Here is a 72,089-nt window from a genome sequence, read left to right as displayed (position 1 = left end):
GCCTTGGCAGCTCATGACAAGAGACTCGGGTGATTACTGACATCATAAATAAGAGTGTCAATTGTTAACAACAGGAGTCACTGTGCACCTGCTCCCCGTGTAGGTCCTCTGTCCTTAATATGTTGTACTAGGCAAATTTAATGGTAAAACTACTACTCAAACAGTGCTCTATACTTTGTGTGTCTTTGTGGGTGTAGTCTAATGAAATATTTACTTAGTATATATTAAGCTGATCTTCTGTATATAAAGGTAATTGAAAATGAATTGTGATGAAGAATGGGATGGGACAGGGAATGGGAGATGGGATGGTTGCGGGTGGGAGGGAGGTTATGGGGGGAAAAACTGCTATAATCCAAAAGTTGTACTTTGGAAATTTATATTTATTAAATAAAATTTAAAAAGAAATTCAATTCAACAAGTACAGTTTCATTATCACCATCAAGTTCAGTATCATCACCATCACCATTTTTTAACATATTGGAGAAAATAAAAACAAAACTACTGGAAAAGAAGACTCCTTAACTATTTCTGATTTGTAAACATGACATACTTATGGGAATATATCTCTGCTAAAAATATTATTAATATTATTAATGTCTATTATTAATATTATTAATGTCTATTGATAATAATGTTACCACTTTGTGCGAGATTTTGAGCAAGAAAGCAAAGAAAATGTGTATAAGATTTGGCATGAGATTTTTTTTTTTTGTTAGCCAATACTTTGATTGCACTGTGTGTGATGGTTGTTACTAGTATATTCCAAACCCATTTATCTGACTCAGGCTTCTGATGGTGGTACTCATATTGTCAAACTCATTTTGAAGAGGAGCAACCTGAGGCATTGAGTGTGTAGGTAACTTACTCAAAGTTTCAAGCTTTAGTGGCTGAACCAAGTTTCGGATCTGGGCAGTTGTACTGAGGAGGTTGGCCCGTTGAATTCTGGGTGAGGCTACCTCTGAACTCTGGTATAGGTCCTATTTCCTAGGTCTTAGGTGAATTTAGCTAGGTTCACTTATCACTGATGATGCTTTACATCATCAGCCATAAATAAGAAAATATAAGAGCAGGAACCAGAGTGCTGCTTTTTTTTTTAGAGATTAATTTATTTATTTGAGAGGTAGAGTTACAGAGAGGAAAGGGAAAGGTCTTCCATCTGCTGGTTCCCTCTCCAGATGGCCCCAACAGCTGGAGCTGAGCCAATCAGGAACCAGGAGCTTCTTCCAGGTCTTCCATGTGGATGCAGGAGCCCAAGCACCTGTGCCATCTTCCACTGCCTTCCAGGCCATAAGCAGAGAGCTGGATCAGAAGTGGAGCAGCCAGGACATGAACTAGCACCCGTATGGGATGCTGGCTCTGTAGGTAGAGGCTTATCCTACTATGCCACAACACCAGCTCTGGATGTTTGTTTTGATGATTATACAAAAACAATTGACCATACATGTTTGAAGTCCAATAAATAGTTAACATTTCTTTTTACTTTGATAAATTTCTAGAAATAAAATCTGTAAGTCAGTTCATTTTATTCCAGTTATGAATGACAAAGAACATCAGTGCTATTTCTATAAGTACGCACTGTACTACTTTAAAAAAAAGTTTATTTATTCGTTTGAAAGACAGAATTACCAAGAAAGAGGAAGAAACAGAGATAAAGATCTTCTGTCTGCTGTTTCACTTTCCAAATGATTCCAATAGCCAAGGTCTGGACCGGGCTGAAGCCAGGAACCTAGAACTCCATACTGGTCCTCAATATGGATGGCAGCAGGGGCCCAAGTATTTGGCCCACTTCCACTGCTTTTCCAGGTGCATTATACACTAAGTGAATGTTACAAATTATCTAAGGTCTAATTTTTTTTAATTTAAAGATCTATTTCAATAGAAATACACCAAAAATCCAAAAGCAATCACTGATGCAACCGATACTGGGTTCCATGGGAACATAAAATGGAATGAGATGTGGTACTTGCGTACATGATGTTCACAGTCAAAGGGAAATGGCTATTTCCTTAACTCAAAATCATATCACTCTGAATAATGCATAGGCAAGATTTAGGCAGTGGTCTAAAGCACACATAGAGGTTAATATTTTATTAATTGAAATACTCTTGGTTTCACACAAAAGAACCTGTGAGCTTTGAATATAGTTAAGAAAAATCATGTAGGTTAACCAAAGGATGAAGACCAATCTCCTGTCTCCAATCTTCAGAAGTAAATTTCTCCTTCCTTTTCAGAGAAATGAATCATATATTTAAAAACTGTTAGAAATTGAAGCTGCCACTTTCTCCATTTCCCAGTGTCTTCCTTGCTCTGTCCCTCCACGGTTTTCCCATCTGATCTCCCAAAGCTGCTTTTCTCTGCCTACACGCTGGCCCAGACGTTCCAATATGATGCTGCTTGGGTACAACTCTTACATTTTTATCTGCTTAGTCTCAGCCATCGGTCCTATGCTATTGGAGTTCCGATTCTACAGAGCATCCTGGTGGAAAAAAAGGAGGAAGCAGAGAATACAGTCGTCATCCTGTTTTAGTTAGGTATCCATTCAAAAGGTCATATGCAGGCATTTGAGCTATCATAGTGAATACAAGGACTTGCCTTCGAGAACTGTGTATTTTCCTGGGTCAGGAACAACAGAAAATAAGTTAGCATACACAGCAAATATAGCAGTTAAGAAATTTGTTGGAGGGGCCGGCGCCGTGGCTCACTTGGTTAATCCTCCGCCTGCGGCTCCGGCATCCCATATGGGCGCCAGGTTCTAGTCCCGGTTGTTCCTCTTCCAGTCCAGCTCTCTGCTGTGGCTCGGGAAGGCAGTGGAGGATGGCCCAAGTGCTTGGGCATCTGCACTCATATGGGAGACCAGGAAAAGCACCTGGCTCCTGGCTTTGGATCTGTGCAGCGCACCAGCCGTAGCGGCCATTTAGGGGGTGAACCAACGGAAGGAAGACCTGTCTCTCTGTCTCTCTCTCTCACTGTCTAACTCTGCCTGTCTAATAAAAAAAAAAGAAATTTGTTGGAAGTACAATAGTAGAATCAAAAGAGAAGCAGAATATGGGAGACTAGGGCAGGGAGAAAGGAATGGGCCAATATTAAATAGGATGATTAAGATTGCATTTCAGAAAAGTCTTACAGTGAGAGATTTGGCCAAAGACCTATCTGGGGGAATATGTCTACAATTTTGGAGGCATGCATTGCACAGCAGTTCATTTTGTCGTAGATATAAGATACTTGTCCTAAAGAATAGATTTAAGTTTGTCTACTGGTGGTCAGAATAATAGGGCCTTTGAGTTGGAGGAAACAAAGGGAATAAAATAATGAATGCAGGCTCATTTGGGAAATGTCTTGGAATAGAAGGTGTTTAGCTTGTGTTGGCTATGAGGATTGAATTAGTTGAGATGAAGCTGGAAAGTAGATTGGGGTTAGCTCTGGGGAGGATTAAATCCCATGCCAAGAATATAGATTCTTCCAAAGTGAAGACAGTCAGCCTATATATCTATCACCTCATGGTTCTATCTAGAACAGTTAATTTAGTTGAAAATATATTTGGGATAGTGAGATTTTCTTCTCATTCCTTATGTAAATACAGATCAGCATGTTTTAAATATATTTTATGTATTTATATTGCCACCAATTAAAAAGAGCATACACTGAAGTCACTTTGAATTTTACCTCCATCAATCAATAACTATGAGGTCATAGACAAATTACACAAACTCGTCCAGACTTCATTACATTAGATTGAAAATTTAGATGCTAATGTTTACCTTCATGAACTGCTAAGATAAATCAATGAAGTGAGGTGTACAAAGTGGTCAAAATAGACACCCTAGAAATGCCCATCACTTGCTTTTTTCTTATATACTCTAGATATATTTTATATCAATTTATTTCCTTTCAGTTTGTTTTCTTGACTCAGCATGGCAGATTCTATCAATAATAATAAAGTATAGAAAAGCAAATGTTAGTCAAAACTATTTTGTATGTGAGAAAGCTCATGCCTCCAGAGACAAATTCATCAGTGTGTTAACATAACAAACATTGGTTGCACTCTCCCTTTGTGATACAGCTTTGAATGTGAAGATAAATAAAACAAGGAACTTTGCATTCTGGTTCATTAGTCAATGAAAAATAAATTGATAGACAAATCAATAAATCAAAATAACTTCTGTTACCATACTGTACCATACTGCATTTTTCCAACATAACATAAATGTTAGGCAGTTGTTTTAATTGAAATTAGGTGTGAACATACTAACTTAGTCTACCCAAATAAGCAAAGCACTGATTATGGGTATAATAATATTAGTAAATTAAAGTGCAAACTGGAAGGTATAAGTGTCAGCTTTCAGAATATGATCCAGAGCCATCAAGCTGGACCATACAGAACAAACACACGAAACCCTGAGAGTACCAAAGCTCTAACAAATACACAATTTCAGTTTCATCTCTTTTGTGAATTTACATAATGGGGCAAATTTGTTTTTGTGATATACAGAGCTTTCTATCATATAAAATCTATTTGTATTTTACCAGAACAAACATGCTAAGAAACACTCATCGACTGATTTATTCTTAATTTTATGAGGCTTTCTGAATTTAATGTTTACCCCTAGCAATTTGTAGTTTTGGTTACAGCATACAGTAGCAGCATGAAAACTTTGTGCATCGAGTCACCATGGGGATGTGAAGTACTCACAGCTAACCTCCCTTGCTGTTGCTTGTACTGCTCTGCCTAACCCTACGAAAACAACAAACCAGTCCCAACTTTCCCCTTCCCCATCGCAATGAGTCCCGTTTTTAGAGACTTTGTATCTTAAAAAATTAAGGAAACTTAATAAACTGCAAATATTCTTAGTGGTCTTCTACCTTTATTAATAGCTGTCAATTCAATTTGGGATGATTAATTTTGAACCACAAGAGAAACAGACCTGGAAATTAACTTAATTTGAAATATGATATACAACAGGGATGTCTGTATACAGCAAGGAAGTATGAGTAATTGAAAGCATTAGGTTGATCGTGTGTCAGGATTTTAAGGGAAGAGGACCCCTGAAAAGAAGGGCAAAAGTGGAATTAAAAAACTTTAACCCTTGGTCAAGGTCTCAGTAATTTTGATATAACAGAATTATGATGATTTATGCATATTTCAGAAATACTGGATAATAAAATTATCATATAGCCGAAATAAATATAGCCATGATGTTTATATTCAAATGAAAGGCATCTGGTAATACCATTTCCAGAATCTAAGCTTTTGTAAATTTAAAACACATTCCCTGCCTCCCAGTTTCCAGTCACTTAGTTTTACTCCAAATATTTTCTGAAAAACAGAAATGAAGTTATTTTCATAAGTTTGTGCTAAGAACAGAAAGATTTAAATTTACTTTGATGCCAGTCATTCTGGGAAATGGAATACAACTTTTTTTCACAGAGAAGTCTCTTCCAGAAAGCCATGTAACCATATCTAATAAGAACACTTATCATAGGTGAAGAAAATATCTAATGGCTTGCTATGCTTCTGAATATTACCTTTACATTTTATGAGCTGTCTGCTGTTATATCCTTCTCTTGACTCAGAGAAAGAAGGAATGCTTTAAAATGTGAAAATATACATCTTGTTTTGTATGTTGCTTTTAACAAACTGATGCTGTTTGTCACCCAGGAGTTAAAAAATGTAATAACTACACACTCTGTGACAGAATATCTTTTCAATATCTTTTCAGCTTCATCTTATAGAGCAGAGTATTGGGTACAATCTATACCATATTTCATTTTCCCTTGGACTATCAAATAAACCCACAATAGAGAGAACCAAGCTGAGCCAGAAAACCTTTCACAGGATGTGTTTATTCTCTCAAAAATTGTTATAGGGATTGTTTATTCTTTTTTTAATGTTTATTCTTTTAATATGATGAGGACTAACAGATAATTCTCAACACTTTTAGCTTCCTAGTGGATCAGAATGAGAAATATACATATGATTGTTCATCATGAAAGGCTCCTTGTATTACCAGTATTGTCTCAATGTATACAGGCTGCAAATATCAGGACTGAAAATAATTCTCACACAGTCAATAGATCTATTCTTTATCACAGATAATGGTTGTAATAAGAGTAATAACTTTCTACCTACATTTTAAAATTTTTCACTATGTATAATTTTGAACGGGACTATCACCTTCTAGAACCTCCTCTTTCTTACTGCCTGTAGCCCACTGCTCTTCTCTGTGAGTCATGATTTGACAGAAACTAGGAGTATGAAACAGGCCATCCTTTCTTCAGCCCATGGAGAAGACAAGAATTAGTGAGGTATAAACTTTATTGAATGTTAGCTCAGAGATAGAAGATTAAAAAGAGATGGAAAAAAAGGAGAAAGAATGAGGGGCAGTGAATATGGATGGCTCAAAATGCAGAGGAGGTCATTGAGATAAAGAAGGAAGCAATTAAAGCTAGTATATTTTGTTGGACCTTTGAACACTACAGAGCTGCTTAACTTTGTGGGAGAGGATAGAGCTTCTAGCTTGCATTTTGTTAAGGATATATCTCGCATTTTCATTGGCCAAACCCTTGACTGGCTGCTTTCTCTTGGTTATGAGTGAGTTACAGGAACCTTTGGTTAAGTTAAGTATCTAGGGGCCTTTTAACCAAAGCACAGCATGCTTCCAGATTCCCTAGCCCTTCTAATCCCCAAAGACAGTGCTGTTGGATGTCCTTAACCTTCATTGCTTGTCCTTTTCCTTCCTCATCTCCTCTTTATGTCCATCAAAACTTGCTCCTCGTCTTGCTTTCAAGGTCACTTACAGCAACCTCCAGAAAGAAAACTGTGGAAAACAGAAACAAGAGAGGGAAGGCTTTTCAGGCTGCTTTTATTATGAGGTTTAATAAAATAGACCACTTCTGAGGAATAGTATGCAAAGATGGCTTCTGCCAAGTATGGGTGTGGGAAGCTACAACTCCATAAGAAACAAAACAATGTATGTGCTAATAGCTTATTCTGACAGTCTGTAGCACATCCTCCCACATAGCCTTATAACTTTTTCATGAACTTTCTGCACTAAGTAGAATAATGCAGTGGGGTAATAGGACTTGGTCATCATTACACTTAGGAATGTGTGGCTGTCTAGTGCTAAGGGATCCCACTGCTACCCCAGGTTGGATCCTTTTGCTATTAAATATTACGCATTTGCTTTTAGGCTTTGCTAAGATGCTAAGATGCTCCCACAATGGTGCTTACCCCTTTCCTAGGAGATTAAAAAAAATTTCCTGACACTTGTTCCTTTACTTTGTTTTTCATAGTAAAAAGATTTACAGGTATTTCACCTCATAAAAATTATTTAAAAAACCAGAAGACATAAAGCTGAAAGAGAATTATGATATTACATTATCCTAATGTAAGCATGTGTAGAAAGTTGATGGTCATAATTTTTCATGTTTGTATAACTATATGCAAGTTTTATATGTATAGAGGTGAGTGTAGTGTACAGATATCTAAATATAATCAGTTCTGCTATCATATGTGTGCCTAATAATCACCACTCCATGCACAGTCAGGCAATAAAACCAGTGTTTATGAAAACAAATAGTTGGTACAAAACATTCAACATCTTCATTAATAACTGGTTCTTTTTAAAAAAGAAACATTAAAACAGTGGAATGGCATACAAAATAAATGGTTGAAAAAATATAAAAATAATAAATATGGCACTTTATTTTTAAAAAAAAATAGCTGAAGTTTTTCAGGATTTTTGTGGCCTTGGTAATGGGGGGTCGAAGTTCCTGGGTTGCTATGAAATGGTGGGAAGAGGTTTTTCTGAAATGAAAAGGAGAGTTGTACTCTCAGACATAGGTAGATGAAGATCCTAGTCCTGTGCTCTAAATATCACACTTAAGTGACCTGTTACAGCTTTAAACCTTGGTGCAGCTGTTTCTATTTGGAGATATAGGGCTGAGTTACGTAGCATAACAGATTTTTTTTTAATTTTATGAAAATTGAATAAATACTTAGGTGTGAGTATTTGGGCTGTTAAGATGCTACTAGGAACACCCACAGGCACTACTGGAATGCTTGGTTTGAATCTTCACACCCCATCCAGCTTCCTAATATGTGCATCCTGGGAGGCAGCAGATGATGACTTAGGTAGTTGGGTCCCTGATACCCATGTGAGAGAGAGACCTGGTTTGGATTTTGGGCTCCTGGCGTTGGCCTGTCCCAGACTCAGCTGTTGTGGACATTTGAGCAGTGAACTGGTGGGTGGATGATCTATTTCTGTTTCTCTCTTCCTCTGCCTTTCAAGAAAGGAATTTTAAAGAATAAAAAATGAATATTTAGTCCAATATACAGCCTTATTTATCTTCTTTGTGACTATGGACAATTTTCTTTTGATTTTCTCTTCCACATCTAAAGCTTTGCTGGTAGTTGAAAACTTTGCAAATTTCTGGGATGTTTAAAACTACTAATGCAGCAACCCCAAGCACTAGTAGGTTCACTTCTGTAGGATTTGGATAAGTCCCTTTAACTCCTAATGCACAAGCAGTGCCTCACTTGTTGCGTGCTCTGCTTAGCATTTTAAACCTGAACCTGGAAAGAAATATGAGCTACTGAATGAGTTTTCTTTTCTTTTATAAAACATATACAGAAAATTGTACAAATATGAAAGAAACATAATCTTGCGGGATAACCCATTCAGTGAAGTGATGTGGCCATTAAATGTGACATGTGCAAGTGGCTCTGTATTTACTTCCTACCATCACAGCTCAGTTGAGGATAGTTCTCTGTTTTTACCTAGTATTTGTAGTAAGGAAATCACTCATTAGATCACTCCATTCATATGATGCTCTAAATGTTCCCTAATATATCAATCACATTGGAAAAAAATTGTGTTTCACAACATGCACTATAGTTGAGATGACATTTTCATGGTATAAATATGCATGTACATTCTGGATATTGTGTGTATATGAATTCAGTCTTTTACTAATTTTCTTTATAGATGGACAAAGAAAAGACAATATTTTCCAAGATTTTTTGCTACCACAATAATGATGCAATAAAATTTATATACTGTAATACATATACTTTTGTTCATTCCTTTAAAAGCATTTCTACATTTAAATTTAAATATATATTGCTACATTTGTTTTCTAAAAGTCTTGAAATATATAATATTTATGCCAATGATATTTGAAACTATTTTCCTTGAATAGTCACCATTAATAGATGTTATTTTTAATGATCTTACAAATTCTAATAAATAATTGATATCTCATTGCTACATTACTTTGCATTTACCTGAACAATAGAGAGGATGAAAATATTTCTGGACTGTGTAGCTACTGCTTCTGTTGGCTTCTCTACAAATTCATTATTCAACGTTTTGCTCATTTTTCTATTGTCTTTTTATTACAAATGTATGAACACGATTGTATGTTGTAAAATTAACCTTTTGTTATTTGTGCATCCTATATTCATCCCTCCAGTTTATAATTGTAAATTCATAAAACATTTGTGTGAAGATGCTAATGTTTATATAGTCAATCCTATCTGCCTTTTCTTATTTTGATTCTCCTTTCCTGGTTTAACTTCTTTTTCATCTATATACCTTAGGTCAAGTGTATGGCTGCCATAGTCATCATTGCATATTTGCCATCATTGCATGACATTCTGCCACCCTGACAGGCAGAGGAGTTAATTTCTGACACAGCGACCTTGTGTGACAGCCTTTCCTCGCAGTGGTTATAGACATTGTGCTACCATTTTCTACTTCCCATTGTAGTCATTAAAAATCTAGTATTACATGAATTACTTTTTCCTTCTATAACTTATTATTTTTTCTGACAAAAGATTATAATTTTATTTTAGTTGCTTGCCTATTGATTGAGTGATTGTTTTTTGGAATCTGCTGGATCTCTTTCTTATCTGTCTGCTGTAGAACTAAGTGAGCACTGTCTTGGGTATTTATTCAGCTCAGGGACATTAGACATTCTTCACAGCCCCATTTTTTCCTATTCTTTTTTCTTCTGCTGAGGTATAAATTATGCAAATATTAAGCTTCTGAATCTTCCAAATTCTCATCCAATCTTCACTCCCTCTGTACTGCCCATAGTCCAATAGGTCCTGAATTCTTACCCAGCTTTCATCAAGTGTCAATTCCTTACAAATACCTTGCACGTCTGAGTCTGCCTGAGCATTCACTTCCAGAGAACTCTTATATACACATAGGTAAATATAAAATATAATTGTGTTGCTATCAATAAGATTGTGTTTAAATCTTCCAATATCTTCTTATTTGTTTTGCTTTCCCTCATGATATAATGTTAAAGTGATGATATAAGATTTGCCAAAACATTATAATTACATGAAACTATAATGTGCTTTATTAAATCCCCACAAATATCCCTGACACTATTATTGTGAGAGAGCTTCCCAGGTAAGTGAAGTCTGTGTTGCTTTGTTCTAGATCCTGTGGCCTCAAATGATAACAGTTTTCCATTAGAGATGGCACCTCATTGGCTGTATCATTGTCTCAAATAAAACAATGAAAGTTCTTCAGTAGATGTCATTGTTTTCCTAAGAGCTCTTTCAGCTATTTGTTTACATATCTATATTATGTAACTTTTTTCCCAGAGCATAAATTTATTTTTAACACTCTGTGGTATTTGGGATTATATATTTCCATCTGGGGGCAATCACAAAATCTGAAAATCTCCTCTTTGGAGAAAAGTAGAAATAAAAATAAACAAAAACATAAAGCTTCTTTTACAATATCATTATAGGTGTAATGCAGAGAAGATTTCAAGGTACTACATCAGGCAATCGGGAATTGATCCTTCACAGTTCTTTCTCATAAAAGCAGGACATACGTGAAGTGACATGCCGATTGTGGCAGTGATCCCCATCAGCATCTTCCATGTCATAGTCTTTCAATTAAGTATTTCAAGGTTAAAGTCTCATGTATTTCTTTTTCCTTTAAGCAGAAAGTAATGTCTGAAGAACAGCCTATAGATTAAAATTGTTGGGCTAGTCTGAAAAAATATTCTCTGAATTTGTGTGTGTATGTGTGTGTGTGAAAGAGAGACATTTGTGTGATACTGAAGTTCTGTCCTGCTGATAACTATCTAAAGAAGTACCATCATGAAATGTCAGTGCAGCTATTAAACTTTTAAAGAAATAAAAACCTCAGCCCATCTGATTCAAGAAAAGGTAATTAGAAAAAATAGAAAAGTCTGAATCTGTAAGAAATAAAAAAAAATGAATCAGACATATAGGGTGAAGTTAAATTATCTAAATTAATTGTCCTTGAGTTCATTTTACTATTGTTTAATAGAAACTTGTAATGTAGCAGTTCAAGTGTTTGTTATAGTAATGATACTACTCTGCTGATATATCCATTATAGAGTAAGACTATCACACAATTTTGTAGTTAAATGTGTTCTTCATATGTAGTAAGCTTATGGATTGATGAAAATTATCTTAACTGTGAATATTCACTTAAAAATTGTATCCGCAGAAGGCAAAAAGAAAGTGAACATTTAGTTTGATGCAAGAATCTTATTACCACATTTTTCTGCTTGAGTTAGGAGAATCTACAATTAATCATGTTACTAATTCAGATACCAAACATCTTAAGAATAATTCTTTAATTAACAGAAACAATAAGTTGCACACATTAAAATACTATGATGCTATAAATCCTCAAACATCTGGTCTTAAATTTTACCATTAGGCATTCTCCATTTCATTGAATATCTAAAGCTATAGAGTACATAAAAGATACTAGCAAGTATTTGATCTTGATTTTACATGGCTCGCATTGAAATATGGCTTTCATTTTTAAATAACCCATGTAATTAACTTTAGCAAAGATGAGAAGGCAATAGTACTAACAGACTTAAGAGAGTAGATTTAACTTCAGTTATTGCTTTAACTTTGTGTATTTTATGTAATACTTCTTACACATAATTCTCACACAGAAAGGAATTTTATCTTTTAGTCTGTGTCCATTTGGTGTCTTCTGTATACCCATTTTTTACATGTATTGAGGGATATAAAAGGAAGCCATTGACCATTATTGCTTGCTTGAGTGGAGGTAGCAATATATTGTTAATGTGCAACACAGGTCTCAAACGTCATGAGATTTCACAGAATGGCTGAAGTGAGCTAAATCGGATTACAAGTAGCCAAGCATATTAGTACCTTTGGACCTCATATTGAGGATAAGAGAAATCCTCAATGGTAATTGTGTTTTATTCTCTGAAAGAATCCCTTTTACCAGAACCATGATCATTTCTGTTTGGTTTTAAGTTTACCCTTACTATTGTCTATGTCTTCCCAAGATTGAAGCCTCAGAGGAAGTATGTTGTCTTAGCATTTTAATGAATGCCTGAAAAACGCAGAAGCTAAGAAAAAGTTTAAAAGAAAAACAAGGCATGACGTGGAATTATCTTTATTCTTTGATTTGAACAGTGTAATGTATATGTATATATATAATGTATATAACGTATATATATATATATATGTATAAATTTGAAGGATCATTAAGCTGATATTTAGAGTTAAATACCATCTGAGATCGATAGTAGCCTGCCTCTATTAAGGTTGCTCATTGCAGCAGGAGAAGTGATGCAGACACATTGTACAAAGTTTACCTGCGAGGCTCTTCCTTGGCAGTCAGCTTCATCCTTCGAGGCACTGACTTGCCACTTTGTCATCAGTGGAGGTGACGCACACAGAGGACATCCTTCTTAACAAAGGGTCATTTTTCTAAGACTCCTTCTTTTCCTAGTGCAATATTCTACTTTAACTCCTACCATATTACACTAGTTAACAGAGGAAATTTGAAATCATTCCTTAGGTGAATATTTATGCTTGGTTTTTGCAGCCAAGAAGGGCAGTGATGTGTATTCATAGGCAAACAAAAAAAGGTGGAAAAGCTCACAGAAAACGTGGCTTTTGTTCCTGAATGTCCTTTTAATGTTCATTTAAATGGACAAAACATTGGTTTATCTGTAGTCTGATATTTTCAGTGGATAAATTTTAAGAATATTTACTGAGTATTATTTAAAGTGGTAAAAGTGATATTAAAAGCTGCCAAGTCCACCATTACTCATATGGGGAAGAATATCAAACTTCACAGACTACATAAAACTGTCACATGAACCAAAGAAAATAAGCATTTAAAGCAGGTAGTATATTAATAACTTCTACATTATAATTCACTACCAGTTTTAAAAACCTAGGCCGTGCTAGAGGCACATGATTGAATTAGAATAAGAGCTCCAAGCATACTCTCCTCTTATTGACAATTGTACCCAATGACCCTTTTAAAGTACTGAATATGTTAGATTGAAGTTAATTCTATTTATAAGAAAGTAAGACTCTACCTAAATTGATTTTCTCAATAATCTAATGGTAGAAAGAAATTATTATTGCCGTTTTAGAAATAAAGAAACTGAGTTCAGCTGGAGGTTACAAGAGTTGCCCAAGAGCAGACACCACTGATAAATGCTAAAGACAACATAGAAAACAGACCTTGTGTATCTCAGTGCGTTCTGCCTTCATGTGCACCTCCATGAGAAGCCTCATATGTATGATACTGTCTCTTACCAGTTCAGAACCACTGAAGCAAAGTTCTCAAAGACCACACATTTCACAAGTTTTTCTAATAAGTTGCTTAGGGACAGAAAGTAGACATCAGGTAAAGTACTGGGAGTATAATTCATCTTTAATTTATTTATGCTTTGCTTTTTTTTTTTTTTCTGAAACAAGCTATCTTAAAACACCATTTGGGAATATTGAGCCAAGTCTGAAGAGCAATTAAAATATGACCTTTGGGTCAGCGACATATTTTTGCATCAGCTTTTCTCTCTATTCACTGAGAAAATATTCGAAGATACTGATAAATGCAGAATGAGAGATTAGATTAAATTTATTCATATGAATCAATGTGGTACCAATTATCTTCTGGGTAATGTATTATAATTTCTATCAGTTTAACTAATTCCAGTTGGCTTTGAAATCTCTGGATGTTTCAAAGAAAATAAGGACTCAGATCTCTGGCCCTTCTGACACATCTAAGGGTATAGATCTTAATATCTGAAAGTCTCATGACTTGCTATTTTGGCACGTTTAAAAAGCCATAGCTCCTCTGCATGGGGAAACTTCAATAATTCATTCATTCTCAAATATAGTCCCTGTACTAGGAGTATTAGAGACATGTAAGGTCCAAGTAGAAAGGCAAATTTTTGGCCTTACTTCAGATCTACTGAATTAGATACTTTGGGTGTGGAGCTCAGCAATCTGCGTTTTAATAAGTCCTGCTGGTGGATGGGATGCCTGATGCAGTCTGGGAATCACTCAGATAAAGCAAGGGTTATATAGGCAGAAACATTTTTTGTGCTTTATGGGAAGTCTTTGAGAGAGAAGTATATTCCTCTTGACTGTGGAACACTGAATGTAGGTAAAATCAGAAAAATTTAGGTTTGCTTATTCCATCTACTGTCAGGCCAACAGTCAGTTGATAGAATGGATGCTTTTGTGTTTCTGTGTATACTGTGTACTCCAAGTGGACAGCTCTGTCTTGAAAGGACAGGTTTAGTCATATGGTCTTTATTGGAGGGGAAATAAATCCTGTCCCTTTCCTGTGAGAGTCCACAGAGATAACCAGATAAATTTTCTAAAGTCACTTTCCTTGAACTTGAAGCAAATTGATTATTAATAATATATTTATGGAAAAACTTAATTTGAGGTTTTATTATGTGACATTATTGTTTTTCCAACAATCATCAACAAGTTTCTTTATATGGTTCATATAAACAATTCTATTTGAAATTTAGGCTTTAAATAAAACATTTTTATAGCTGAGAATAAGAAAATATTTGATAGGCTTAAATAGACTCATGTGTGATATATGGTAGCATATGCACACCTATACAAGAATAAATATTTAGCAAGCTGTAATTACCTCATTCCATTTTATGATCAGTTTTAGATTTTGTACCTGATCTAGGCCTTGTTGCTTTAAAGATACATCTAGCTAACCATAAGACTAGCTTTCAAAGAATAACTGCTATCAATCCAGATGCTTAACATATGTATATAACACAGAGGTAAAGTACTATTTGACTTTTTAAAAAGGTAACTATTTTTGTTATTCATCTCAAAACTGCTTAAATGATAGAGAAAACTCATGAACATCTATAAGCCTGCCTACTAGACATTTTATCTGTAAAGATGAAAATTGTAAGTACACTTAAAAGTTACCTTTGGTATTTTCAAAGACAGCAGAAGATTTTTATTTTGCATATAGCATATCTTTGCTTCTCATATACTTCAAAGAATTAAAGACCAAAGTCCTCTATTAAAGACAGTTCTTTTCTGTGATTTGGTTATTGGGCTGAATATTTTTCATAGAAATTCTGATCAGGGTGACATTAGGTGCCACAGATATAAATAAATTACTTTCTGCTGTATTTCCACATAGTTTTCAAAAGATACAAGTATACATTTGCTTATCTTGTATTAAACAGTAAGTAAAGTGAAAAAAATGTGTATTAAGGAATATTTTTAAACTCTCTGTTTTCCCTATTCTCACTTTCTCATTGAAAGAGATCTAATGACAAAATATAAAATTATTTTCTTTCTCTACAAAATAAGAAGTTGAAATTGACTGCATTACTTTCTTAAAAAGATTTATTTATTTATCCGAAAAGCAGAATTAAAGAGAGGCAGAGATGGAGGGAGGGAGGGAGGGAGGGAGGGAGGGAGGGAGGGAGTTGTCTTCCATCTGCTGATTCACCCCCTAGATGGCTGCAACAGCCCAAGCTGGGCCAATCAGAAGCCAGAAGCTTCTTCCAGGTCACTTGTGCTGATCCAGGGGCCCAAGGACTTGGGCCATCTTCTACGGCTTCCCCAGGCCATAGCAGAGAGCTGGATAGGAAATGGAGCAGCCAGCACTTGAACTGGCACCCATATGGGGTATCAACACTTTTCCCACAGTGCCACAACACCGGCTCAACTGCATTCTTAATAAAAATGAAGAAGTGAGACTGGAGACAGCTTTCTACTACCAGTTGGTGTCTTGTTTTATTTTCAGAGTGGGTGTAGTTTTCAGCTCCATAACATGTTACACGGAGGTGAGACAGTTTCAGCTGACTCTGAGCCCTGGGGAGAAGGATGCTAAAGGCAAATCATGGTGGCACCACTAGCTTCAGAAAAATGAGAAAATGGTACCCTTCCTTTAGACTTTTTTCCAAATGTGTTACAAAGGTCTCCTGCCCTTGAGTCTCAGGTGAACTAATTCTGCTCAATAGAGTCATTCTCCCTAGAATTTTCTAATCACCCTCTTCATATCTTCTGTAACGTTCTTTGAGAAATTTCAGCAGAATCATTTTAATCTTGATTACAAAGTAGTATTTTATAAAAGACAACCAAATATGTGTGAACTGAATATCATAGTGAAGAAAAAAAGGTATTTCCTACCTTCCTATTCCCAGATAGTTATTTTTAGGGTGTGATGGGGAACACAACATTTACAAAAATCGAGTATATAAACTAGCCTGAAATGAAATGAATCAGCTACTTCTTATTCCAAACATACAACAAATGGTAAACACATACATATGTGTACATATGTACATATACTTACATGCACACATGCATTCAAAGAGAATAAATTTAACATCAGAATATTTTTTAAAAGTATATTCTCAACAAAAAAGGACATGCATTAAATCCCAGGGATTTTGGAATTTTAACCCCATGGATATAAGCTTCAAGGAGCTAGGGAGTTTAATATGTCTGAGGGAACACCAGGTCTCAGAGCTGATAGAGATGTTTCTCGAGAAATTAGACCCACTCTAAAGAGCCAGGAGTCTCAAAGTGTTAAGCCATCTAAAAAAACAGGAATGAAGAAAGCTCTGTTGTTCAGCTTGGGAAATCAGTACACAGATTTTCAACCTGGTCCCACAGAAGCATCGGCAGAATTAATACTTCTGTTTTTTAGAACTTCAAGTCGAGTTCATGAGGAAATATTGTATGAAATCAATATACCCATAAGAACTCTGGTAGAGGCAAACAATTCTGTATATTCTATGAACAAACCAAATGAGAAAAATAAATAATATAATTAATACTGTAGAGACTGTTTATATTAGAATAATCTTAAACAGATTATGATTCTTGAAATGTTTACAGTATAATCTATAACAATTGTAAAATAAAATGTGAAAAAGAAGAATTAAATGTGCAAAAGCTATAAAAAGCTCTGGGAATGAAAATTCATATATTGAAATAATAATTTTATTAGGGTATTAATAGCCAAATGGACACAGCTAAAGAGACAATGAGTACATTGAAAGACAAATCTGTAAAAATCAAGTTTACAAGAAAACATTGATAGGTCTAAGAGTCAAAGGGCTCACACAAACAAGACTAGTGTCTGCGAATACTAACTGATAGAATACAAAAGGGAGAGAACGATCCAACATGGGAAGTGGGATACACAGCAGACTTGTAGAATGTAGAATGGCAGATGTCCTAAACAGCACTCTGGCCTCAGAATCAGCCCTTAAGGCACTCGGATCTGGCTCAAGAGCCCATGAGAGTATTTTAGGCGTGGAAATTCAAGACACCCTGAAAAATAATAATAAAAAAAAGAAGACCTAAATGAAAGATCTCTGTTAGTGAGATCCCAGTGGAAAGAACAGGCCATCAAAGAAGGAGGTACCTTTCTCTGAAGGGAGGAGAGAATTTCCACCTTGGCTATGACCCTGTCTGAATAAGATTGAAGACGGCAAACTCAAAAGACTTCCATAGCCTTGGCAACTCATGACAAGAGCCTCGGGTGATTAGTGATGCCATGAACAAGAGTGTCAATTTGTTAAGTCAACAACAGGAGTCACTGTGCACTTACTCCTCATGTAGGATCTCTGTCCTTAATGTGCTGTAGATTGTGATTTAATGCTATCACTAGTACTCAAACAGTATTTTTCACTTTGTGTTTCTGTGTGGGTGCAAACTGTTGAAATCTTTACTTAATATATACTAAATAGATCTTCTGTGTATAAAGAGAATCGAAAATGAATCTTGATGTGAATTGAATGGGAGAGGGAGCGGGAGAGGTGAGGGTTGTAGGTGGGAGGGAAGTTATGGGGGGGAGGAAAGCCATTGTAATCTATAAACTGTACTTTGGAAATTTATATTCATTAAATAAAAGTTAAAAAAAGAATATAGATGGAGATTCTATGAACAGATCAGTAATCTAGAAAGAGATGCTACAGGAGATATCTATCATATAGGAGGTAGGGAACCTCTTTTACTGCAAAGGACCATTTGTATATTTATAACATCATTTGTGGGACTCAAAAAATTAGCATCTTAAATACTAGCCAGCTATAGATTTATTGAATCTCGAGTCCCATCTGTGATTGTCTTGGCAAGATCAGACCAAATCATTTCATGGGCCTTATATAACCAGACATTCCCCACCCCTGAAAGGATACAGAAAGGTTGTGGTCACCTGCAAATGAGGAAGAGAGCCCTCACCAAATGCTGCATGTACAGACACCTTGGTCTTGGGTTTCCAAAGCAGGCAAACTGTGAGAAGTAAATGTTTTTTGTGTTACATCACCTAGACTCTGGTTGTTACAGCAGCCTGAACTAACTATGATAGTATACCTCTACTACACAGGGGATGAGGGACATAGGCAATCTGGATGGCTTCCTTCTAAGTGTAACTCAGAGCAAAATAGGTACACATTTGAATGGCTAAGAACTTTTCCTTAATACCCATTAAATTGGAAAGGAAACTGAAAAGAGTAGACAGTAACTTCAGAGTTAATACATTAGCATAATCCATTTTTGCTTAAAAATGTAAAATTCATGCTGATAGATTTTGAAAGAAAATAGATATTCATAGTAATCATTCTCCATTTATAATAATGTAGCCACTGAAATGGAACATCTGAGCACATTTACATATGTTGATACAAAATTATAAAGTTCTAATAAAACTTATTCTACACTAAATATGAAAAAAATACCTCCATGTACCAAAATCTATACATTGAATTCTACCGAAATATTCCAGGAAATTAAATTTAGGTACACAAATATTCTACTTCATATGCATGAGGCCACTTCAAATTATTCATGGAAAATGAAATTAGAAGATGAGGTTATTTTGCTGCGAAAATTTTGAAATCCAAGCATACTTTTTTACATAATACACATTTTCTGTGAACTTTTGAGGACCCCTTTTACATCATTTGTCATTTTTTACTTTAAATCTCAGCAATGCAAGGCTTTTTCCATGTAGAAAGGATTCTGATAGCTTCCATTATACAACTACTATTCTAAGTGGTTTATGTATACTAATGGAATCCAGTTGGGGAGGGTGCTATTATCTCCTGCCCTTAGCAAACAAGCTCACTGTAATATAAAGAGGTTAGGTCACTTGCTTAAGGTTACACAGCTGATTGTTAACATTATACATATATATCCATGCACACACATGCATACATATATATAATGTGTATGCATCTTGAATAAGGTACATATTTATAAAGCTACACATTACTGCATTTACAACATTAATTAATAATAACAAAACTGTCAAACATTCTGCGTTAGAGGTCACATTGTGTTAGTAAATGCAGGTGCTGACTGTATCCTTGTCTATCATGGTAGGCGGGTTCACATAAACAATCAACACTGAATCTTCTAAATGGGTATTAACTGTAGCTGCAGTATTTGAAAGGGAATAGCAGCTTTTTATTTTGTGAAGCATGTAAACTGTCTTAATTATGGAAACCTCAAGAGCAATGGTCATATCTTAAATCTTTACCCTATGATCCCAGGTTTAAGACAAAACCAGGACACAGGTCATAATTAGTTTATCCATTCCTTGTATTGGGTATATTTGTTTTCTATTTAGCTACTTATATACTCAAATTTAATAATTTACTCAGTCATAATTTGTAATTGCTTTGATTATTGGTTCATGGATTATAACACAAATACTAATTAAGCTCCTGTTATTTTTCAAAATTGAGGATATAGCGATGAACAAATCAAAAAAGTATTCTTGTTCTTATGGAGCTTACTTTCTAGTGGGAATACACAGATAATATAGGCAATTCTCATGATTTATGGTTGGTTTGTGCTATAAAATTACAACAAAAACCGATCCACTGCTCCCAAGGTTAACAAAATAGGCGTGGGCCGGAACTGTGGCGCAGCGGGTTCTAGTCCTGGCTGCTCTACTTCTGATCCAGCTCTCTGCTATGGCCTGGGAAAGCAGTAGAAGATGGTCCAAGTCCTTAGGCCCCTGCATCCACGTGGGAGACTGAGAAGAAGCTCTGGCTCCTGGCTTCGGATTGGCGCAGTTCCAGCCGTTGCGGCCAACTGGGGACTGAACGAGCGGATGGAAAACCTCTCTCTCTCTCTCTCTGCTTCTCCTCTCTCTGTGTAACTCTGAATCTCAAGTAAAAAATTAAAAAAAGAAAAACCAAACCAAAACAAAACAATATAGGTGTAATTTCCTGCGGGCTTCTGGTTACAATTCTTTAATAGACCAATATGCAACCTTCTTTTATGCGTGTTTTGATGCTAACTTATTTAATATATATGTCTGATTATTATATTGAACTCATGGGCAACAGCCCTATGACTCAGGCCTGAAGCAAGCTCGTCTGAGATGCATCTTCTCTGAGATGCATGTCGTAGCCTTCCTGCACTTAGGAGCACTCCACAACACTTCTAAATAGAAAAACACCACCAAAGAAACCTCTAAGTGTGAAAAATGTGGCACTGCGGAGACCAAGAAAAGGAAGCAAGAGCTGAGACAAGAAGACAGAAGATCGCCTGGCTCAACCTCACCTGGGAAAAACTGCGTCTGGTGACTCAAATCTTTTGCCACTGTACGTGTCTGTGAATGTCTGCCAACACACCACAAGTATTGATTTTGTGGTTCCAAATAAAAGTAGTAGGTGAACTTGACAATACATATTTTGCAAAAATGTTTGTAAGGTCAGTCCTGTGGGAAAAAGAAAGCAGGATGAGAAAGGTGGTCGGAGAAGTCCTTTCTGAAATGGGGCCATTGGAGCAAAAGCCTGAAGAAAGTGGAAAAGCCCTTCGGATCACAGAAGCACGTTCCAGACTGAAAGAAAATAGTGACTGTGCCATGGCATGTTTACAACACTTGACAAACGGTAGACACTGGAGCTGGAACAGCATAAATGGGTAAATGAAGGCAGAGCCCAAGAAAATGTTTGAAGAATCAAACCAAGTGCACAATTGTAGGCAGCGGTAAGGACTTCAACTTTCAATCTAATCAAAACCAGGTTCCTAGAGAGACTGGGCCACGTGTGTGAAAGGAATCTGACTTGGAGGATAGGCTGGATAAAAGAGGCTGCTCCTGTAGAAGAGGGGTAACAGCACGGACAGCTGGCATTTCCATGTATGGAACTGGGAAAGATTAGAGAAGTAGCCTGGCATAGCGAGAGGTGTTCAGCAGGGCATGAGCTCTGGACAGTTCCAGTTACAAGACTTGTTAGACATCGGAGAGGATTCATCCACTGAGCACTGAAATATAGGACTAGGCAGGAGTTGTATTTGATTAATGAATGTGTTTACTAATGAAAAACCCATTACCTAACTTTTATCTAAATCATTGATTAAAACATGGCTTTATTTATTTATTTATTTGACAGAGTTACAGACAGTGAGAGAGAGAGACAGAGAGAAAGGTCTTCCATCCACTGGTTCACTCCCCAAATGGTTGCTATGGCCGGTGCTGTGCCGATCCGAAGCCAGGAGCCAGGTGCTTTTCCTGGTCTCCCACACGAGTGCAGGGGCCCAAGCACTTGCACCATCCTCCACTTCCCTCCTGGGCAACAGCAGAGAGCTGGACTGGAAGAGGAGCAACCGGGACTAGAACCTGGTGCCCATTTGGGATGCCAACGCTGCAGGCGGAGGATTAACCAAGTGACCATGGCACTGGCCCCAACATGGCATGTATTTTAATATCAGTTCACATACTGTAGAAAGATATAGAGTGACGGCCAGCCCCGCGGCTCAATAGGCTAATCCTCTGTCTGCGGTGCCGGCACACCGGGTTCTAGTCCTGGTCGGGGCGCCAGATTCTGTCCCGGTTGCCCCTCTTCCAGGCCAGCTCTCTGCTGTGGCCCGGGAGTGCAGTGGAGGATGGCCCAAGTGCTTGGGCCCTGCACCCCATGGGAGACCAGGAGAGGCACCTGGCTCCTGGCTTTGGATCAGCGTGGTGCGTCGGCTGCAGCAGCCATTGGAGGGTGAACCAACGGCAAAAGGAAGACCTTTCTCTCTGTCTCTCTCTCTCACTGTCCAGTCTGACTGTTAGAAAGGAAGGAAGGAAGGAAGGAAGGAAGGAAGGAAGGAAGGAATAGAGTGACACTGGATTCTAATCAGTAAAATTGATTTTTTAACGTTTTTTAAAATTTATCTGAAAGGTAGAGTAACAGAGAAAGAGGGAGAAATAGAGATTTTCCATCTATTGATTCACTCTCCAAATGGCTGAAATAGCCACATTGAAACCAGGAGCCATGAACTCCACCCAGGTATCCTATTTGAGTGCAGGGAACTAAATACTGGGACCATCTTCTGACACCTTCCTGGGTACATGAGGAGAAATCTGGATGGGAAGCCAGATAGAATAGAACCAGCATTCCCTGAATAATAAGGGGTATCCCCAACAAACTGATTTTGAATTTTACTTCTTTCACTTAAAGAAAATTAATATGTCTGAAGTTGTTCCCTCCTATGTAAAAATAGACAAAATTATGTCAGATATATTAAGGATTAAGTAGTATATAAATAAGAATTTATCTGTAATATATACTAAATCATTCCTATTCGGCCATTCCCTATACTTTTAAGTAAAAAGTCTGTGTTACAAGATATTTTACTATTTGCATACAAAAGAAATTGATAAATGCATTCTTAACTTGAAGAAAATAAACTATCATAAAAGGCAAATATGAGTTTAGGACAATAAAACTTGGTTAGTGAACAAAAAAATTGTACTGAAAATTCCATTGTACCAATTTTATTCACTAAGATTTCAAATTATAAAACTTAGACTAAGATACTTCCTGCACACAGAGATCATACTATTTTTTTTTTTTACCATCCCTGTATTTTTTTTTTTGGTAAGGATGAATGTATTTATTTGAAAGGCAGTGTTATAGTGAGGTAGAGGCAGAGAAAGAAAGAGAAAGAGAGAGAGAGAGGTATTCTATCTACTGTTTCACTCCCCAAGTGGCTGCAACTGCTGGAGCTGGGCTCGTCTGAAGCCAGGAGCAGGAGCTTCATCTGTTTCTGCCACAAGAGTGCAAGGGCAAAAGAACTTGGGCCATCTTCTACTGCTTTCCCAGGCTCAGCAGAGAGCTCGATCGCATGTAGTGGAGCCGGATCTCAAACTGGTGCCCATACGGGATGCCAGCACTGCAAGCGGTGGCTTTACCTGCTATGCCACAGCACCGGTCCCATGATACTTGTAGCCTGAACGTCACTTCAGAATCCCTATGAACACCATTTTTTTTTCTGAGATAGCTAACATAAATCATTGAGATTCATATTTGAGTTTAAAATTTTCTGGCCAATATGATATATATAATAACACAAAGTAGAGCAATTAATTTTATTAATAGTTTAAAATCAAAATAGTTAATACAAACTTAAAGAGGCTTTCATGTAAACTTCATGCAATGTTAAGTTTTATTCATATAACCATAATTTTTTAGTTATCTACTTAATTCTTAAGACTTTTGAAACTATTTAGGGCATATTTTACTTGTAATCACTTTTAAAATTCATAAATTTGACTTAATGCATAAAATCATATTCAAGATCTGAATCTTCAAGAATATTCAAGATAGCATCAATACAGGGAAGTAAAGAAAGAATATAATAAAACAAAGTACTTTTCCAAAGTACTGTCTGTGTCTAATTTATTAGGCTGTACATTTTGCCTATAAAACCCCATTAGGGGCCGGTGCTGTGGCTCAACAGGCTAATCCTCTGCCTAGTGGCGCCGGCTCACCAGGTTCTAGTCCCTGTCGGGGCGCTGGATTCTGTCCCGGTTGCCCCTCTTCCAGGCCACCTCTCTGCTATGGCCTGGGGGTGCAGAGGAGGATGGCCCAAGTGCTTGGGCCCTGCACCCGCATGGGAGACCAGGAGAAGCACCTGGCTCCTGGCTTCGGATCAGCGAGATGCGCTGGCCGCAGCGGCCATTGGAGGGTGAACCAACGGCAAAAAGGAAGACCTTTCTCTCTGTCTCTCTCTCTCTCACTATCCACTCTGCCTGTCAAAAAACAAAACAAAACAAAACAAAAACCCAAACAACCCACTAGGTGATAATTTTATTTATTTCACAAATATGAGGAGTAAGATTTTAAAACAGTTAATTCATACAGTTTGGAGTGATTATTCTGGCTTTTGAACACATTTGTTTTTTTCACCAAGCTTATTTTTTCTATTCTGTAGTACACTTTTTGGAAAAACTGAATCCTAATGAAACAGTTACCTGTTTGATCCAGTCATTTTATTAATTCTGTGCCTTTTAAAAATATACATGAGTCTAATAAAATGGAATAGGTGCCTCTGACCAAGATTAGTTTTAAGTGAAAGATTCATATTATCTGAAGAGAAACTAGAGTATCCAAGATTAGTTATAAATTCATAGAACTTTTGTTGGAAGTTTATACAACTGGCAGCATGTGAAAGTCAGTCCATTTTTTTTAAGATTTGTTTATTTGAAAATCAGAGAGAGGGAGGGAGATGGAGAGACAAAGAGAGATCTCCCATCTGCTGCTTGACTCTCCGGATGGCAGCAAATCCTGGAGCTGGGCTAAGCCAAAGCCAGGAGCTTCATACAGGTCTCCTAAGTGAGTGGTAGGAGTCTAAGACATTGAGACATCATCCACTGCTTTCCCAGACCACTAGCAAGGAGTAGGATCAGATGTGGAGCAGCTGGCACACAAACTGGCCCCAATATGGGATGACTGTGGCACTGGTGGTGGCTTTCCCCACTAAGCCACAATGCCAGCCCTGAGCCCAACTCTTTTAAGCTGCAAAGATAATACTAATAATCAACAGTTACATGTTTTCTGTGAGACAGGCCCAAGCTAAGCCATTACGATGTGCACACGAATGTGGAACAGAGTGAATGGAAATGGCATAGATAAGATTACAGAACTGAAAAAATTCTGAATGTATCTAAAATGTGCCATAAAACAACACCAATCATAGAACTTAGAAAGCTCAGGCCAATCCTGTTTATTTCTTTGAATGCATTTGTTTATAAATCCTATTTCTTATTATGGAAGTCAATTTGCATTTTTAAATGGATATTAGTGGAAAAATTGAATTCCTTCACTGAACTTCATACTGCTGTCAACTTCTTAAACTTTTTAAAAATTGCTAATGGATGTATAATTATTATACACGTTTGTGGGAGACAGACTGCAAATTAGATATATTTATACAATGGACACTGATAAAATCAAGGTAATTGACATTTTCCTCTCCTTTAATACTTTGCATTTTGAGGGGTTGGGAGCCTTCAAATTCCTCTCTTCCAGTTCTTTATAAAATATGTAATTTTATAAACTATTGTCCCTCTGTTATGGTGCAGAACACTAGCCCTTATTCTTCATATCCAACTGTCTATGTAATTTTGGTAGCCATTATCCAACCTCCCCATTTCTCCTAGTCCTTTCCTAGCTTCCAGTGACAACTATCCTACACCACACTACAATGAAATCAGTTTTTTAAGCTTCAAATGAAAGACTATGTGAGATCATATTAGTCTTTCTGTACCTGGCTTATTTCATTTCACATGATATCCTTCAGTTCCATCCATGTTACTGAAAACGATAAAATTTCTTTTTTTATGACAGAATAGTATTCTATTATGTGCATAAATCACATTTTCCATATCCAATCGTCTATTGATGGATATCTTAGTTGATTCTGTATCTTGGATGTTGTGAGTAGTGCTGCAATAAATGTAAACATATATGCATTTCTTTGACCCAATGATTTCATTCCCTTTGTGTACATATCCTGAAGTAGGACAGTTGAATCATATGGTAATCTTATTTTTAGATTTTTAAAGAAACTCTACACTGTTTTCTATAATGGTTGTATAATTACATACCTACTAACATTGTATGAGTTCCCCTTTCTCCACATACTCATCAACACTTGATATTTTTGTCTTTTTGATAGTAACCTTTCTAATTTGGAAAAGTTAATATTACTTTGTGATTTGATTTGCATGATCAGTGCTGTTGGGTGTATTTTCAAGTGCATGTAAGCCATTTATAGATTTTTTTCTCTTTTTAAAGATTTATTTATTTGAAGGAAAGAGAGAAATAGGTGGGGAGTGAAAAGAGACAGAGAGATATTTTCCACCTGCTGGATTACTCTCCAAATGGCCGCAATAGCTTGCCCTGGTCCAGGATGAAGCCAGGAGCCTGGACCTCCACTAGGTTTTTCATGTGCGTGGCAGGGGCACAGGCATGTGGACCATCCTCTTCTGCTTTCCCAGACATATCAGCAGGGAGCTGGATCAGAGGAGGGACAGCTGGGACTCAAACTAGTATTTTTTTTTTTTATGTGATGCTGGAATTATATGTGGCAGCTGGCCACCTGGAGATTTTCTTCAGAGAAATATCTGTTTATATCATCAGTTTTTAAACTAAATTATTTGTTTTTGTCAAATTTTTTATATATACTGGATGCTGATCTTTTGTCAGATGACTTGTTTGTCCTGTTAGACCACATTAAGTGATAGTCCTTGCTCTTCTCTGTACTACCTTCCATCAACAATAATGTTAAACACGCTAATGTGTGTATATATATGTATATATATATATACACATATATATATTTATATAACAGCTTTATTTATTGAGCTTTTAATTCCTATGGAATGAGAATTGTTTTATCATTTGTTTATTCCTCCATATAGAAGACAGTAACCACTGTAAAAATAATCAATGTTATAGAAAGGGAAAAGAAAGTGGGTAATTGGCCTTCAGTCGCCATAGTAGATTGGTTTCAATATAGATGACTGTACAATCCCAGTGCATTATGTAATTTTGATCACGGACCATATCAACTACATATTCACATTTGAATAGAAATGATCTTAATCAGCAGATGTTCAGGGCCAGTGAGATGAGAGAGCTCCATGCAGGCAAGTGGTCCTTCACAGGGACTTAACTTCTCTCTAAATGAGTGCAGGGCTTCAAGTTGGATTTAAGTGAGCAATGATGCGTCACACGTACTGTGAGGCTACAACTCCGCCTCTTCTGAGGAATCGTTTGTCCAAGGAAATGATCAGAATACCTGTTTCTTTTGTTCAGGAAGCATGGATATTTTGACTTGTTGGGAGCCACTAACAGTTCTCAGAGCAAACAGGAGCTTTCCTATGTTGTTGACTTTCTTAACAGCAGCAAAATGGAGGAACCCCATCTCCTTGGCAGGAATTTAAATATATAACTTGATTATTAATTCAACCAACTTATGGGTGATGCCTATTATCTTTATAAATAGATATGAAAAGCATATAAATATGAAAGAAGCATTGATGTGGAAAATGCTAAAATAACAAATCTTATTATAAGAAATAATTTTTGAAATAACTTGCCAGAAGGGTAATGACCTCAATTAAATTTTATGTGAAATAATAATTGGTGATTTTAATAAAGGAACTCTATTGCAAATTGCATATTTGATAATATAATATTTTGGTATTATTTCCCTCTGGCTTGCATTTATATTAAATAAAAATCTTGACGATTATCAAGGAAGATTTATAATTTAAAGTGCTTTTTCTTTCAATGTACTCAGATAGCTTTTACATAGTTTTAAATTCAAAAGGAGGGAGACAAGACAAATATTTAAAATCTTCTTGTAGCTATTCATTCCGTCAGGGAGAAAATAGTGTGCCATAAAAATGTTCTGTGAGTATCAAAGTTACATAGGTCTGAGAAATTAAAAGCCATGGCAGGATCTGGAGACATTTCAGTTAGATAAACATGTTTGGTGTGGATCATCTGGAAAATATCAAATTGAAGTAACACTTTTTCCATATAAATGTGATCCATTGCCATGTTCGGATGTCCTTGCTTGTGCTTATAAACTCTTGAGATTTGTGTCTTTAGTGTACTTCTGATAAAGCACTCAGTTCTATGAAATTTTGAGTTTAGATAACATTGCAATTCAACACAGAAGGGCTTTGACTTGTATGTCTGTCATTGCAAACAAAACATTTCCCTGTAACGCTGACATTCGTAGCAGTAAAGAGCTACAGTACACACTTATCTGATAATTCAACTAAGAAGGAGAAAAACCTGCATTATGCTGTTCATTTTCTGTAAAAGTTCCTTGCATGATTTTTTTGTTGTTGCATAATGTGAATTCTATCCAGGTTCAAGATGAAGCCTACATGTCAGCCCTTGAGGCAGAGCCGAATCAGTACTTTTGTTATTTACAAGGCATAGTTGTTCTCAGCTGGTCTTCAGTATTGTTAACAACAATAATAATGAGGTGAGCTTGGAGTGAAATGAGCAGCAATCAGTCACAAGCATGTTTGAGGAGATGCAAGGGACATGTTAATGACTTAATTGAAAAATATTGAACGTGCTAATACTACCCATATATATTTTCAGGGTTAGACATTTACTACCATGTTTCAATGGTGTGCTACTCTGCACATTTTTACAACAAATTTATTTTCTTCGAATGGTTGGGATTTTACCAACTGTATTTTCAGGAATTATGTGGCAATAGTCCTGTAATAATTTCCCTATGTAGCTGAAGAGGTTTTTCCAAGCATTTGTTATTTCAGCATTAATAAAACTTGATAGTATTGGGTATAGCTACTAGAACATTCCAGTGGTTCTCTCAGACAAATTCTAATTTGTTAGTTTTCTTCTTGAAATATGCCAACAGAAGTGACCATAATATTTTAGATATTCCCTGAAAAATGCAAAGCTTAGTGGAAGACATTTTGTGTGTGTGTGTATTCAGAATCATATATAGCTATTAAGGCAGTTTAGAGCTTTGTTAACAAAGTAAGTCTATCTTGTTATAGGTATTTGGAATTTGTGTTCATTTCCTAGGAGTTTTAGGATAATCTCCAGGGAACTTAGTAATCAACCTTAGTCTGAATGCATCTATCAGTTGCCATGGCTGTGACCACAGAAATCCACCAATGGAGCTGAAAGTGTCAGAAGGTCAGTTAAGAGCTACTCAAATTTCTCTCCTGAGACTTATCTAGGACATGCACTGCTTAGTTGTAGTAGAAATATCAGAAAACCACACCATTATATACTATGCTGAAAAAGAAAAGCATAGATTGAGATATTCTGTTTTAATAAGTTGGGCAATGAATAGGCAAGCTAGTAATTTGTCTTCATGTGGAACTTTAAAATATGTTTTAAATGTGTTGATATTAACAAATTATATAAGTTCTATTTAGAAAATGTTGCCTCTGATTGTAAAAAGAAAAGCATTGACTATGCATGACGAGGTATATTAAAGTGACTTTTCCCACTATAAATAAACTTACCTGATACAGAAAAGCTAAAATATCAAAAAATCTTTACAGTAGTGAAATGGCTGTTTATGAAAACCAATAATGATTCGCTGCTAGTTCTGCCACAGCTTCCTTTATTTTTTTTTTAAGATTTATTTATTTGTTTGAAATAGTTACACACAGGGAGAGGGAGAGGGAGAGGGAGAGGGAGAGGGAGAGAGAGAGAGAGGTCTTTCATCTGCTGGTTCACTCCCCAGATGGCCACAACAGCTGGAGCTGTGCCAATCCGAAGCCAGGATTCAGGAGCTTCTTCCTTGTCTCCCACGCAGGTGCAGGGGCCCAAAGACTTGGATCATCTTCCACTGCTTTCCCAGGCCAAAGCAGAGAGTTGGATCAGAAATGGGGCAGCCAGAACTTAAACTGGAACCCATATGGTATCCTGGCACTACAGGCAGTGGTTTTACCCTCTACACCACAGTGCCGCCCCCACAGCTTGCTAATACCTGTGCATGCACTCATGCACACACACACACAAACACGTGCACACTACCGTGTCCCACTGAGTTTTAGCATTAACTAGGTCAGCGTGCCCTGGGGCAGCTTGAAGGATCTAGAACTTTGCAAAATAATTTACACTAGGGACTCTCAACCAAAGGCTAATTTATTCCCCAGAAAACATTTGGTAGCGTCTGAAGACATTTTTTGAGTATTAAGGCTGGTAGGATATGACTGGTATTAGGTGGGTAGGGATCTGGGCTGCTGCTAAGCACCCTCCAGTGCGTTGGAAACTCTTTTGCAACGAAGACTCAACAGATCCCAAATGTCAGCAGTGCTGAATTTGAGGAAGCCTGCGTGAGACAGCTGGGTCTGCAGGTGAATGTATTGAGTTGGCTCTTACCAGACCAGCTTCAAAGGGCACATGGTTACCCTTTCCCCCCACACCCCATCTCCTGTACATTCTACCCCTCTTACAGACCACGACTCTAGGGCTTCACCTTTATGTACCTGTCAGAATAATTTGTGCAATAACCAATTCTCATCCTATCACTCACCTGTTAGCCAGCTTTGAATGACTGCCCATTGCCATCATGATGAAAAGCCAATCATGCCCTTTTGCCCAACACAGCAAATTCTATGCCACCTTTCTCCTGCTTGCTTCCCCAGACTCATCTCTGATTCTATTGGTCAGAAATTTTCCACCCTGCCAAACTGAATTTCTTAGAGCTCTCTGCACAAGCCGTGCTGCCTCTCACTCTCTGACTCTGCTTCAGACTGCTTCTGTATTTACAGGTTCACCCTTCACCCTCAACTCACTGCTTCCCTTCTGGTTCATTTACCTCTTCCTCTAGCCAACCATCTATAATCTTCCCAGGTGGGGTTATTCCTGTGAATATTTCCATCACTGCCCTATGCAGGTTGTTTTGAAAGCATCCTTTTACATTTGCCTTTGGATTCCATGAAGCTGTGTGCTAAGTCCTATTCATTTAACTGCCTAGATGAGGGCCCATATGATGATTATCTCTTAATTAGTATTAAGTGATTGAATGAATAAAGGAATAAAGTAGTGTCTGGATGCATCATTTCAACAATAATAGTGAATTAAATTTTTCCTAATGGGATATTGTATCCTTGTTTATTTGCAGAGTATTTTTTAGTTATTTTATCTATAATTTCTGTATGATTAGGCAAACTTACGTTTTTCTCATTACTAGTCTTTCTATAAATGGGCTCAAATTACTAAAGAGAAAAAGATGTGCAAATGTTCAAGATAGAATCCTTTTTTGATAATAATATCTGGTAAATTTGAAATCTACTTCTCCAGTATAAAATACAATTAAAGGCAGAAGAAACAAGTAATATGAGGGTTCATCAGAAAATTCATGGAAAAATAAATCATAAGTTGATTTTTGGTGTAAAAAATTGAAATCTATACATATGAAGGGTGTTTAAAACATCATGAAAAATGTATCTTATAAAAAAAACTATGCTAGCTTTCAAAACCTTTTTTTATATATATACCAAATTAGCCTATCTTTTAAATTCTTTCAACTAACTTTTTTTCCTGGGAGAGCAAAAGCTTCCACCTACTAGTTACTGCCCAAATGCCTGCAAGAACAGGTTTGGGCCACCATGAAGCCAGGGGCGTGGAACTCCATCCAGGTCTCTCATATAGGTGGCAGAAATTCAATTACTGGAGTCATCACTGCTGTCTTGCAACATCTACATTAGCAGGAAGCTGGAGTCAGGAGGTTCAATAGGGCATCAAACTCATACCCCAATATGAGTCGCAGGCATTTAAGCCATGTCATAAGTTGTAAGCAAGACAGCTACTCCTCCACTAACTTTTTAAAACACTGTCATAATATTAATGATGGTAGCTAATATTGAATAATTATTATGAATCAGGTACAATGCTGAGAAGAATACAGAATTTCCCTAATGAAGTAGGATTATAATTATTTCCAGTTTAAGCATTTCTACATATCCACAAGGAAACTGAAGCAAACAGAAATTGATAACTTGACCCAGAGTTGTCCAAATAGTGGGTAAAAAAGCAAGAGTTTAACAGATTCAAGGGCTTCAACTTTAAAACAATATTTTCTAGCAACTGGTGAATACCTAAATTTCTAGTTTGAAATCCAGAGATAATTTATTGCTAAATGCCTCTTAGTGGTGATTAAGTGTGTTACTATGCATAAAGCACATAGTAAGTACAGAATGAAGGTTATCTGTGAGAATTATTGCTAAGGTTTGACATAAAATACTTATTGTTTATCAGTTCTCCACCATTAATGAAGGAAAATAAGCTTATTCGCTCTCACTTTATGGTTTCCAAAAAGGATTAAACATTGTAAGCATTTTGAAAGATGTGGTGCAATCAGCACTGTAAATTATCATAGTGCATGGTCTTAGCTGAATTGTGAAATATCATACTTATTATTCGTCTAAATTAATGAATCACAATGAAAAATCAGAGACAGTATTTTAAGCCAAGAAAATTTGTGTACAAAGGCTAAAGAAAGTGAATGATTACAGAATCCAATTATTTCTTTGACTGACACAATATAGTGGAGCTGGTTTTTGTTGTTTTTAAGATTTATTTATTTATTTGAAAGGCAGAGTTACAGGGTGAGATAAAAAGATCTTCCATCCACTGGTTCACTCCCCAAAAGGCTGCAACAGCCAGGGCTGTCTAGGCTGAAGCCAGGAGCCAGGAGCTAGGAACTTCTTCCAGGTATTCTATTTCATGGCTCTGGTCCAAGTACTTGGGCCATCTTCCACTGCTTTCCCAGACACATTCACAGGAAATTGGATCAGAAGTGGAGCAGCCAGAACATGAAACTGGTGCCCATATGGGATGCTGTTTTCCCAGGCAGTGGCTTAAGCTGATGTGCTACAACTCCAGTCTCCATTCTCTATAAGGGAAGACCAGGGTAGGCATTGTGGTACATCATATTTAGCCACTGCTTGGGAAGCCAGTGTCCTATAACAGAGTTCCTAGTCCTACCTCTGCTTCCAATCCAGTCCTACCTGTGCTTCTAATGCACCTAGAAGGCAGCAGATAATGGCCCAATGCTTGGGTTCCTGTCACCCTAGTGAGAGACCTGGATGGAACTCCTGGCTCCTGATGTCATCCTGTGCTAAACTTGACTGTTACAGGCATAGGGGAACAGATGGAAGATCTCTCTGTTTCTCCTTCTCTGTCACTCTGCCTTCCAAATAGATAAATAAGGCAGCTCTAGTACTTACAGCCAGATGTATAGGCTCCAGTTAGATTCTAAGGGTGCAGGATGAATGGGGGTCCGATTTGAATCACAACAAGTTAAAAATTTCCAATATTCCCATTGGCCATGGGAAAGTCATTTAATTGCTTTATAAAGAAAAGCATACATGTTTTTAAGCTACTTCTAACATCATTTCTTTTTCTGACTTAAGTGAATTATCCTTTAAAAACTTCTGATACTTCTAAGTTGATGAGGCAGAAAAAGATTGTTACCTTCATTTCATGAAGTTAAAGAAACCACCCTTAAGTACCAGACATTATCCTCAAGGAATATCTTGCCACAGTCACTACAGAGGGAAGGGAGAAAATAGCCAGTCAGTCCTTGTCCAGGCAGAATTTTGCGAACTGACCTAACAGGAATTGTAAAGTAACTAGCACCTTGAAGTTACCTGTGCATCCATCAAGACCCACACTCTGTAGGGCCCACATCATAGATCCTTAGAAGTATTCTAGTGAAGTTCTTTGGCATTGTTTCTGTCAGCAAGCCTGGGAAATTGCTTCTTAATCTGCATTTAATAGGGAAGCTATTACTCTGCCTTTAAGTGCAATTGTTGTTGACCCTAATGACTACCTAATTGAAATCAAAGTGGATGGGTAAAGCAGACCTCTTACCTGGAAAGAGAGGCTTCTGTGGAATTGATTGAGTGAAGTTTTCTGCTGCTGTAATAAGTGTTTCCTTAACTGCTGCAGGCTTAGCTGGCCAGGGTCTGCATTAATTTCCAGTGAGATATCCAGTGCTGAAATTAAATTATAGCTGCACTAGGTCAGTGATAAGGCTTAACATCCTTTCTCTTTCTCAATTTTGAATGCACACGTTGTATACTTGAATCTAGAACTTAAAATATACTGCCTCAATGAGGCAAGACCCTCTCATGGTTTCAGTTCTGGGAATTCACATATATGTGCTTAACCAAGAGAGAAACTAAAGTTGCCCCAATCATTGCCTTATTTAACACAATCAGGTTATTATCAATTACTTTATATGACAACAACTAAACTCTACTAAGCATGGTATCTAAAATAGCTCACACTGTGGTCAGGCGTTTGGTCTAGTGGTTAAATCATTGGTTAAGGGACCTGCATTCATACCAGATGGTCTCAGTTGACTTTTGATTCCAGTTTCCTGTTATTTTGATGGCTTAAGTAGTTGGGTCCCTACCACCCACGTAGACCTCGGTTCAGTTCCTAGCTTTGGACCACCAGGATCATTGTGGGCATTTTGAGAGTGAACTGCAGATAGAAGGCATGCTCTCACTCTGTCCAATAAGAATGAATTACTGAGTAATAAAATGAATCAGTGAACAACACCTTAGAACTATGTGTTTGATATATATTTTTCTTCAAATTTGTGAATGCATATTAAGTACAGGTTAACATAACTCCAATTTTAATTTTAAGCTAAAGCATGATAACTTTTTTCAGAGGTTAATTGTATAAATTATAATGCTAGAGAGACCTAAGTGTGAAGCTTACATGGCCTATTCCTGGCTTAAACCAATTAATTAAAGTTTGCAAGTCATAGTTCTCATTTCTAAAATAGTGCTAATAATAATGACCAACTGATGTTATAGAACACCTCCAACACTGTTGGAGGAATTACTATAGAACTCCTGCCAACTGGGTATGCTGGTCCAATGTGCAGCAAGTCACTGTGCAGTGATAGAAGGAAGTAGGAATTTATTGCCAAGTGCAGAGCAAGGAGGCAGGCAACTATCACTTAATTTCTAGGCTCCCCAGGGAAAAATTCTTATGGATTGAAGTTGGGTCTGAGAGATGCATGTTTGACTCATATCTGAGTTCCTGGTTGGTCTGTGGTGAAGTTGGCCCCCTTCCCTTGGTCAGTGATATAGTTTTTAGTGACTTTTGATGATAAAACAGTGGGCTCCAGTCATTCAAGTGGCTACCGGCAAGTGGTAGTTCCATTTTCTTGGACTTGTAGTCTCTGGAAAAGAAATCCCTCAAGAAAGGGCTGAATAGCTAACTTTGTCTATGGGGGAGATAAATTGCCTCATGAGCCTTGTTTTGGGGACCCTGTAGGGATGGATGCAACACTCCCTCAATTAATTCAGTGAGCTAATTTTAGTAAGATGTTGATTTGCAACCATAAAAGGAGGGAAAGGGAATTTTAAGATTAGGAAGGGATGCTGGGAGATTGTGGGAAACTAAGACCTGAAGATATCTAACATCTGCATCTAAGGATTTGATTTCAGAGACATTAAGGATTAAGTAAAATTATGAATAAAGGGGTTTAATATAACAGTTGGCAATGCCATAAACATTTATTACGCTATTTTTCCAGTCCTGAATAGACACCTAATAATATATATCTGAATATTTCCCACAATTTTAGAAACAGGTATATATATATATATATATACACAAATATATATATATATATATACAAATATATATAAACATATAAATATATACTCATATATATGTATGTATTTATGTACTTTTTAAAAAATTTTCTACAGTGTTTACTTTCTAGCTCACAGCTTCTCTTTTCTCAGTCATAGCAAGCCTGTCTCCTTTTCTGATGCTTCTTATGGCCAATATACTCTGCCACACTTATCTTCCCTGTGCTGCTGTCTTTCAGTTGAGCCGTAGTAGATCTGCAGCATTTCTGGTTTCCCATACCAAATCTGGAGAGGGTAACTGACATGAATCAATCCCAAATCAGAGCTCCCTCCGAGATGAAAGGCAGCTGGAGCACACATCTGCCCTCGAGCATTGCTACCAGTTTGTTGTTGTTTAATACATCTTTTTGAGTCCTTTCAAGTTCACCAAAGCATTTGACAAAGTTAACCCAACTTCACCTTCTTTCTAACCCTCTTTAAACTGAAGTATATAAATACAAATTTTTGGTGTGCCATTATAATATGAAAAATTTCAGACATTTACCAACAGAGAGAACAGTGAACCCAACCTAGATCCCAAAATTATGGAATTGTTGCCATACCAGCTTCTAAGGTGTCCCTTCCTCCACCTTATCGTTGCCAAAGAAGTTTAAAGCAAGTCCTAGGTTTCTGACCAATTTATTCCAAGTGTGGAGGAGCCCCTGGCTAGGCTGGGTTCAAGTTCTTATCTCCACACAGGCAAAAATTCAAGGAAGAGGTAAAGGTAAAGACCAACAGAGAAGCAAGATTTACTTAAAGGCAAAGGGATCTGGAGGTATAGGGAGTGGAGTCTGAGGTGGGGCCTAACTGAATATTCAACCGGTGAGATTTGGGATGGGCTTGAGTGCCTCCTTGGGTGCCCTCTTTTGGAAATCTCTGAAGTATCATACTATTCGGTGCAGGATGGCAATGTGTATGTCAGCTGCAGTAGTTTTATTATAATAACATTGTAATTACCTAAAGGTCATTGTGGGGATGCAGCCTGCTGCCATACTGGATGTTTACAGCCAGCACCAGTTCTTCAACTGTGAAATATTGGCATCTACAGTCTACATGGAACAAGTAGGGTTAGGGTGGTACTGACAGGTTATGGTAAATCTGTTGGAAATGTTCAACTCTTTGTTAGCTACTTCCCTGCCCACATGACTTCTTCATAGTGAATGAAATCTCTTTCAGTGTTATTTATTACCAGCATGTTGGTTCACAATCAGGAGATTGAAAATTAAACAAAAACTATTTCTGCTGCTTCACTGAAATTCATGGACTGTCAATTCTGACCTCTGATTAAAAGATTGCAAGCCCAGAGAACACTGTGTAAGCAGAAAAATCACAAAAGTTTTTGAGCAGCTGCTTAGGAACTGATTGAGTCTATATTGAAATATGTTGATAAACAGTACAAGTAGAAATGGCAAAAATGCCATAGGAAATGTGTATAAAGTTCTAAGAGACAGAAATATACTTAAGTATGAGATTAGGATATCAAGTGTAGATAAGAGAATAAAAATAACAAAGGGAAAAAACAGAGGAGAATATAAATTGTAGGATATTGGTTGTTTATTAATATACAATTTAGGAGAAGCAGAAATACTAGGACTTAGCAAGAGAAAACCCAAATACCCAAAATCATGTTTTCTAATCAGGATCTTAAATGCTTGTCACTGTTTGTATACCTTATGATTTAAACTTCCTTTAATTTGTTTTACATGAAAACAGCAAGGCAGTAAGAAAGGATAAAAAGTAATAATGAGATGTTATTGCATTTTTAACACATTTTTTTTTTTTGACAGGCAGAGTGGACAGTGAGAGAGAGACAGAGAGAAAGGTCTTCCTTTTGCCCTTGGTTCACCCTCCAATGGCCGCCGCAGTAGGCGCGCTGCGGCCAGCGCACTGCGCTGATCCAAAGCCAGGAGCCAGGTACTTATCCTGGTCTCCCATGGGGTGCAGGGCCCAAGCACTTGGGCCATCCTCCATTGCACTCCCTGGCCACAGCAGAGAGCTGGCCTGGAAGAGGGGCAACCGGGACAGGATCGGTGCCCCGACCTGGACTAGAACCTGGTGTGCCGGCGCCGCAAGGCGGAGGATTAGCCTAGTGAGCCGCGGCGCCGGCTAACACATTTTTTTTAACACTTTGGATTCCACACACTGATAATCTTACTTGACTGTGAATCACAAAGTATTTTTTTCAATCCTACCTTTGGCTAAATTTCAAATTATTGCATTAGTATGAAAGTAAACCTTTATTAATACTGGAAGTTTTCTTTGTGATGTTCTCCATTTGTTTCATTTGGAGTAAAATATACAAAATGTGAAATTTACTGTCTTAATCATTTTGAAGTACACAGTTCAGTGGTATTAACTATATTTTGATGTTAAGTATCTAACAACACTTCTCTTTCCATCTCATAAAACTGATACTCTCTACCCATTAAATGATAACTCCTCACCTTTCCCTTCCTCACAAGTCTAGCAACCACAATTATATTTTACATCTCTATAAGTTTGACTGCTATAAGAAACTGGTATATGATTACATTATATGTCTTTTTGTGGCTTATTTCACTTAGAATAACATCCTCAAAGTTCACCCATATTATAGCATGTGTGAGAAATTTCTTCCTTCCTCTTATTTACTTTTAACCAAGAAACCTTTTATTTAAGATATACAAAATTCATGAATTTCATAAACACATATTTAGGAATATAATAATTCTCCCCACCCTCCACACTCTCCAACCTGAACTCCCACCTCTCTTCCTCCTCCTTCTACTCTCATTCTTATTTTTTACTAAGACCTATTTTCAATTTTTTTTTTTTAGATTTATATTTACTTTGAAAACCAGAGTTACAGAGAGGCAGAGGCAGAGATAAAGAGGTCTTTCATCCGCTGGTTCACTCTCTAAATGGCTGCAATGGCCAGAGCTATGCCGATCGAAACCCAGGAGCCAGGAGCTTCTTCTGGGTCTCCCACATGGATGCAGGGGCCCAAGGACTTGGGCCATCTTCTACTGCTTTCTCAGGCCATAGCAGAGAGCTGGATTAGAAGTGAAGCAGCTGGGTCTTGACCTGGCAACCATAAGGGACAACAGCACTGCAGGATGCAGCTTTATTGGCTATGCCATGGTGCAAGCCCCTCAATTAATTTTATACATAGAAGATTAACCCTATAGTAAGTAAGGATTTCAAAAAATAGTAAAAACAAACCAACCAACAAACAAAAAACCTTTTTTCCAACAGTCGAGACAAGGGCTGTTCAAACAAGGGCTGTTCAAAGTCATCACATCTCAGAATGTCAATTTATTCTATAGAATTTTCTTCCTTTTAAAGGAAGCTGAATAATATACTGTACTATACATCCACCACATTTTCCTTATCCATCCAATGAATGTGTGGATTTCTCCCCACATTTCTGCTGTTCCTAATAATGTTACTATGGGCCGGCGCCGTGGCTCAATAGGCTAATCCTCCACCTGAGGCACTGGCACCCCAAATTCTAGTCCTGGTCGGGGCGCCGGATTCTGTCCCGGTTGCCCCTCTTCCAGGCCAGCTCTCTGCTGTGGCCCGAGAGTGCAGTGGAGGATGGCCCAAGTCCTTGGGCCCTGCACCTGCATGGGAGACCAGGAGAAGCACCTGGCTCCTGGCTTTGGATCAGCGCGGTGTGCCAGCCGCAGCGGCCACTGGGGGGTGAACCAACGGAAAAGGAAGACCTTTCTCTCTGTCTCTCTCTCACTGTCCACTCTGCCTGTCAAAAATAATAATAATAATAATAATAATGCTGCTATGATCATAGATGTATAAATACCTTCTCAAGTTTATATTTTCAGTTCTTTGGAGCATGTACCCAGAAGTGGAATTGCTGGGTCATATAGTGATTCTATCTTTACTTTTCTGAGAAACCTTCACACTATTTTCCATAGTGGCTTTGCTATTTTATGTTTCCACCAACAGGCACAAGTGTCTCAGCTTTTCCATATTATTACTGATACATGATATTTTCAGTTTTTTTATAGTTGTCATCTTAATGTATGTGAGGTAGTATTTCCTGGTTTTTATTTGCATTTTCCTAGTGATTATTATAATTAATGAGTATTGGTTTATCTTTTTTAGGAAAATAGTCAAGTCTTTGGCCTATTTTTGAATCAGGCTGTCTGGTTTTGTTCTTGGGCTTAAGAAACTATCTATATACTCTGGATGTTAATACCTTATCCATTGGAATTACTTTCCTTATACGGAGGGCTGCCTAATCACCCTCTTTTTACTGTCTTGAATTTTACAGTTTGAGGTCTCATATTTAGGTCTTTGATTTTTTTAAAAAAATTCTTTATTTGTTTGAAGGGCAGAATTGCAGAGTGAAAGAGAAAGAGATATTCCTTGCACTGGTTCATTGCCTAGATGGTTGCAAAGGCCAGGCCTGGGCCAGGCTGAAGCTAAGACCCTAGAAATCTATCTGGGTCTCCCATGTGGTTGACAATGGTCCAAGCTCTTGGGCCAACTTGTGCTACTTTCCCAGGCACATTAGCAGGGATTTGGATGAGAAGGAGAGCATCCAGAAGTGAACCATTCATTGGTTTACTCCACAATTGGCAGCAATGTCCAGAGATACACCTATCCTAAGTCAGAAGGAGCTTTGAGCTTCTTCCAGGTCTCCCATGTGGCTGCAGAGCCCCAAGGACTTGGGCCATCTTCTACTGCTTTACTAGGCCACAGCAGAGAGCTGGATTGGAAGAGAAGCAGCCAGGACTCGAACTGGTACCCATATGCGATGCTGGCACTACAGGTGGTGGCTTTACATGCTATACCATAGCACCGGCCCCAGAACTTCCAGTATTATATTTTTATAAGGGGACATGCTAGTCTGTTCCTGACTTTAGAAGAATAACTTTTAGTCATTAATAATTGAATATTAAATTTATTGCAGAATTTTCATATATGCCTTTCATTATTTTGGGATCATTTTATTTATTTATTGCTATGAAATTATTTATTTATTGCTATGAAAGAATTTTGAAATGTCAGATTTTTCCCCTTTTTAGTATTTTATTTAAGACAAACGGATTTCGTGTATTTCATATATACATAGTGATGCTTCACACCTTCTCTTCCCTCCCTCCCATGTTCCCACTCTTCCTCCTCCTGCCTCTCTTTTTCCTTTTCTTATTTTTTACAATGGTGTACTGTCATAGTACTTTATACTCATAAGATTAACCCTACACTAAGTAAAGAGTTCAACGAATAATAAGGAAAATTAAAAACACTATTCATCAACAGTAGAGACAAGGGCTATAAGCAATCAACAAATCTCAAAATTTCCTTTTTTTTTTTTTTTCTGAAGCATTATTTTCCCCTGCTTGATAGAAGGATTCACTCTCCCAGTGCAGTGGCTTCTGTGGGGGGCATGCATTCTTTTTTTTTTCTTTTAAGATTTATTTATTTATTTATTTGAGAGGTAGTTACAGACAGTGAGAGGGAGAGACAGAGAGGTCTTCCATCTGCTGGTTCATTCCTCAAATGGCCACAGCGGCCAGAGCTGCACCGATCAGAAGCCAGGAGGAGCTTCTTCTGGGTCTCTCATGTGGGTGCAGGGGCCGAAGGCCTTGGGCCATCCTCCACTGCTTCCCTACGCCATAGCAGAGAGCTGGATCGAGAGGAGCAGCCAGGACTAGAACCAGTGCCCATACAGGATGCCGGCACTGCAGGTGGAGGATCAACCTACTGCACAACAGCACCACCCCCTAAATCTCAAATTTCAATTTCAATCTTATACATTACAGTTTTGGTACTCTATCAATTACCACAGATCATGGAAAACATATAGTATTTTTCTTTTTGGGACTGATTTATTTTACTAAGTATAATTGTTTCCAATTCCATGCATTTTATTTCAAAAGATGGAGTTTCATTCTTTTCATGGCAGAGTAGTATTCAATACTGTATATATATATATATATACACATATATACATATATATATAATGTATGTATGTGTATATATATATAATATATACATATACATATACACCATACTTTTTTTTTTGATAGGCAGAGTGGACAGTGAGAGAGAGAGACAGAGAGAAAGGTCTTCCTTTTCTGTTGGTTCACCCCCAATGGCCCCTGCGGCTGGCGCGCTGAGGCCGGTGCACCATACTGATCGAAAGCCAGGAGCCAGGTGCTTCTCCTGGTCTCCCATGCGGGTGCAGGGCCCAAGGACTTGGGCCATCCTCTACTGCACTCCCAGGCCACAGCAGAGAGCTGTACTGGAAGAGGAGCAACCGGGACAGAATCCGGCACCCCGACCGGGACTAGAACCTGGGGTGCTGGTTCTGCAGGCAGAGGATTAGCCTAGTGTGCCACAGCGCCAGCCTATACCATACCTTCTTTATCGAGTCATCAGTTGATGGATATCTGGGTTGATTCCAAAGCTTAGCTATCGTAAATTGAGCTGCAATATACATGGGGTACAGATAACTCTTTCCTGTGCTGATTTCTTTTCTTTTGGGTAAATTCCCAGAAGTTAAATTGCTGGGTCATATGGTAGGTTTATATTCAGATTTCTGAGGTGTCTCAATACTCTCTCCCACAGTGCTGCACTGGTTTGCATTCCTAGCAATAATGGATTAGGGTACCTGTTTTCCCTACATTTCCTCCAGCATTTATTGTTTGTTGATTTCTGTTGAGAGCCATTCCAACTGGGATGAGATGAAACCTCATTGTGGTTTTGATTTGCATTTCTCTGATGGCTAGTGATCCTGAGCATTTTTTCATGTGTCTGTGGCCATCTGAATATTCTCTCTTGAAAAATGCCTGTTCAAGTTCTTTGCCCATTTCTTAACTGGATTGTTTGTTTTGTTGTTGTTGAGTTTCTTGAGCACTTTGTATATTCGATATTAATCCTTTACTAGTTTCAGAGTTTATAAATATTATCTTCTATTTTAATGATTGTGTTTTCACTTTGCTGAATGCTTCCTTTGCAGTGCAGAAGCTTCTCAGCTTCATGTAATTCATTTGTCTATTTTGGCTTAGATTGCCTGTGCTTCTGGGGTCTTTCCCAGGAAATTTTTGTCTATGTCAGAGTTATACAGAGTTTCCCCAATGTCTCCTCTACTAATTTGATGGTATAGGTTTTTGATTTAGATCCTTGATCAAGTTTGAGTTGTGTTTTTTTTGTTGTTGTTGTTGTTAAGGTATAAGGTAGGGGGCTTGTTTCATACTTCTACATAAGGAGATCAAGTTTCCCCAGCAGCATATGTTTGAAGAGACTATTATTTCTCTAGCAAATGATTTTACCTCCTTTGTCAAATATTAATTGGTTGTAGATGCATAGATTTATTTCTGGAGTTTTTAATTCTGTTCCATGGGTCTACATGTCTTTTATTGTTCCACTAACAGCCTTTTTTGATTAAAACTGCCTTGTAGTGTGTCTTGAAATATGATATTGTGATTCCTGTGGCTGTTTTTGTTGTATAAGATTGCTTTAGCAGCTTGGGTCTCCTGTGTTTACATATGAATTTTATCATCATTTTTTATAGATCTGAGAATGTCAGTATTTTGATTTGTATCACATTGAATCTGTAAATTACTTTCAGTAGGGTGACTATTTTAACGTTAATTCTTATGATCCATAAACATGGAAGATTATTCCAATTTTTATGTCTTTTTATATATCTTTCTTTAATGTTTTCTAATTTTAATTGTAGAGAATTTTCACCTCCTTGGTTAAATGCATTCTAAGGTATTTAATTTTTCTGTAACTATCATGAATGAGATTCATCTTAGTTCTTTCTCAGTCATGGCATTGTATATACAAAGGCTATTGATTAATGTGTGCTAATTTTATATCCCACCCCTTTACCAAATTCTTTTATGAATTCCAATAGTTTCTTAATGCAGTCTTTTGGTTCATCTGTACACAGAAACATGTCAGCTGCAAATAGGCATAATTTGACTCCCTCCTTTCCAATTTATACCCCTTTGATCTCCTTGTCTTGCCTAATGGCTCATACTTCCAGGATGAAATTGAATAGCAGTGGTGAAAATAGACATCCTATTCTGTTTCCAGATATTAGTGGGAATGCTTCCAACATTTCCCCATTCAATAAGATGCTGGCTGTGATTCTCTCATCAGGGATATTGATCTGTAGATATATTTCTCTGTTGTTTAGGAATTAATGCAATGCTGTTCCCATAGAAGGAGTTTGGGAGGATTACCTCCCTTTCAATATTTTTGAAAACCTTGGGAAGAATTGGGATTAGTTCTTCATCTAGTAGAACTTAACAATGAAACCAGCCTGTTCTGGACTTTTCTTTGTTGGGAGTGAATTTATTACTGATTCAACCTCTGTCTTTGTTATTGGTATGTTTAGATTTTCTGTGTCTTCATGAATCAATTTTGGTAGATTGTATGTGTGCAGGAAGCTATTTATCCTAGATTTTTCAGTTTGTTGGCATATAGCTGTTTATGATAATTCCTGATGATTTTTTTTATTTCTGTGGTATCTGTTGTTACATCTCCTTTTTCATGTCTGATTTTATTAATTTTGGTCTTCCTTTTTTGATTAGTTGGGTCAATGGTATATTAATTTTATTTATTTTTTCAAAGAGAGCTCTTCATTTTACTGATCTGTATTTTTTGTTTCAATTTTGTTTATTTCTTCTTGAATTTTAATTATTTCTTTCTTCTTCCTAATTTTGGGTTTGGTTTATTGTTGTTTTTCTAGATCCTGGAGATGTATTAAAAGCTCATTTATTTGATGAAATGTCGATTTCTTAATGTAGGCATCAACTGGTATATACTTCCCTCTTAACACTGCTTTGGGTTTATCTCATACATTTTGATAGGTTATCTTGCCTTCATTCATTTCCCTTTTGATTTTTTTTTTTCTATGAACCACTGTTCATTGAGGAGCATGCCCTTCAGTCTCTGTGTATTAGCCTATGATCTAGAGATTCTTGAGTTGTTAATTTCCAGCTTCATTCCATTGTGGTCAGGAAAGACACATGGTATGATTTTGAGTTTTTGAATTTACTGAGACTTGCCTTATGGCCTAGCATATGGTCTATCCTAGAGAAATATCCATTCACTGAAGAGAAGAATCTGTATTCTGCAACTGTGGAGTGAAAGGTTCTATGGATATCAGTTAGGTCCATTTTGTACAAGTTTAAAATAGCTCTGTTGTTTCTTTGTTGATTTTCTGTCTAGTTGACCTGTCCATTGCTGAAACTGGGTGTTAAGATCCCCCATTACTATTGTATTGGAGTCTATGTCTCCTTTTATATCCATTAACATTTGTCTTATATAGCCAAGTGACCTGGCATTGGGTGTGTATACATTTATTGTAGTTACATCTTGCCGCTGAATTGATCACTTAATCATTACATTCTTTTTGTTAAGGTCTATTTTGTCTGAATTAGGATGGCTATACCTCCTCATTTTTTCCTTCCATTCACATGGAATATATATTTTCCATCCTTTCACGATCAGTCTGCATGTATCTATGTTGGGGAGGTGTGTTTCCGTAGGCAGCAAATAGATGGGCTATTTACATAAGGTTGCTATTGATAAGTAGTGACCTGGCCCTGCCATTTTCCCATAAATCTTTCTGTTGTTTGCTCTGGATTTTCTTTCTACCTTAACTGAGGGGTTTTCTGTCTTTTTTTTCTTTCATAGTGATGACTATCTTTCTGTATTTCTGTGTGTAGAACATCCTTAAGTATCATTTGTAAGACTGAACAAATGGTGACAAATTCTTTAAACTTTTCTTTGCCATAAAAGGTCTTTATTTCACTTTCATTCATGAATGAGAGCCTTCAAGAGTATGATAGTCTGAGTCAACAGTTTTTTTTCTTTTAGACTTGTACAATGTACCTCCATTCTCTCCTAGCCTGTAGGATTTCTAATGAGAGATCAGCTGTGGGTCTAATTGGAGATCCTCTAAAACTAATCTAGTGTTTCTCTCATGCACATTTTAGAATCTTTTATTTATGTTTTATTATTGAAAGTTTGACTACAGTATGTCAATGTGAAGATTTTCTCTGATAATGTCTATTATGAGTTCCATTTGCCTTATGCTCTTTGACATCCATTTCTTTCTCCAAATTAGGGAAGTTTTCTGTAATTACTTCACTGAGTAGACCTTCTAATTCATTCTCTTTACACATCTTCAGGAACTCCTAAAACCTGTATGTTGGGTCGTTTGATAGTATCTCATAAATCTCCAACATTGTTTTTAATTTTTCTAATTTCTTCTTTTTTTTTTTTCATTGAGATATTTCCAAAGATTTGTCTTCTAACTCATATATTCTTTCTTCTGCCTCACCAGGTCTCTTGTTAAGTTTTTCCACTATATTTTTATTTGACATACTGATTTCTTCTCTGGGCCTCTGTCACCACTCACAGTGATTGCTCAGATACCCAGCTACACTGTGAACCCTAGCATGCAGTCAGAGAGGTCTCAGAGTCTCAGCACACAGTAATCCCACAGTCACAGGGTACAGTGGATCTGCTCTGCCCCACCCCACTAGCCTGTCTGTCCACAGCGAGAGTAGAGGAATTTCCAGAGGTAGTTGCCTTGGTGCTCCACCTTAGTGGTTTAAGCTCTGGAGCTTATGATATGTTGAGAGGCTGAGGGTATATCACAGTTTTACCTGGGTGTCCAGCCCCTATAAACCCTTCCAGCCAAGTCAGTAGAGAACATGGATACAGTAGCCATAGTTATTGTAACTGTTCATTTAATTATTTTTATTCACATCTTTATTTCTTCATGTGCCTTAAAGTTACTATATTTTGTTCCTTTAACGCTAAGAACCCCCTTGCGCCCTTGAGTATTTCATGTAGTGCAAGTCTGATGGTAACAAACCCTTTCAGACTTTGTTTATTTAGGAATGTACTTATTTCTCTCTCATTTTCAATAGACAGTGACCTAGTGTTAAGCAAATTGTGTTTTATTCTTTTAGAGTAAAAATGGGATTTAAAATAAGAATTGCATGTCAATTATGGAAAGTAGTGTTAAGACAGGTATTCTAGAAGTTGAAGCAGTAAGATATAAATCCAGTTTATGGGGGGCTAGATACACGCAGTAACACTGAAAGTGAGTATTGAAGGTTAAATAAAAATTGACATTCATTTCAATCATTTAGAAAAAGAATTCTGAATCCTTTATACATGTCAAGTGTTGAATGAAATACCAGGAGTATCATTGTCAATCAAACAGCCATAGTCCCAGTCTTCATAAAACTTACATTTCTAAGCAAGAGGTTAAAAATAAGCAAGTAATGTTAGTCACTAATAAGTATTATGATGAAAGCATGCTCATCCCTCACATTAAAAGTTATAGGCAAGAGTGATATTTTAGAAATGATATTTTGGAAGGCTCCGGGAAGAAGTGACACTGAGTGGAAAGAAGAAACTATGCAGCTAGGGAATGAGCATTCAACACAGGGCGAACTGCAAAGGTAAATCCTTGAGATCTGAATATCCTTGACAGGGTTGAGAATCATCAAGGAAGTTGTTAAACCATAGAGCAATGAGTTGTGGATGACAGGAGGTATTTTCTTTTTCCATTACAAGGTTAATACATGAAACCCCTATAAATAAAAGATTAACAAGTGAAAAACATAATGAAAACATTTACTTAGAGTTTTATGTGACATAAAGCCTGCAGAATTGAATGCCAATGGAATTGGGGGAGGGGGTCTCTGTGTTTTGTAGATGCAGAATTGTGATTGGAAGACAAAAGGATGTGACTTAATGGTAATGACTGGAGGAAATCACTGTTTGATTAGTATCTCAGTGCCTCTGTATGGCATTCCTTCCTTCTAGCAATATATGTGACAACTGACTCATGAGGATCTTCACCAGAATAGGAAAAAAACAAGGTCAGAGAATGGCCTTCCTAGTTTGTTTTTTTTTTAAAGATTTTTTTTTTTTTGACAGGCAGAGTGGATAGTGAGAGAGAGAGACAGAGACAAAGGTCTTCCTTTTTGCCGTTGGTTCACCCTCCAATGGCCTCTGTGGCCAGCGTATCTCGCTGATCCAAAGCCAGGAGCCAGGTGCTTCTCCTGGTCTTCCATGTGGGTGCAGGGCCCAAGCACTTGGGCCATCCTCCACTGCCTTCCCGGGCCATAGCAGAGAGCTGGCCTGGAAGAGGGGCAACTGGGATAGAATCCGGCGCCCCAACCAGGACTAGAACACGGTGTGCCGGCGCCGCAAGGTAGAAGATTAGCCTGTTAAGCCACGGCATCAGCCAAGATTTATTTTTTACTTATTTGAAAGGCAGAGTTACAGAGAAAGGAAGAGAGAGAGGTCCTTTCCCAAAATTCACTGATTCACTCCCAAAATGGCTGGGGCTGGGTCAGGCCTCCACCAAGAGCCAGGAGCTTCTTTTGGGTGTACTATGTGGGTGCAGGGGCCCAAGGACTTGGGCCATCCTCTGGTGCTTTCCCAGGTACATTAGTGTTGAGGTGGATTCATTCTGGGAGGAGAAGCGTGCAGGGGGTAGGGTGTGTGCAAGAGGTGCCAAGTCACGACACAGACCCCGGGAGTCAGATGAAAGCAGGCTAGAGGCGAGCAGCCTGCAGACTCATTTATTGCAGTTGGTGCAGCAGCTTATATAGCCAAGGCAGCCAATTCGGTCAATAGTCGGTTTATGCCCTAACCAATCATTGCCTGTTGACAGGCAGGCTCCTTTGCCAGGTGGGTTCTGAAGCCATTTCCTGAGTAACTGATCCTCTCTTGCCAGTGGCCATCTTGGCACAGCCTTCTCATTCCACACATTAGCAGGGAGTTCCATCAGAAGGAGAGTAGCCAGGTCTTGAATTGGCACTGACATGGAGTGCTGGCATCACAGGCTATGCTACAATGCTGGTCCATTTTCCTAGATTTTAAGTCACGCTTCACTGAAAGAGTGTAATGAATTCTAGTTTCTGTGGCTTGGTTAAGGATAAGGTGGTAAGTTAACGTTACAGGGACTTTCATGTTTCTGCTGTTTTCTCCATTTACAAGAAGGAATTCATAGGAAATGTAGTCAGAACTGCAGCCTGAACCCAGATCATGTAGAGTTTTGCCCAAAAGCTTGTGGTAGAAAGTATTTTAAGTTGAATGGTAAAGAAATAGAAAGACACATAAAAGCAAGAGTCAGAATGGTTTGTTCATGAAATAAGTCAGTTCAATGTGACTTCATTTCATTTTATAAATGATGAAAAATTTTAAAGACGGCAATTTGTAGATATGCAAGAGTTAGTCCAATGTTAGGTATTCACAATATAGTGAATATAAGAGTAGGAGCCTTATACAAGGATTTTGAATAGAATATGTCACATTTGTGATGTAACAGAATCCTTGTTAAGAGAGTAAACGGTTCAAAGTACAACTGGAGACCAGGAAATCAGCTGGGAGATCATATTGTCAAAAAAAGCAAACAATCAGAATTGGGACAGAAAGGTAATATTGAACAGTTTTAAAGGACATAATTTTCTCATAAACTAAATCACAATGTAATGTCCTGCATGGTAAAAATAATAAAAATCTCTTGTAGTAATGCCTCATGTGTAAAAAGTGTCCAATACATGAATATATTTGAAGAAATTGGTTGGTTATATTGAAATTTGGATATATCAAAATAGAAATGAAGAAAATCTTGTAATTACAAAGCAAAGATTATTAGTATAGAAAAATGTGAGTTTCTGTTAGCATTTACACATTGGTACAGGGGAAAAAAAGTATTATAAAACCTTAGGAAAGTGCACTCTAGACAAGTGTTTTACCAAAATTTGTTCAAATCGATAGTAAGTGAATATAATGAAATTTATATTGTCTTAGAGTCAAACAAGTTCTGACACTTAGCTGTCAGTGTTGTTCAAGGTAATAGAAGAAATAAAGATTTGTTTATTTGTTTATGTGGATCAACTATAATGGTAATACAAAGACATTAAAAGAAAATATGCTGGCCATTGTAATTCATCAAATAATTCTACATATCTTGATGACTTTATGCAAGGCCTTTTCTATGCCTTTAGGCAGAGTAAAAATCATTTGGAAACATTTCATGGAAGAGTAACACAAACAATTAAGGTGTAATATGGCTAAATAACAGTTTAAAAACACTTAAAAGTCTTAATTGAAATGAGAACACTTCTAGGACTGGCTTGAGGTGGTAGAAGAATTACTTAGATTAATGTGAGTAAAATAAGAGATAATGGCATGAAATTAAGTAAATCATGCTGACCTTAGTGTTTGTGGATCATCAACCATGCAAATGCAATTTTATAAAAGCTATTCCTTTGGAGAATTTAAGTATAAATATAAACTACAGTGGAAAAATTCTTTAGAATATAAAATAATGGCCATGTTCAAGCATTTGAAGTTACTGTTTAGTGATGTAATACAGAAATGTTCATTTTATAAAAAAGAATACTTTTTTTAGTGTTTTGTCAATGAGAGAGTAGAATTCTTGGGATAAGAATTTAAAATGCTCAAAAAAAAAAAAAAACAATTTTGCTAACATAACCCAGAGTCAGAAGTATGCCTCAAATCATCCATTGAATAAGAAAGAAATCAAAGGAAAACAAGTTACTAAACAGATGGAAAATAATGAAATGAACTTTTAAATTTGGGGCTTCTAGTATTTTGAATTTATTTTCTTCTCCATCTCATTTATACATTCTGCATGGGTGACTAGACTGAAAAATGGCAAGAACAGCAACAACTAAAATTAGGCTGAAATAGTTCTCTGTAGGAACTGAAAACACTGTGTTATAAGTTTATAGTTGAGTTCTTTATAAGTAATACCAGCAGTATTTTAAGTACTAACAAACTATTGGGTCTGTGATTTGTGCATTTGAATATTTCTGAATGAAGAGATATTGTGAATACTTACACTGATGTTTGTTGTAGATTTACATGGTGATAAGTTAACTCCTGTCAAACCTATTCAGGGCACCTCCAAACCATGCACAGAAGGCCCAACAGACATACCACTAACATCTGGGGTGAGGGGGGTAAGAATCTTCTTTAAAATAATTTTTGAAAACTAGAGCAGCAATAATATTAATTTCATAGCCCAGCTCTGCACACCTGGCAACTGTGCTTCTGAAGATCTCCTCATTCCAACTGCAGGAAAATCTCTACATTCTCTGCCTTACCCTCTCCCCAAATGCCTGCCCAGTATAAGCTCTTTGTGGCCATACCGAAATCCTAATTCCTCTTCTCCTTCCCCCATTTTTAAATATAAATAAATGAGAAAAAAATCAGAAATTTGAGAAAAGCCTGAAAAGCTACAGAAAAAACTAAAGACAATGTTTAGCCACAAGCAAGTTGACTTCTGAGAAAACAGCAGTCATAGAACGAGCAGAAGAAATTAGGAAAGTTGATACGCACCTTGAATGCTCTGAAGGATCTGAGATTTTACTCTACTTGTCTTGGCTAGTCTGTCATAATTTTGTGGAATCTGGCAGGGATATGAGATCTCTGGGTCAGAGACTTAGGAAGACTTATGACTCACAGCATTAGCTGTGTACAGAGTGTCAGTACTTTATCACCAATTCCTTACACCCCAATATCTGGGGTTAATACAAAGAGAGCCAAGTGACACCTGCCCATTCAATGTGTTGAGTCACAGGGAAGAAATTCTGATTTTAGGAAATCTTTATAATAAACAGTAAGCCTGTCTGACTCAGAGTAAGTGAACATTATCTTTGCTAAACTAGACAATAGGCATAACTATGTTTTGCTTCAGGTAGACTCTCTTATCTTCTGAAACCTTGTTTTTCTATTAAAAAAAAAAAAAACCCACAACTCTGAAAAGATAATCTGGAATAATTATACCATACCTGTACTTATCAGGTATGTAGAATTTTTAAAAAAATTTAAAAATTGTCCCTGAGTGCTTTATACAATAAGAAACTTGAAAAGTTGTGACATGGACACAACCGACAAAAGATGCCATGAAAAAAGTAGATAAGCATAAAAGAAGAGAATATTTTTAGCACATTCATACAAGTGATAAATTAAAAATGATACTGGTAGAAAGTGAAATTTTGGGAGTTTTCCAGAATATAAAACAATTTAAAAAAGAAATATGGAGTGAATAGAAATTATAAGAATAGGAAATACTGAGATCCAAACAATAAGTCGAATATTCAAATTATATATATTCAGGAAGAATCTATAGAGATTTTAAAAAGAAGTACAAAATTTATGAAAAAAATAATTCCAGAAAACTTTTGTGGAGTTTAAGAAAAATGCATGTCTTCAAATTTTCCTTCCAAATAGAGTAATTTCCCAGCTGAACTGTATACTGGTACAATTTAAGAACATTAAAAAGAGAGGAAAGGGGCTGGTGCTGTACGGCAATGGGTTAAAGCCCCAGCCTGCAGCACTGGCATCACATCTGGGTGCCTGTTCGATTCCTGGCTGCTCCAGTTCTGCTCCAGCCTCTGCTAATGTGCCTGGGAAAGCAGCTAAAGATGTCCCAAATCCTTGGGCTCCTGTACCCACATAGGAGACCCAGAAGAAGCTTCTGGCTTCAGATGGACTTAGCTCTCACCATTGAAGACATTTGGTGAGTGAACCAGTGGAGGATGGAAGACCTCTGTCTCTCTGTCTGCCTCTCTTTCTCTCTGCCACTCCCTCTCTGTAACTCTTTCAAATAAATAAAATAAATATTTAAAAAAGAGAAAGGAAAATATAATAATGAACAAAACAAAAGGGAAATTTCAGAAGAAGAAAATCTACTCAAAGAATTGTCTTCCAAATTTGACATATGTCAGATATAATTAGCACATATAACAGAGTGGATGTTAAAAAGAATGAATAACCGTCTGATAGATTATAGTAACAAGTGGTTTCTTACCCCAACAAGAAAAAAAAGAGTAATGAATTTGACCATTAACCACAGGAACTTGTGTATTTATAGTTACTCTAATTACTTATTTATTTGGGTATTTTGTGCTGTTTCTCCCACCTTTTCAAGGTTTCTTTCCTTCTTTTTCATCCGATTTTGATTGAGAACAGTTCTAACCACTTTTTCTCTTTGCATGTGTGCTAGTAAGGCTCATTCTCAACATTTATGACTATATGAACTAAACATGTATCCTTTACTTCTCAAATTCTGAGGTCAATCAAGGCCATTATTTCCTTTCTGAATAACACATATATGTTGGATAATTTAAATCTTTTACAATATTTGAGGAAATACTAAAAAGATTGTAGCTGATATATTTTAAATTTTTCTTCTTTGTTCTTTCTCTCACTTTTGCTCCAAGGTTTCTTCAGCTTTTCTTACTCTATTTTTTGTATCTCTTCATTTCTCTTGAAATTTATATCTTGCGCTTCTGTTCTGAATTCCAGATACTCTGGCTTCTGCAGACCCCAATTCATTCTCTTTTGCTTTCTCTGATTCATCGCAGTACATGTCAGTTGGTTATTAAATTAAATTCTTCTGTTTCTAGAATTTCTATTCTTCCTCTTATTTTCTTATCCTTGTGCATGTTAAGGTTGTTCTTTATTTGTTTAATATAGTTAACACTTTCTCTTTAAAAAAAAATCTTCATATTTATTTGAAAGGTAGAGAGAGTGAGTGAGAGGTCTTACATCAAATTGTTCGCTCCTCAAATGGCTACAGCAGCTAGGTCTGGGCCAGGCTGAAATTAGGAGCCAGAAACTTCATTCTGGTCTCCTGTGTGGGTGGCAGGGGCTCAAGTACCGGGGGCTGTCTTCCCCTGTCTTCCCAGGAACATTAGCAAGAAGCCGGATCTGAAGTGGAGTAACCAGGACTTGATTCAATACTCTGCTATTGCATGCGGCATCACAAGCAGTAACTTAACCCACTGTACCACAATGCCAGCCACTGGCATTTTCTTATTTACATTTAATTATTTATTTTAAGCATTTTGAGGGTAGAAACAGATGGGCAGATGAGGCAGAGAAAGAACTTCCATTTTCTGGTTCACACCCTACATGCCTACCATAGCTGGGGCTAGGCCGGATAGAAGCTAGTAGCTGTAATTGATTATGGGTGTCCCATGTGAGTGGCAGGTTCCCTGGTACTTGAGCCATCATTTATTGCCTCCCAGGGTGCACATCCGGGGGAAGCTGGAATTCAGAGTGGAGCCTGGACTGAAACCCAGGCAGTGCAATGTGGGATATGGGCATCCCAAGAGGCAGCCCAACCCCTGCACCAAATGCATGCTATTCTTGGTTCATTTTAATTTACAATATTGGTCTGATGTTTTCCATGTTTAAAATTCACCGCATGTCTTTTTCTGCAGGTTCTCATTCATTTTGCCTTTTGTAGTTGGTTATCTTCATGTGCTAGTCCCTGCCCTTCAATAAGAGTGCCGGTTTCCCAAGGCCTGGAATAAATATACTTTTTTACAAACAAGGAAGCAAACAAAAAAAGAACTTGTTACCTTACCCTGTTGCTGTGGATTTGTTCTGAGAGGAGAAGCGTGGTGGGGGCAAGAGGTACGGAGTCACAACACAGACCCTGGGAATTGGGTGACAGCTGGCTAGAGGCGAGCAGCTTGCAGACTCATTTATTTCAGTTGGTGCAGCAACTCATAGAGCTGAGGCAGCCAATCCGGTCAAGGGGCAGTTTATGCTGTAACCAATCACTGCCTGTTGCCAGGCAGGCTCCTTTGCCAGATGGGTTCTGAAGCGATTTCCTGAGTAACTGACACTTACTTGCCAGTGGCCATCTTGGCATGACCTTATTCCACCATGTTAACCCACTGACTTTATAGTGAATGATATTCACAGTCATAATTATGTGAATACTGTTTAGTTATTTTTGGCACTTTAAATCAACATCTAAATAATGGTACAAAATAATGCAAAAGCTTATTAAAATTACAAAAGAAAAATGAACCACGATTAGTCTAAATGGGAAGGAGAAGGAGACCAACATTTGGACAGTACTTTTAGATGCCACTTGAATTGCCTGCATGCCCCTTCAGTGTGTTTGAATTCAAGTCCCAGCTGTGCTTCTCATTCCAGCTTCCTGCTAAGGCACCCATTAGGAAGCAGCAGATGACTCAAGCAATTCTATGTCTGCCATCCACATGGGAGACCTGGATGAATTCTCAGCTCTTGGGTCCTACCTTTATCCTGGTGCATACCTGGCCATTGTGGGCATTTGAGGAATGGACCTGCAGATGGGCGATATCTGTCTCTGTTTCTCTCTCTGCCATTAAATAAATAAATAAGTGAATAAATGTAATTAGTTAACAACAATAACTACAATAAGAGGGAAGGGAAAGTGTAGAGAAAAGCAGGAACACAAGCTTCTTTCTCTTACAAAGTAGTCTTAACTACATATGACAAAATTGTAAGTATATTATTAAAAGTCCAACAGGAGGCACTAAAGGATTGCAAATAATAACATAAAAACAAAGGGTTGGGTAGGAAAGAAGAAAAGAAATCTATTATAGCAGAAACACAATATATAAGAATTAATATTAATGAATCGAGAAATCACCAAGAGATGTAGAAATAATCACTAGAAGAACTAGAAAGAAAAAAAAAATAGTTAACAGTGGTTGCCTCTGGGAGTCAGCATGAGGGAGGGAAGCATCAGCCGGGATCATTATTTTTCATTACACTTTGGTGCCACTGTTATTAACACGCCTGTGTGCAGCAGTGTATTAGCAAAGGAGAATTACCTACTCTTTATCAAACTTTTTAAAAGTCATAGAATCTTAATTATAGCCTTTCCCTTATGGCATTAGAATGAGGTCGTGCCTTAAAAATGAGATTCACAAAAGCTTTAAAAATTGTTTAACTCTGTATTTATATTTTAATTTGAATATCATTTTACTGAATTGGGGGAAGTAAATTATTTAATATATTTGAAAGAGTGGCTATATACTTTAATATATGATCTGTATGCTCTGAGTCATCTAATACTTTTTTAGATAGATAGTAATAACAATTTAAATTTTATTTTCTGAATTGAGCTGTTGGTTCACTTCCTTTTCTCTAATAGTAAGTAATAAAATGTTATTAAGCTACTAACAAATGCAATTTTATATTTACATAGAAAATAAATGTGATTATATGTATCGCATATATTATATGTGAATGTATATATATATATATACACACACACACACACACACACATTGCATTGCCTTCCAAGAATGCATTCCTTGCCTTTTCTTACTTTTTTTTTTTTTTTAACTTTTATGACTGCAAGCTAGTCCAGCAACTTTTATAATGGGGATGTTCAGACTAATCCAAAGGGCAATTTATACTTAACCTTTGTTTAAGGGAATTCCCTAATCAGGATGTCTCAGTAGTTCATTTACAATTCTTACTACAGACAACAGACTACAGCTTGTCTCCAAAGTTGGCATTATGAATTGTAACCACAGGAGTAGACAGGAAAGGGTTTGCATCCACTGCATCTTGACAAAGGGATTCTAGCTCAAGCAGTTTTCCCTAGAGTCCAGTCAAATAGAATCAGGGGTGAGGAAATTACTGACCTTTTTCTACTGAGCTGCCATGAACCTCATGCAAAGAGGCCCTTTGCTGAGGAAGGGCAAGATATGACCAACACATCTTTCCCTGATCTATAAAGAAGTATCTCTTACTGTCTCTCTTACTGTCTTTCTGTCCATATCATTTCCCTTAGTCCTATCTATGTGTATATAATATGGAGTAGTGACAGAACATATTGGGGGACAACATAAGGTCAACATATTTCTTGAAAATCCCTGATCTGACTGATAGAAACACTGGGCATTATTGCCTTCCTCCAGTAGAAGTTTCTACAGCAGCTTGGGAATCCTGCTGCCCTTTTTCAAAGGAATTGCTACTTTGTCACAAAATGAACTAAAGAAAGCAAATGAATCAATGAAATCTCGAGGTAATTACAGGCACGTAATAAACATTTAATGGAGTGAGGATGGATGCAGCTGGGCACAGTCCTTAGAACCCACAGGAAAACAAATGTTAAATAAAACATGATACTTTGAGACATTAGGCCATTAATTCCTATGGATGATTAATGGAGAAGTTTTCTCACTGCCAGCATTAGAATTTGATCTTAATTTTTAGCGTGTTTAGAATTACAGAGATGAACTCTAGTTCGAACTGAGAAATATTCCACTTGAGAATTGCTTTCATCTACTTTGTGCCTCTTTTAAAGACTTTAGACTGAGCATTTCATGAGCTACAATCCCATAGTAATACTCAAGTCAGCCTGGGTTTCAAATAGCAGGTAGATGTTTCACCTCTTCACTGTTTGAAGAAAATGTCCTGACAAACTTTATAGATCTTCATATATATATACATATATATATATATATATATATATAGTAATTAAGTAAATGTTTAAGATTTCACACCCATTTTTCTCAATTACTTTGTTTCTCAAGTTCTAGAAAAATTTGAGGTGGGAAAATCATTTTCAAATAATAACATATATCATGGGAATGTGTATCATTGAGTCACTGACTCATAGTAGGCGCTCACTGCACATATCATTTTTCAAAGGTATTTGGACCATGTAAAGAGATGTTTTTTGCAGCTCTGCTTGTATTCTTTGAGAAAGGAGGAGTGAATATTTTGAAAGTATCAAAATTGCTTTAAGAAAAATGGTACATGTGAATGGAATGGGAGAGGGAGCGGGAGATGGGAGGGGTGCGAGTGGGAGGGAAATTATGGCGGGGGGGGGGGAAGCCATTGTAATCCATAAACTGTACTTTGGAAATTTATATTTACTAAATAAAAATAAAAAGACTTATTTTTCCAAATTCCTAAAGGATGAACTACATTTTCCAAATCACTTGACATTTATTATCTGTTTCTGTATTATACTTTCCTAGTGAGATTATAAACATTGAGGCAGGGGCTGGCGCTGTGGCGTAGCAGATAAAGCCTCCGCCTACAGTGCTGGCATCCCATATGGGTGCTGGTTCGATTCCCAACTGCTCCACTTCCAATCCAGCTCTCTGCTATTGCCTGCGAAAGCAGTAGATGGCCCAAATCTTTGGGCCCCTGCACCCACATGGGGGACCCGGAGGAAGCTCCTGGCTCCTGGCTCCTGGCTTTCGGTGCAGCTCCAGCCATTGCAGCTAACTGGGGACTGACCAGCCAATGGAAGACCTCTCTCGCTCTCTGCCTCTCCTTTTCTCTCTGTGTAACTCTCTTTCAACTAAATAAATAAATGTTTAAAAAAATAGCAAAGCAACAATTTAATTAATGTTGAGGCAGGGCAGGCATTGTGATGTACCACACACTATATCGGAGTACTAGTTTGAGTTCCAGCTCCTGCTAATGAACCTAGGAAAATAGTGGATGATGTCCAAAGTGCTTGAGTGGTTGCCACCCACATAGAAGACCTGTATGGAATTGCTGGCTCCTGGTTTTGGCATGGCCCAGGTCAGGCTATTGGAAGCATTTGGGATATGAAACAGAGGATTTAAGATTCTTTCTCTCTCTCTCTCTTTCTCTGCCTTTAAAATAAATAACTGACGTCATAAATAAGAGTGTCAATTGTTAAATCAACAATGGGAGTCACTATGCACCTACTCCCCATGTAGGATCTCTGTCCTTAATGTGTTGTACTATACAAATTAATGGTAAAACTACTACTCTAACAGTAGTTTATACTTTGTGTATCTGTGTAGGTGCAAGCTGTTGAAATCTTTACTTAGTATATACTAAGTTGATCTTCTGTATATAAAGATAGTTGAAAATGAATCTTGATGAAGAATGGGATGGGAGAGTGAGTGGGAGATGGAATGGTTGTGAGTGGGAAGGAGGTTATGGGGGGAAAAGCCACTATAATCCAAAAGTTATACTTTGGAAATTTATATTTATTAAATAAAAGTTAAAAAATAAATGAAATAAATAAATATTAAAAAAATGGTACAGAGAACAGTAGGAAAAATATTTCCAAAACACATTATATGCTCTCCTTTGGCTATTACAATTACACAATTTTGGTAGCAAAAGGACTCAAGCCGTGCAGCTATTCCATTTATTTATTGAACTTCCTCATTTAACCAGTGGATCTTGAAGGTTACAGTACTATTCCCATATTCATATGTATGACATATATTATTAAATGAGACACATATGTATACCCAGACACGCACAGGTGAAACAAGGTCTTATTAAATACATGATTAAACCCCTTTCATGGTAACCCATATTCCATACATAAAATTCAAACTCCTACGTGTTTGAATGCCACACAGTTGAAGCTTTCACACATTCCACATTCACACATTAAAACTGCCATTCTCAGAAAGAATGGGTCTTTGTTTTTGACAGATGATGTTTGGGTTGATCACTTGCCAGGGAAAGTTTCCAGCTACCCAAATGGGAGGATGTCCGTTACCTGTTAGGGAAGAGATTTGGGAGAAAGGAAGGAAAAGAGAGAGAGAGAGAAGAGGAGGAGGAAGAGAAAGAAGCCAAGAAGCCTTTTTCCTGATCCTCCAGGGACCTGGCAGGTACAGCAGGCAGTTGCACTGATTGTGCATGGCCCACAACCCTGCAGGGCTGGGAGCCAGAAGGTGCTTAAATGTTGTTCTCTATTCCCCATTTCCCAGTGAAAACGGTGAAAGTTTTCATTTGTCCCCTCCTAGAAAGGACATGACCTGACTGTTTGGCAGTTACTTTCCCTTATGTTGTATGAGGATATTAACTCTCATATAGTATATGTTATGGTTTCTAATCATTTCTGGAAGTAAATTACCTAGGGAGGTAGATAACTACTTATATTACTATTACTGAACTTATACATGGAAAACAAGATGTAAAATAAACTACTTTTGAGAGCCTAAAATAATCTCGTGGATAATCTCATTTAGCCATTATTAGCTCCCACACTTTAGAAGATTCCAGAGTCAGTCACATATATTATCTTCACCATCATAGAAATGTTATTCTGCTAATGGCATGAATAACCTCTTTTGCCTGGTATCAACCCCCCCCCCCAAAAAAAAAATCACACTTAGAATAGTGTGAGAGATTTTCTTTATTCCAACAAAGGTAATGCCAAAGTCAAGACAGATCAAAGTTCCGGGGCACTTTGCCCCTGGCAGTTTCTTGGTTTTCAAATACATGGTATGATGCAGACGTCAGTTTATATTTCCTGCAAAGTGAAGACACAGTCTACCCAAGTAGATACCATATCCCTCCACAGATATCGTGGTTATCAGAATTACCTATCTGTCAGACACCAATGGGGAAGAACATTTCAAGTTCCTTTTGAAAGATAAAAGAAAACTACTCAGAAAGTCATCCTGGCATGTCACTAATGCCTCCTCGGAGGAGAGCATGTTTCTCTGATCCAATAAGGAGGGAAAACGGGCATTAGTTGAAACAGTCTCTTCTGAAACTTTCCTGCTAGGTTTTAGCTACACCACATAAAGGTGCTTGGGACCCCATTAGCACATCTTTTCACCTCTGGAGAAGGCACATTCGCTGGTCTAATTGCCCGGTCTAACAGCACCCTCTCTAGAAGTTCCTTTTAAGTGGTGATCACCTCTGTTCTTACTTCTGATCAGTCGACTTGGAACATGAACTCTACTACTTTCCGCCCATCATGAAGCTCAACCATCTTCTATGCTTTCCTGTGTGAAAAACCTACAAGAACTAATGCGAATGTAATGGATTTACTAACTTTATTAAAACACCTACTTTTACAAAAGGAAAGTCATATTTGCTGTCAATCATATTTGACACCAAAAAGATGGCATTATTCAGTCCCTCATTACTGAGCCGTTGTCCAGGTGACAGCATGGTGGGAGCCTTTTTTTGAAAAAAAAAATTGTTTTTTAAATACAATTTTAATGGAACAAACTGCTAGTGATGTGCCAGGAAAATTGTTCCTTAACATTTGCCTGCAGGATCGTGACCCCTAATGTCTTTACCAGGCTGATAACTCCTGGGCAGCAGAATAAGCCTGCATTCAGGAAGTCTCCTAGCAGCTGTGCTGCTGGAGGGGCGGCCACAACTGGATCATTTGAGAGCTGCCAGTGGTGAGTGCTGTTCTATGTAAATTATTGCAGGTACATTAAGAGAACCTAATGACACCTTTGTTAGCTAATGTGTTTCACCTGCAAAAGTAACTGTTACATTCTCGATAGATTTGGGCAGACAGGGAAAACTAAGCGGTTCTGCTCCCCTGTTTCTTGTTTACTATTTACACAATTTGGTTTGCATTCTCTCAGGCATGCATCTAGCCAGGTGAATTAGCATATCTCAGTCTCACTCATCTGTGTTCTCTCATTGAGCCCTCGAGACCCCACACTCTAACTCCCTTCAACTTGTCTTCCTATGATCAGGGTGACTTATCATTGAGGAAAACAGTCAGCTTTAGAAATTGACCAGTATGGGAGGAGGACACTGTTATTGAAATAAGCTCTTTCGGTCATTTGGCTAGCTTTTGGGATGATGAAGCAGATTAGATTTTGGATGTTGTCAGGCTGCAGTTAGAGTGATAGGAGTCTTCCACATTGGCATTGCAGTGTGTTAGCTCTCTCAAAGCCTGTGTGTTCAAGGGCAGACGCTGTGGCACAGTGGGCTACGCTGCCTCATGGGACACACAGTACCCATATCCAAGTGCCTGGTTCCAGTCCCTTATCCTCTGCTTCTGATCCAGCTGCCTGCTAATGTGCACCCTGGGAGACAGTAGATGATGGCTCAAGTACTTGGCTTCCTGTCATTTATATGGGAGACCCAGTTGCCTTGCTTTGCCCTGGCTATTGCAGGCATTTGGGGAATTAACCAGCAATTGGGGAGATATTCTCTCTCTCTCTCTCTCTCTCTCTCTCTCTCTCTCTCTCTCTTTTTCATTAAATATATATTTAATGAAAAAAACGAGAGTGTGTGTTTGAATCCTTTCCCTGATTTCATGTTGAGCACATGAGTTAAAGTGCTTCTGTAAAACTCTGTCAAGCGAAAGAATAACACACGAGGCAATCCACTAATCGCCTGGACATTGCATGGGTTTCTGACACTGTATGAAATGCTTGTCAAAGGGCAACTTTTAGGGATTTTCATTCTAACCTCTGACAATCTCCTGGACAGTTCTGTCTCTTAGCTTGGACATGGAACACTACAATTCAGAATTTTGAAATGGTGTGGTAATTATCTCTTGAGAACATAAACTTCTGAAAGTCAGTGCTTTCCCTCTTTTAGCTTCTTAAATTAAATTTAGCTTCTTAACTCTTGAAATCTTTCCCCCCTCCCAGATTACTTACTGTCATACAGATGATATGACTCCATCTGTGTTACCATCCCTTTCTGAATTTTTTTTTAATTGATTGACTCCTGGCTTCTGAATCTTCTGCAAAAGAAGTGATGGATGCATTGGTATCTGTCCCTTTTTACCTTTTAATCGCAGTCCTAGTTACCTGAGGTCCACAGGGGATTCATTTTCACTGCAGACACACATGGAATGTCGGGAAGCAATTGGAACATCTTGTACAGTTCCTCTATTTATATGTTGCTATCATGCAAGTGAACTTGCTCAAATTTTCTGCCCCTTTCTCTGGAGAAGATGAGAACTGGAAGGGTTGATTATTTTCTACCCTGGGTTTGGGTTTAAGAAGATGAGGCATTTCTCATTTCCAGCAATAGGCATGGGTTTTCAACCTGTCATTTTCTCCTGTCAGCCAAGCTCACACAGAATGTGCAGTCAGCACTGGGGGAGGGATTCTGGGAATAGGAGCAATCTGCCTCATCTGGCCTTGAGTAGTGGAAGCACTGTGGTGTCTCATTAAAAGGTCTTCTCTCCTTCGGGTTTCTTCCAATAGTGCAGAGGCAGATTGGCTGTATTAGCATTGCTCTTCTGCTTGTGGCGGGTAGAAACGGATCTTAACTTGATAAAGATGTGTACTGTTTGCTCTGATAGTTGTCATTTCCAGAGTGGTTGCAGCTGTTCCCAATGCTGCTACAAAATACCTTTTAGCCAAGAATACTGCTGATTCCTTGCTGTAAGCAACTATGGACAGATACGTGATTCATCAGCTGTAGTCTGACATGGTGGAAATAGACAGTAAAATGTGAATGCCTCGTCTCTTTGATTCCATTATGGGATGCTGCACCAACTCACAGCTGGAAACAAATTAAAGTTGTTTTTCCTGATAATACAATGAAAGTGGTTTCCAAGTAAAGATCCTATTCAAATTATTCAGACTACTTCCCCTTCTAGGAATATGTGTTTTTATTGGCTAAATTAGCCTGGTTTGGTTTCTAATGTTAATAACAAAGTTCTTGTATTAGACACGCTTGGTCAAGGTGAGGTACCTAGGAAGTTATTCATATCCACCGCCTGGTAGATTATCCTTCATTTATTTATCGGTTTTTCAGTCAGTCTTCTTTTGTTTTGAATTACAGGAATGTTTAAACATCTAAATGATAATCTATTCATTTTTAAAAATTTAAATGTAACCCCCTTTTTTTTGCCTAGAGATGCATTTCTCTTTTCTCAAATACACTCTTCCTTTTCTCCTATATGTCAAATGTCTATTTCTAACTTTGAGAATTATCTGTGATTCTTTCACCACACATGCTTGAAATACAATCAGGTAAAGCAAACACTTCTTACTCCCAAGAGGTACAAAGGCCTTTCCATTTGATGCATATTTCTGTGTTCTGTCTGGAGCTTTTGTGTTATTTTTTCCTCTTTAAATTGGAATGCAACCTTAAAATCAGCCCTTTGGTAAGATCGATATTGCCTTTGCTTTCTTTTATTGGTTTAAGCATTGTACTGACATTTGATAACACAAAACACAAACAAGGAACCTCATCTGTCCCTTAGAGCTATCGTGCATTTGTCCTTTATGCTAAGAGTTTTAATTTTTGCTCTTCCAGAAAGCATTGCTTGCCTAAGAGGGTACAGAGGCTATTGAGAAGGAGTTTACTTCCCTTCTTTTCCTCAGTAAATTTAACAATTGAAATGGGTAGCTGAAAAGACACCATCAGTTTCCCTCCCTCCCGTATAACCCCATTCCCACATCCCTCTTTAGCTTGGACTTTTGAGAGTAGTGAGAGTAACCCTGGTCTGATCAGGCTCAGATGTATGTGGATGACAGGTGAGGGGTTTGGAACAGCTCACCCAAAACAGCAAGTCTAGAATATTAACTATTTTGAGTTAAAGGCATTTGGAAAACAGCAGGTACAAAAAGAGAACTCTGATCTTCTATTTCATAAAAGCAAAAGAGGAGATTCCCATGTGAAAGATGCCCTCTCTACATCAGAAGGAAAATAACGGTCCTTTTTGAAAATATTTTTTTTCTTTATTTGAAAGACAGAGAAAGACTGAGGGGGAGATCCTTCTACCTGCTGGTTCAATCCCCAAATCACCTGGATGACCAGGGCTGGGCCAGGTTAAAATTGGGAGCTGGGAGCTTCATCTGGGTCTCTATGTAGTTTCTGGGGCCCAAACACTTGGGATATCTTCTGCTGCTTTCCCAGGTGCATTAGCAGGGATCCAGATAGGAAGTTGAGCAGCTGGGACTTGAATAGGCACCCTTATGGGATGCTGACCTTGTAGGCAGCGTCTTAACCAGTTATGCTACAATGCTGGCCCCAGAAAATAACATTACCAAAGATGGAAAACTGAGATCAAGGGAAATCTGTACAGATATTAATGAAACAAGTCTTTATTTTTCTAGACACATCTTTACTCAATTAATTTCTATAGCCCAACCCTTGTGCATTATGGTATTTTTATGACTTACTACTTAATATGTAAATATCTAACTCTGCGATTCGGGGTCTTCATTTCCTGATGAAGGACCCTTTGCCACATTAGACTTTTGTTTTTCTCCTGTTGATTTGTCTTATGCCAATTTAGTGCTCAGACCCAGCTATGAATAACCATAACACACACCCAAACCAAAGAAAACCATCAGATAGGAGAGGTAGAATGTTGCCTCCTCTGCAGGATGCATGTTTCAATGAGGTGCATTCCCCGACCATAGACACCCATACTGAGCATTTACATTTCAGGAGTTTTCCCAGGGTTGACAATTTGCTGGACGACTAAGGGCTTCACATATATCCTTTAGCTCATTTCTGTTGTTTTCTGCTGAGCAACTTAGTTCTGCCCATCCTAGCCCACTACAAACAGTAATTTTGTTTAAAGGGCTGAAATTATACTACAAATGATCATAGATTTTGATCTCCAATATCTCATAAAGCTTTATTCCCTAAGAAAGGGAACAAAGGGACACACTGGTATCATTGCTATCATTTCTGTTAGTGAAATTTAAAAGTGTTTGTTAATTGGTTTTATGATTAAGGCATCATAGGTAAACTGAAATTTTATTTTATTGTTGAATTTACTTATTCAATTAGATATAGTCCATTAAGCTAGTAAAGCCATATGTTAGATGTCATTTAATAGCCTAGGGGAAGATTGGTGGCCAAGACTGGAGTTCACATCTCATTATTCTTTGACTCCCAGTCAAACAGGGCCATGTCTAAAATTCTCCATGTTGGCTGATCAGTGACCCAATGAAATGAGTTGTGGAAAACATCATTCCTGTTCACAGGAGCTGTGTGTATAATTCATAGTGTGAATGATTACAAATAGTGTGCTGGATGGCAGTGTCAGACAAGAGGCCAATAGTTAATGGTCCATAGAGATTTAACTACCTGTATCCCCAAAGGTGCTCCTTGTCAGGCAGTGATACATACTTTAGGAACTGGCATCTCCACTGTTTCTCTGCCTATGGAAGTGAATAGATGATTTTATATATCTGGCTTCATATTTTACAGCCCCTCCCCTTTCCCTATTGTGAAAGTACTTGTGTGTTTACAAAATATTGATCTGTGGGGACAGTGCTGTGTCACAGCTGGTAAAGCTACCACCTACGATGCCAACATCACATTTGGGTGCTGGTTTGTGTCTTGGCTCTGTCACTTCTAATGCAGTTCCTTCTTAATATTCTGGGAACAGCAACGGAAGATGGTCCAAGTGTTTGGGCCCCTGGCTCCCATGTGGGAGATCCGGATGAAATTCTTGGCTTCAACCTGGCCCCGCACTGGCTGTTGTGGCCATCTATGGAGCGAAACAGTGAATGGAAGATCTCTCTGTCTCTCCTTCTCTCTCTCCTCCATAACCTTGACTTTCAACATAAATAAATAAATCTTCTTTTTAAAAAAATAGTGACCTACATCCTTTTTCCCTCCATTAAGTGCTGATATACTTTCTGCATATCACTGTACTTTATCTAGAAGTACTTCATCATGCTACTTCAGCTAGAAGAGTTAGAAAAGTTGAGATCTCAGTGAGATTTGGGGAAAACTGGTGAAGAAATATATTATTAGAATTAGGAGCAGAAATAAATTGTACAGCAGCCCTAATGTAGGAACAAGCCTGCAGTGTTACAGAAAGGAAAGAAGGTGGCCTGCCATCACAGATCAAAGGAAAGAACGAGACAAGAATAATAAACAGGCAGGGTTCAGCTCCTCGAGGCACCAGATGGTGGAATGTTGGAATACCTCTGTGTGAGTAACCAGCACATGGTCCTCATTCTTTCCATCTACCTCGGCTGAACAATGTTCAGGAAACAACAGGAGCCTGGGAGTGAGGAATCCAGTTCTTACATAGAACCCTGCAGCTAACTCACATTGTGTTCTTGGAACAATCATTTACCCTTACAACTGTACTATAAACATTAAATAAATGGTTTCTAAAACTCATTACATTAAAAACTATTTTATAAATTTCCAGGAGCATCACAAAGTGTTGGGAGGGAGAATGTGGAGGATATAAGATCTTGTGATATTATTCCTAACCTAGGACTCTTGGACAGAATTTCCTTTCGGGGTCTTTCAGAAGCAGTTGGCAAAGCCCTGATCTGTTCATGTTTCTCCATTTATCAGAGGAACTCACACACAAGTAGACAACAAGTAGCCAATAACTTTTCCCAAGTTTAATAAATGTGGGAGGCAGCATTTAGCCTAACGATTAAGATGTCCTTGTAGCACAGAATTGCTAATATTGAATTCCTGGCTCCTGACTCTAGTTTTCCACCAATGCAGACCCTTGCAAGGTTCCTGCTACCTTTTTGGGAAAACTGGATTGAGTTTATGGCTCCTAGCTCTGGTTTAGGCCAGCTCCAGACATTGCTGGCATTTGGAGAATGAACCATTCGAAGGGAACTTATTCTCTCTCTCTGCCTCTGTCCCTCTGTCTCTCAAAGAAAAAAAAAAAATCACACACACACACACACACATATATCTGCATTCTTTGTATTCATATATTTAAACCCTGTAGACACAGTTTAGTCAAAACTTTCCTCTAAATCAGTACTTCTGAACTGAATTCTTTATTAGTTCCAGCGTGCCTAATTATCCCAAAATAAAATTAATTTTAATTCATGTAAATATCTATAAGCTAATTTTATTATTTAGGGGCTTATTACAGCAAACCATAAAATTAAAAGATAAAAATGACAATTGTGTATAGAATTTCAGATACATTGAGACTTATTTTATTGCTATAAAAATATACTTACATAGAGTTAACATTTGCTAAGCAAAATATAGTTATGAAAGTTTTTGAGTTTCATTTCTGCGAATATTTGTTTCTATTCTACAATTTCTCATTATATTAGTATATTGAAGTAATTTATAATACTTTATATGAATCAATTGATTATCTTTGCTAGACATAAAGGCATGCGTTTTTAATAATTTTACATGTTATATCCTTTATAATGAGTCTCAATTCTGTCATGTTTCATAGGATATTAAAGTAACAATGTCAAATGGGATTGAAGTTGAGAAAAATTACCTGAGGGCATTTTTGTTTTGTATTTAAATTTTATTTTGTCATTTATTCTTATTAGCGATCATTAAGCAATTTGATAATTATAAGCTCCATTAACATTTTAATGAGTCTAGTGGCCATTGCTAAGTGTAATTAAATTAGTTTTATTACATGATATTTTGAAAACTGTGATTAAATTGAATTTTACTGTGCTTAGAAGTATAAACCTATGGAGAGATTGCCAGTCACCAAATATCCTATTAACTTATAAGGTACTGATAGATATTAGTAGAGACAGAAAAATGTATGATTCCCTATTGAGTTTATTCACAAGGTAAATCTTTAATCATTTCAGTTTGGAATCAATCTAGTAATGACAATATAATTTTCTTTAAAAGTATTTTTCAGGTTCAGATGTAGGAAGGGAGAGAAAAGGAAGATACTTGTTTTTTGTTTTTTTTTTAAATGGCTTTTCCTCCCCTACTTCCTGCAGGGACAGGTTTGCAGTAATAGGAAAAGATAAAGATTGACAAGCTAATGACTTTGGAGTAGATATGTGTAATTTGACGTTGAGTTATTTGGCACCAAATAAAAGCTCATATATATTCACTGATTAACTTGGAAATTTAGGATAGACATAGAAAAGTCAGTTTAGTTTGTTATAAAACAATATCAAGCTTGTTGCTGCATAATGATCACCAACAAAAGAGATTTTTATGTTAACGCTTTCTGTTAAAGATTTGAATTTCCAAATGGAGCATTCAGTAAATACCATGTTTCAGAGAAAGACCCAAGTTGACCCTTAACAGAGCTAAATTGACTCATTGTAGTCTGCTTGCCATTCTCTATCTCTGTTCTCTCCCTCAGATAATCTTACCTGTTCAAATTGTTTTAAAAAGTTCTTTGGGGAGGCCGCCGCTGTGGCTTAACAGGCTAATCCTCCGCCTTGCGGCACCGGCACACCGGTTCTAGTCCCGGTTGGGGCGCTGGATTCTATCCCAGTTGCCCCTCTTCCCGGCCAGCTCTCTGCTATGGCCTGGGAAGGCAGTGGAGGATGGCCCAAGTCCTCGGGCCCTGCACCTGCATGGAAGACCAGGAGAAGAACCTGGCTCCTGGCTTCGGATCAGCACGATGCGCCAGCCGCAGTGGCCATTGGAGGGTGAACCAACAGCAAAAAGGAAGACCTTCCTCTCTGTCTCTCTCTCTTTCACTATCCACTCTGCCTGTTTAAAAAAAAAAAATTATTTGGGGACAAAGTTGATAAAGTTTACACTGAGTTGAAGATGGTAATTCTCGGTACTTGCCTGCTCCACTAGATCTCTCTCAGATAGCTCTGCCCTTTCTGGTTCTGAATCTGGCCCTCTCCACTGTAAGTGGCATCACCATCTGGGAACTTCTCCAAGCAGAAGTTTCAGTGTCACGTTGATTTCCTCCGTTCCACCTACTCCCATAACACGCCCATCGCTCTATTTCTTCATTCAGTGCTGAATGTTTTCTTTAAATCTTTGGTCTATTTTCCTCTCCCCGGTCACTGAGTCCAAGCCACTGTCATCTCTTATGCAGTAGCTTCATAATTCAGCCCTGACTACCACTCTTTCTCCCCTGTACTCATCATCTTTTCAGCAGCCACAGGAACCATTCAGCTTCCAAACACATTTATCTTGCCATGTTTCTTCTCTAATTCAGTCTCTCTCTGTGTCTTCCTGTTGCATACAGAATAAAGCATTTACTGAAAATGATGTTTCGTTTCTCTACAAACTGTTTTAGAGGACACTGAACTTCATCTGAAGGTTACTACTGAATCCTCGGTACCTACTGTAATCTCTAGTAAACGATAAATATGAATCCTGTTACGAATCTCTGTTCGTAACACTTGCTCACTTTCATTCCTAAGATCTTAGGGCCTGTGTTGTGGTATAGCAGGTTAAGCCTCTGCCTGCAATTATAGCATCCCATGTAGATGCAGGTTCGAGACGTGGCTACTCTGCTTCTGATCCAGCTCCCTGTCCATGTGCCTGGGAAAGCAGCAGAAGGTGGAAAAAGTCCTTAGGCTTCTGCACTCATATGGGAGACATGGATGAAGTTCAAGGCTCCTGGCTTCAGCCTGCCCTAGCCATTGCAGCCATCTGGGAAGTGAACCAGCAGGTGGAAGATATTCTCTCTCCCTCTCCCCCTCCCCCCTCCTCCCCCTCCCCCTCCCCTTCCCTCTTCCTCTCCCTCCTGGCTTTGGGTGGTTTGTACCCAGACATTGTGGCCATTTCAGGAATGCACCTTCAGATGGAACATCTCTCTCTCTCTCTCTCTCTCTCTCTTTTCTCTCTCCCTCAAACTCTCCCTCTCCCTTTCTCTCTAACTTTGCCTTTCAAATAAATAAAAAAATAAATCTTAAAAAAAAGAGATGGGTTCTGGGAGGTAGTGGTGGTGGTTCCAGTATTTGGGTTCCTGCCACTCACATGAGAGACCTAGGTAGTGTTCATGGCTTTCAGCTTCAGCCCTGGCCCCACACTAGCCGCTGCTGACATTTGTAGAGTAAACCAGTGGGTGGGAGCTTTCTTTTGACTTTTGTGTCTGTCTCTGTCTTTTCCACTTATTTAAATATATAAATAATAGATCTAATTTTTAGATACACGTCCCCTAATAATCCTATTTAGAATACCTTCTTAAAGCATTTACCCTTTTATCATAATACATTGTTGTATTTCCTTATGCACAGGTCACAAGCTGTAACAGGTTCCCTCACTATAACAGATGCTTCTTTAGGACGGATACTGTATGCATTTTGATCATTAAGCACCTAACCTTGCCACCTATCTGTGCCTGACAAGTCGTATGCATGCAGAAATATTAAATATTGTCAGCTAAGGCTTTAATATTTTTTTCTTTTTATTTAGTGTGTGGGCTGTTCAACTGATAAGCCATGGAGGCGAGTTTCCTATGTAAAATTTATTTTCTCCTCTAAAAATAATCATGATGACCTTTGCATGATAACTGAAGGCAAGTTTATAAATCTCATCTCTTGATGTACACTATTAAAATCCCCATATTTTAAGTCCTGAGAGCCCATATTTTAGAAGAATAACTTTAATAATTAATAGCTTATATTTATTAGTTTCTATTATATGCCAGGCTTTATTACTAGTGATCCTCTCAACCCTCTAATCTTTAAAAATACTCTATGACAAAGAATACTATCACCTTTATTTGGGAAATTAGGGGCAAATGTAGTTTGTTAAATAAATTTGCAGACCTGGTACTCAAACTCAGGTTCTGAACACAGGGCCTGTGTTCTTATTTACTAACTATATGGTCTGAAAGAATACTGTCCCAATAAGGCATTACATTTAAAAAATGACTATTTGATTTTCTAATATTTAAGATAAAAATACCTAATGTAGTTTTTTGATTAAAGTGCATTGTGTCATTATTCATTGAATTCATTCAATAGAATACAGCATTTTATTTATTTATTTTTTGACAGGCAGTGTGGACAGTGAGAGAGAGAGAGAGAGACAGAGAGAAAGGTCTTCCTTTGCTGTTGGTTCACCCTCCAATGGCTGGCGCACTGCGCTGATCCGAAGCCAGGAGCCAGGTGCTTCTCCTGGTCTCCCATGGGGTGCAGGGCCCAAGCACTTGGGCCACCCTCCACTGCCTTCCTGGGCCATAGCAGAGAGCTGGCCTGGAAGAGGGGCAACCAGGATAGAATCCAGTGCCCCAACTGGGACTAGAACCCTGTGTGCCGGCGCCGCAAGGTGGAGGATTAGCCTATTGAGCCGCGGCGCCGGCAAGAATACAGCATTTTAATATATAAACATGATGACACAAAAAGGAAATACTCAGAGAAAATACATTTTGAATATTAAAATCAAGTATGCATTTACGACGTGCTCTGCTATGTTTTCCCCATCATTGGAACAGTTTATTTTTAAGTGTACATTAGTCAAGGCCAAATAAATATATATATGGCTATTTATTGATATATAAGCAAGTTAACTTACGGGAATTACTTAGTGGTTGAAAGAGGTGCAAATGAAAGCTTTGTCAACCAGTGTCAGCAGCCTGTGTCACAGCTCCTTCGCAGAGCATTCTGTTCATTTCTCATAGCTTTGTTTCTTGGCATTTGTATTGGTCAGACTGGGGAGCTTAAGGTTAATGCCCAGTGGACAGGTCCAAATGTACATTCGATACCATCATTATGAGCATGCTTACTGATAAGACACAGAACAGATGAAAGTTCCACCTTGCCTTTGCCCAAGAGCCCTCAGGAAGATGGAAAAGATGAATCAGTCCCTTGTTTGCAAAAAGGGTGACATTAATCATCTGACATCGTGAACCACTAGACAGGTGTCATTTGTTTTTTAAAGTTATGCTATGTTGTTTGTGGAGCTGCATAAATCTTCAGGTTCTTTTAAAATAGTCTCTGCAGGTACAGCAAATGGGAAGTGAATCTGTCATTCTTGAAAATGTTAAAGATCAGCAAGTGCAGAGTTACTGTAGAGCTGACCTTCCTCCTTCATTACCGACTGCCAGCACTGTAAGTGGAGAAAAGATTGAGGACATAAAGACAATAGAGTGAACTTCATATCATGTCTGGAAAGGGTCAC

Source organism: Lepus europaeus, chromosome 16 (assembly GCF_033115175.1).
Source record: "Lepus europaeus isolate LE1 chromosome 16, mLepTim1.pri, whole genome shotgun sequence".
Lineage (NCBI taxonomy): Eukaryota > Metazoa > Chordata > Mammalia > Lagomorpha > Leporidae > Lepus > Lepus europaeus.
Note: the sequence above shows the minus strand (reverse complement) of the source record.